Consider the following 72,089-nt stretch of genomic DNA (forward strand, 5'->3'; position numbering starts at 1 on the left):
AAAGATATTTATTACAAAAATGCGTAATAGTTGAAAAATATTGACTTTATATAAAAATATATAAATTATTATAGTGGCATACAATTTACATTAGACTTTAGTCTTTTAAACTCATTCAAATCTTAAACCTATACGGGTCTTTAATTTTTTTTAATTATTCAAAAAAAAAAAATTATCGACCTTAATCGGTCGGGCCTAGACCTCACCTAATCACCCAATCGATTTTTAAACGACTTGGGCCTAGGCAAGTTGGTTGGGCATTGCCTAGCGCCTAGAGACCGCCTAGGCGGCTGCCTAGACCGATTTTTAGAACAATGGTAGTAAGTAATGGGCTGACTACAGATTAATGGGCTTGAAAATTTTAAAGCGTGAACCCAATTAAGAACAATGAGCTTTTTGACCCGTTTGCTATGAACAATGTTCTAAAAAACACTAGGCGGTGGAGAGCACCTAGCGCTTAGGCTTTCTAGGTAATACCTAGACGGGCTAGGCGTTAGGCGGTTTTATTTCTCTCCTAATATATATAGTAATAGACTCCTATATTACAAGAAATGAAGAAAATCATTTATAATAACTCAAAAAATAAACACAAACAAAAATACTAATTACAAAAATGCATAATAGTTGAAGAATATTGACTTCATATAAAAATATATTCTTTCTTATAATGACATATAATTTACATTAGACTTTAGTCTTTTAAACTTATTCAAATCTTAAGCCTACACGGGTTACGGGCCTTTAATTTTCGACATTTAATCATTTTAAAAAAAAAAAAAACAAACTTGACTAGACCGCCTAAAGGCCGATTAGTCCGCCTAGCCCACCTTATTGGTGACCGATTAGACGGCCTAAGCGCCCCTATACCGATTTTTAGTACACACTGCCCTATGAAAGAAAAGACCATATGAAACCTTTCTCCATACAAAATATAAGAGATTGGTACAAATTCTTCTAGCTACTTGGCAAGCTAAAGCGGAATAGAAAAGATAAAGAGAGATTAAATTGTAACTCATATGATGAGAGATGATATCAAAGCATCAGCAGCAATTAGAGTGCAGATCGGATTGTTGCTATATCCACTTCAAAAAAGAAGCTTCATAACCGCAAATACATCATTGTTACATGATAATCGCAAATACATCATCGTTACATATGATCACAATATGGATTGCGATTAGGTATTTACATACCCTGGCAATTTTTCTTAATACAACTACTGGAAAGTCCATTTTCTAATAAGAGGCATAATATGTTCTAGGACAAAAGAAGTAACGAAGTAAGAGAACCAATCTATTGAATTCACAACCATCATCATCTTCTATCATGTCTTTATTTTCTTCCGATACAGTTTCTGGAATTGTGTTCTCCATTATCTTTGGGACAGAAGAATTGAAATCCGACAGTTTCACTGTTGATCTATATTTCACATTTGCTTTGAGAAACTGTTCTATTTCGGACATGCCTTTCACTTTGAAAGTTTCAGTCCATTAGCTGCTTCTTTGGCCATGAGATGACATGAATTCTCTGGTAGATGTCTTCTGCCGGTGCTTATTCTAAAGTGTCTCCACTAGATTAAGCTCCAAACTGGTTGACAATGAAGAGAAAGGCTATCGCTCCACATCCTCTGCCCGTTTTTTTCCAGTCCCTGTAGAATGGTACAGTCTGAATTAATTCACCGTAACATAGCTCTTTTATACTTCAATTCTAAAATATCCAACTCAACATGGGAGTTTTAGTTCATCTCACTATCTCAGGCTAGTGAAATAGTAAATATTGAGGAGTTTACTTAGCCAGAATATAAACTTCTTGGACGATCTTTATAGAAAATTTTGACCTAAAGTTTTTTTTTTCACACCCGAAATATGTATGCATGCTGCCCTAACGTTAAGGCTAGAAAAATAGACCAAGGGTTGGAACGTGCAAAGAGTGTCCCTTGCCTTCTCATGGAATACGATTCTACAATGTACATGGGAAAATAATTTCAGTTAGAAATGGCAAACACATGTTAAGGTAATTTTGGCTATTCACCAGCCAAAAGGGAAATACCAATATGCGAAACCATCAATAACCTTGTAAAAAATAAGAAAGTCGGTCTTCAAACACTTGCCTCATCAGAGGGACTAGGACCATGGTTCGTTGGCCACTTCATATCAGAAGCGAGAGCCTCACTTTAGAAGAAATTATGGACGGACTTATGGTATAACAGGATAATCCCCTGTAACCAATTCATTAAAACACAGAGCAAAAGTTTTTGGCTTCTTCTTTCAATGTCTGAGCAAGGGAATAGCTTATCAAAATACAAAGTAATCACTTGCTAGATCATTGAAAATTAATATTATATTGCACACGATCACTATAGTATACTGGCGAGTAAGCTCATACAAATTCAAATTTTAATAGTTAGGAATAGGTAACGAGGATCCATGAAGTGTTGGGGATTACACCAATACCAATCGGTTCCCCCACTACACAGATAACTTGTATGAACACACTTCAACTCCAGATGAATCTCAAATATCACAAACTACCTATACTAACATGCCCAACTCGCTAAACAACTATTAACAACAGATAATAATGTAAAGCAAAGCGTGCAAACCACAACACAAAGATTTACCGTGGTTCGCCAATGATGCCTACTTCCACAAGAGCTAGTTCTTTATAAAGTGGGAAGGAAGATTACAATCTCTCCTTTTCAGGTCTCTCACCTTACTAGATCACTCTTATCTCTACGGGTTGTATCTCAGTAAAGGTTATCTCTCTTTTGTTTTAGTCCGGATTCCAATCCTTCCTCGACTTGTTAGGTTAGGTTTTCCAAAACCTTGATTTTGGTTTTATCTCCAAAACCAAATTTCGCGAATCTTGTAAGAAAGCCCACAAAAAAAGACACGAGCGCGAAGCACGCCAATGTAATTGGAGATCGAAGGCGGTCGCCTCTATGAGCCCCTCGCCTAGTTCATCGAACCCCGAATGAAGTCGGAACCATCATCCGCGCCTGGCTCCCTCGATATTTCCAACGCCGAATTAAGCCGTTTCTCTCCAAATCTGTTTTCTCTCCTCATGTGAGGGATAACTCAACAATCTCCCCTCCCGAGCGGTGAGGGGGATACCTCCATGCAATTGCCAAATCAACAGAGGAGTGTCTTTGCCATTCCGCAATAGCACAACAAACATCAAACTTACCTTTCGGTAAGACTTTGGTCATCATATCCGACCGGTTCTTGTCGGTATGGATCTTCTCGATACACAAATGCTTGTCTTCGAAAGTACTTCTCTAATCCAATGATAACGCGTGTATGTGCTTGGATCTAGAATGAAAACTTCGGATTCTTGCTCAAGTGGATGGCCTGATCGCTATCACATAGAACTACAAACCTGTTTTACTTTTTTAGCCCTAGTTAATCGAAGAACCTCTTCATCCATAGCAACTCTTTGCAACACTGGCTGCAATATACTGGCGACTTCGTAGTGGAGAGGGCAACACACTTTTGCAACTTAGATTGCCAAGAAACCGCTCCCCCGCAAAAGTAACCCGGATAACCGGAGGTGGACTTCATCGAAGTCAACATCACCGCCATGTTCCGCATCGATCGTAGCCTTCAAGTAAGGGCTTACTTCCACCAAAGCACAAACATGATTTGGAAGTGCCTTTGAGATATCTCAATATCCACTTAACACCTTCCCAATGCTCTTTACCCGGATTTGATGAAATCGCTTACAACCCCAACGGCGAAAAGCAATATCCGGTCTAGTACACACCATGGCATACATCAAACCGCCCATGCGGATGCATAAGGAATCTTTTCCATCCGACTCTGCTCATGCTCACCCTTTTGGACACATCTCTTTGGTCATGCGGGAACCGGCCACCAAGCGGATAACCGACCGGCTTTGATCCATGTTGAATCTCTTCAACACCTTTCAATGTAGCTTTCTTGAAAGCCACAACTTCCCACTCTTTACGTCACGAGGTGATCCGCATCCCAAGTATCTGCTTTGCTTGACCCAAATCCTTCATCTCAAAGGACTTACTCAAGTCTTTCTTCACTTGGATATCTTGTTGATGTTTGGGCCAACTATCAACATATCATCCACATACAAATAATAAATAGACAATGAAATCCCCATATGGAAATCTCTCGAACAAACACACAATGATCTGGAAGCGGACTTCTTGTATCCTTGTTTAGCCATAAAGGAGTCAAACTTTATGTACCAATGTCTCGGTGCTTGCTTCAACCCATACAAGCTCTTTATCAGCTTGCATACTAGGTGCTCCTTGCCTTTGACCTCAAACCCCTCTGGTTGGTCCATGTAGACATCTTCTTCAAGGTCTCCATGAAGAAAAGCTGTCTTAACATCTAGTTGCTCAACCTCTAGGTTCATACTTGCGGCCATACCCAATACCACCCGGATAGAAGTCATCTTTACTACAGGAGAGAAGATCTCATCAAAGTCAATCCCTTTCCTTTGACCGAATCCCTTCACAACAAGGCAAGCTTTGTGCCTTGGGTGAGGATTGTTCTCTTCATGCTTGACTTTGTATATCCATTTATTCTTGAGAACTTTTCTCCCTGTGGGTTTCTCAACTAACTCATAAGTGTGATTCTTATGCAAAGAATCCATCTCGTCATGCATGGCCTTCAACCACTTTTTTTTGTCTGTACCTTCAAGTGCCTCTTGATAGTACATAGGTTCTCCACCATCCGATAGTAGCACGTACGTATGTGGTGGATACCTTGTTGAAGCTAGTCTCCCTCTGTCAGACCTCCTTGCCCCATCTACTGGTGCCTCAGGAGGTTGCACTTCTACTTGCTCTGGTGGTGGTTCATGCATCTCATCTGCATCTTCTATACCAATAGGTTCTATCCCATCATGAGCAATAGGATTCTCATCATGAGCTTCAAACTCATGGTTCTCTGCATTCTCAATGTCTTCGACGCGTTCCACGGTAGGAACTTACGGTTACAATCAACAAGATCATTGGTGAAAGCCTCAGAACTTCTCACCTCCTCAAAGTCTCCGCTATGGTTTGGTCTTCTAAGAACACAACATCTCGACTTCGATTACCTTCTTGTTAATCGGATCATAGAGTTTGTAACCAAACTTTTCATCTCCATAACCCAGAAAAATGCACCGCTTGGCTTTGTCATCAAGCTTGGATCTCTCATCCTTCCGGAATATGCACAAATGCCCCCGCGACCCAAATACCTCAAGTATCCATAATCAACATCTCTCGCCTGACCATACTCTCTCGGATAATCACTATTCGTAGGCTTTGCGGCGACAGGTTGATCACATGCACGGCCAGACGCATTGCTTCTACCCAAGAGCTTCTAGGTAGCTTAGAGTGAGATAGCATGCATCTCATCCTCTACAATGGTAATAGTGCGGTTCATTCTCTCTATTCCATTCATTGCGGTGTCTTGGGAACGGTGCGCTCATGACCGAATCCATGACTCTCGGCAATACTCTTCAAATGGCCCAATGTACTCACCCCCATTATCCGGCGAATACATTTCAACAACTTCCCAGCTCTCTTTCCACCATCTTTGTGGAATTTCTCAAACACGCCAAGTACTTCATCCTTGGTCTTCGACTATAGGCCCATATCTTTCTTGACGCATCATCAATGAATGTCAAGAAGTACGAAACTCCCCGGTGGGACTTTACTCTCATAGACCACATAAGTCTCAGTGCACTAGTTCAAGGGGCGATTTGTCCTTTACGTGGAGACGGGAATCTTTGGAAAGACACCCGTGTTGCTTTCCTACCAAACAATGAGTACATGTATTTAAATGTGTACCTTTAATGTCCGCGGCGCGGCCTTTTTGCTTAGCAAGAACTTCCATCCCTTTTATGCCCATGTGACCGCGGTCTCTTGTGCCACAGTTTCGGATGAAGCTTTCTTCTTACGCGATTCGGCTTCGCTTTACACAAACTAGCCTGTGTTTTGTAAAGAGAGCAAGTTTTCTTTCCTCTGGCTGCTGAATGGAACCTCTTTCGGTTTCCATACCCGTTACCAAACGAGTTTACAAAGCCATCGTCATCTAATTTCCCAAATTTAAATTAGGCTTAACCGTATGTCGGGGACATGTCTTACATCCTTGAGTGTCAAGGTGTAGCTGACATTGGTTTCTATATGAACATCTCCAATGCCTATAATCTTGAGGCCATCGTTACCCATCCTCACTTCACCATATTCACCACACCGTAGGTAGTGAAGAATCCCCCCAGTAATGGTGTGGCGTGATAGGATGCTCCTCAGATCTATCACCCACTCGTATCGACATGAGGTACTAAGGCAAAGACACACCACAATCTAACCTGATTCCCAGGTCGCCGACTAGTGCGGTAGTATCTCTACGCTGTTTTCCGTTCCTCGCACCATGTCTTCATGTACACGTTATTCTTCTCATCCCTCTTCGTGTTACGCACTCATATCCGAAGTGGCCTTTTGGGCACAATAGTAACATTGCCTCTCTCCCTTAGGAGTTCTAGCTTCACCCCTAGATTTACTTCATCATCACCTCTAGAACGAGATGGTTTTCTGTTTTGACCTCTCCCCGTTTCTCTGTGAAAAGGATCTCCGAGTGAGAAGAGCCGCTTCTTGCACTCCTTCTAGTCTCCTCATTCAACAAAGGCGTGGTAGCCATCTCCATGGTAACAATTCCATCCTTGGTCGCTCCATGTAGAAAACCGCTAATGTCTCCCAACTTTCGGGTAGAGAGCCTAATAGAAACAAAGCCTCAACTTCGCCTCCCAAATTGATCTTCATCAAATGCATCGATTGATGATATTCTCGTACTTCATTAAGATGCTCGGACATTGAAGAACCTTCTTGGTGCTTCGTGTTCGCAAACTTCTTAACGACTAGCACTTTGTTTCCACCCGACTTCCTCTCATAAAGGTCTTGAGTTTCTTCCATAGGTAGAAAGTTTGTAGTCTCTTAGGCCACATGGTGAAAGACACCGTCGTCAATCCACCGGCCGAATGTATCCAATCGCTTTTTACAAGCTTTTTCCACTCGGCCTCATCGGTCTTTTTCTCGGTTTTACTCCCTCATTCTCAATGGGAAGTGCCAAGTCCTTTGATATAGCAAGTCTTCCATCTTGGGCTTTCGGATGGTGTAGTTCTTCCTATTCGGACTCATCATAATGAAGTGTTCACGGAATGGTCCATCTCTACAAGTTATTTAACCTCAAATCTTCTCTCAGGAATTTCGTCAAACACCTTCTGACCAAGATTCGGATAACACCCTAGGCTATTCTAACCAAGGCTCTGATACCACTTGTTGGGGATTACACCAATACCAATCGGTTCACCCACTACACAGATAACTTGTATGAACACACTTCAACTCCAGATGAATCTCAAATATCACAAACTACCTATACTAACATGCCCAACTCGCTAAACAACTATTAACAACAGATAATAATGTAAAGCAGTAAAAGCAAACCACAACACAAAGATTTACCGTGGTTCGGCCAATGATGCCTACTTCCACAAGAGCTAGTTCTTTATAAAGTGGGAAGGAAGATTACAATCTCTCCTTTCAGTCTCTCACCTTACTAGATCACTCTTATCTCTCTACAGGGTTGTATCTCTGTAAATGTTATCTCTCTCTTTGTTTTAGTCTGGATTCCAATCCTTCTGACTTGTTAGGTTAGGTTTTCTAAAACCTTGATTTTGGTTTTTATCTCCAAAAACCAAATTTTGCGGGTACTGTAGCAAAGCCCACGGAAAAAGACACGGCGCGGCCGGCGCTCAATATCTTGGAGATCGGCTGGTCGCCCCCTATGGCCTTGAATTAGCCCTAGTCTCTTGGAACCACTGGCTGAAGTCAGCTTCATCTGGCCTTGGCCAGGCCTCGACATTTCCAACGCCGAATTCGCCCGTTTCTCTCCAGCTCTGTTTTCTCTCCTCATGTGAGGGATAACTCCAACATGAAGTATATGACATGTCAAAATGGTTATACCTCATTTCCAATACCACCCAGTCCCATTTGAGATTCAAAGCGTTTGATAATACCTGAAAAAAAGAATGAGATTTCAGCTTCGTTATATAAAAAACCCGTTCATTTTATAATTTAATTATATCCAGCATTTTTCTAGAAGTAATTAGACTATTATTAGATCTAGGATTCTTAGGAATTACTTCTTGAAAGCCAGAGCTATCAAGGAGCGGAGGGCTAATTACATAATCCTAATATATACAAATATGTGAACAGAAAACATTAAAGTTATACCACACTCTCTGAAGTCGATATGTTCTGTTGCTCCTAGACAATAATAAGGACATCTCTTGCTCTTCCATGGAACTGTGAATGGTTGAGCTAATCTAAATGAGGCACTTAAATCTCCTATCGACCTTGTTTCTAAAAAGTGAATACTACAAAGAAAGAACGCAGATTCAAGCTAGCCTCCTCCTTTCTCAAACAATTTGCTTGAAACAAGCACAACATAGAAGGATATATAGGCGTGAATGTCAACAACTAGCGGAGAATTTGAGGAAAGGAAATCATATCATTTTCAAACTTTCCAGTAATGCTTATAATCGACATAAATGTATAACACCATAATGGGCAGGAATCTCCAATGACGCGTCTCAAGAAAATTCGAGACTATCTGCCAGCACATATTGACGTGGCCGGCCTAGCTAGGCACGGTTTGGACACGGCCTAGACACAAATGGAATATGGAGCATTGTCGCGGGATTTTTGGTTAAAAATGATGTGTCCAAGTGTCCAACTCCTTGCACAAAATCAAGTCATAAGCATCTTATGGTTAGAATTTGCTTAAACAAAAACAAGGTTCGACGGAAGTATGTTGCTGGACATAGGAACTGGCATTGGATGTATAGATCGTCATGTAAATGAGTAGAGTATTTGGTTATTCCAATAAAGAGCAGATTATTCAAGGATGTGAAAATTTGATGACGGCAATACAAGTATACATCTAAATGGAATAACTATCTATAGTAGAAATAAAATCTTCACAACTACTGAATAAGATAGGATCTGGCAAGAGGGTCATGCGTTAACTTTGTCAACAATATTAGCACACATATTCACATATATAGCGTGCAAACTTTGGAGTTAGGAGAAGAAACTCTGTTTCTAGGGAAATTTAATGCAAAACAAACATGATGCCTAAAGTAATGATTCCATCTTTGACATAATCACATAGATGGATTATCTTAGGTGCATTGCACTGGCCTTATAGTTCCATCTGTGCTGAAGTTGCTGTAGGATTTTTATGATTATTTTTATTTTTTTGCTCTAGGAATTATTTGAGCTCATGCCTTTGCAACCAATATAGAGCGAGCCAATGCGGATTCGTTTTGTGCTTGTGTGTGTTTGTCAGTGTGTGAATGGCATAAATGATTTCCCTCAACGATTATCTGAATTGCCAACATTTGGAAATTCAGTCTGCACCTTTTGCCACAAGTAACCTGACCAACTATCTCACAAGTAGTCTTCTTAAATTAAAGCAACTCATTTGATTATGAAGCCTAATTCCATTTGTTTGGGAGGTGCTGCCAGTCAACTACTGGTTGAATCTTGAATATAACTTGAAAAAAATGCTCTGAACCGTTGTCTTCATGTTGGGATGCAGAATCCAAACCCTCTTTAGATAGAATCATTTAGGCCATTCCTTGTTCTTCTACTTGCATGTTATGGTATATACCACAAAGTTGCATTTTTGCATGTTAAATGTAGCGAATGAAGATAAGCACCCCTCAATTATTGATCATGGAGTATGGGGATTGTTTGTGTAGTTTTACCAACTGGCTGGCCCACTTCTACTTATCTGCCCTTATATGTTCAATTTTTTCCAGGCACAGATCATACATATAAATAGATAGATTTAGATGTAGTTCAGAATCGGTGGTGTAGTAGTTGTCACTTGTCAATTGTCGGTTTAACTGACTCGGGTGTTCCCCTGAAATCTCACCATGCAATTCAAGTTTGAATTTGTGTCTAACTTTGATAAGGTTTCGAGTTAAGATGGGCAGGTTAAATTATATATGTTCCGGCATAGGCCAATTTAGAAATTATTTTCGTCCCCTCAGTTTTTACACACGAGATTTTAGCCCGATTGGTTGGGTACCCCTCTTAGAGAAGTTGCAAGTTCGAATCCCATCAAGTATTGGTTGTGGTTTCTTCCTTGTGTAATTATGTGATGGGCCTTTAGGCCGTTCAATAGGCCAATTTAGTGACAAGGATGCCACTTATGATAGGTGGACCAATGAGCCGAAAGTAAGTCTTCATGGACAAGGTGGAAGCGGTTCGGTCTATTCAAATTGGTGACAAGGATGCAAGAGCGGACTAGGTTCTCTTTGGGGTTGATGAGCCTTCGTGCAAATGTAAGTTCGGGCTCGTGTCCCTCCGGGGGTTGATAAGCTTTCGGGCAATGTAAGTTCGGGCTCGTGCCACCTATGATAAATGGACCAAGGAGTGAAAGCAAGTCTTCATGGAGAAGGTAGAAGCAGTTGGGTGGCTCAAACTGGCGCGTCGGCGAGAGCCTTCAGGTTAGGTTCCCTTTGGGGTTGATGAGCCTTTGGGCAATGTAAGTTCGGGCTTGTGTCCCTCCGGGATTGATAAGCTTTCGGGCTAGGGTCCTTCGATGTAACCGGTGTGGGTCAGTCTTAACCCTCTAAATATTTGGAAAAAAAAACACAAACAAACTAGGCCAAACTAATAGTACTGAATTGAAACCTTATGTATAGTAGTAGTTTTACGTCCCAGTGGAATATGGCGAGTTTATGTCTTGGCCACAGCTAAAGTCCTACATGAAAAACTCTGAAATGGCCCAACCAGTGATGAATCCTCAAGGCTGTGATGATGAGAATGACTTGGGTCGGGTTAGCCCAAGCTGGAGAAGGTAGAGGCAGTTGGGTGGCTCAAACTGGCGCGTCGGCGAGAGCCTTCAGGTTAGGTTCCCTTTTAGCTTTTGGGCAATGTAAGTTCGGGCTCGTGTCCCTCCGGGATTGATAAGCTTTCGGTCTAGGGTCCTTCGATGTAACCAGTGTCGGTCAGCCTTAATCCTCTAAATATTTGGAAAAAAAAAAACAAACAAACTAGGCCAAACTAATAGCACTGAATTGAAACCTTATGTATAGTAGTAGTTTTACGTCCCAGTGGAATATGGCGAGTTTATGTCTTGGCCACAGCTAAAGTCCTACATGAAAAACTCTGAAATGGCCCAACCAGTGATGAATCCTCAAGGCTGTGATGATGAGAATGACTTGGGTCGGGTTAGCTCAAGCTCGATGGGCTAACACCCAATTTTTGTTGGTCCTGGACTAACATTTTAGATTCGTGGTCCGGGCTTGGTTTTATAAAATCAAACCCGACTTAGTTTCGGTTGGGCTCGGGTTAGAATATCAAATAATCAAAAACCCAAGCTCGTCAAATGCATATATATGTATATATATTTCATTCATTATATTATGTTATATTGTTTCCTTGTAAGGACTAGCAATCATGCACATGCTCTGCACGTGGTGAAAAAAAAATCTTATGAAAGCTTACGTGACACAGAGTGTTCTGCACGACTGTCTTTACCTTGGAAAAGTTTATTACTAAGAGAGGTAAACTAAGGTTAGACAAATAAGCAAAACTGAATGAGAAATCCATTGTACTTGGCACATAGAGTGAAATGTGTCAACTGTAATGTACTTTGAAACTAAAACCAAAACATACCCATTAACCGGTATGAAGTAAAGAAACACCCACAGAGTTTTTTTTTTTTGAACAACCAACAAATAACTACTTCCTTTATATCTTGAAGTTGGATATCAAACATACACAAAAGGACACACACTGGGAAAGAAAACTCTGGTCATTACAATACCTATGATCCACTTCAATACCTACTACTTCCTTACAGTTATCTAGAGCGTTGGTGTTGCGCCTATCATACTAAAAAGAAAGTGTTACTGATTGCACAAGGACACAATCTTAACTCTGGTCATTACAAAAACAATAACATGTCATCGACTACACCGCACGCCGTTTAGTGGTAAACCGGATCAATTCAAAAGGTATTTAGTTGGTGGCGATGAGAGCAATTAGCGCCATGAAGAGGATGTGTATACTTATTGCGAATGGCTTGGAGCCTCCCTCGTTGGCCACCCGAGGGAAGTGAGCCAACATCTTGGCACAATCCGAAGCCGTGATTAAGAGAAACCAGTGTGATGCTTCAGAGTTTCATCCCAAAAAGGGGTTTTGTTCAAGGTACAACGTGCAACATAGACTGCAGAAGCATCTACCAGTGATGAACAGTACCATATCAACTCATATTGAGTCAAGGCCAGCTCTGCCAAGAAGAATATCATGTTCTCCATCTCCTGATCAGACACAACAGCCTTTATATATCGCACAAGGAAGACATATGGTGTTGGGATTATTAATTAAGCTCCATTCAAGCTTTCCCAGAATCAACTTCTCTATTGCATGTATCTGCGCTCTGCCGTAGGCATTGTCTGCAATGCAAACAAAGTCATTAACCTCAAGTGCCCAAATCTCCTCAAATTTGCTTGCTATGAGCATGGCACTCATGCCTATTAACTGCAAAATCTTCCTTGAAACTGATCTCATGGAAAGGTATCGATCGACTATATGAACTGTATGATATAGAGTTTCAGGCATGAGTTCAAACTTGCTATGAACTTCAATTAACCATTCCATGGGAATATCCCTCATCTTCTCATTAATTTCATGCTGAGTATACATGTAGGCGTGAACTTCGGCTCGAATTCTCAGCAAGCTTGTAATAATTGTATATATCCTCTACATAGTCCACAGCTGCCAAGTGATTATCAGCATCTACTGCATCAATATCGATAATGGCATCCTTTGGCTTATTGGTTATACCACAAGCAACCTTGCTTCGAGCAGTTAGAACTGATGTAAGGGTATGAACCCTCTTCTTCTTCGACGGAGCTTCTATAGACTGTCTACGAATTTCTGATTTTTCTTCTTCAGTATCAGGACTAATCTCAATAACCTTCTCAGGCTTTGGCCTCACAGTAACATTCTTCAGAGCAACCTTCCTTACTGCAGCAACTTCTTTTCCAACAATAGGACCATCAACAACTACAACAATTTGTTTCTTATTGTTATTCTCAGTGATGGTCTCTTATGGTTTGGAAAGTATCTGTGCGCAGAAATTCCTCGTTACTGGGCAAGTAATTGGCTTTGCATCAATGCCTCTTCCATCAACACCTCTATTTGTTACATTTATGAGTGCTCATCGATTATTTCCTTCAACTGCACCAGCCTTGTGCTTTCCTCTACCTACAATTACTGCCCCTCCTCTGGGTTGGTTTGGAACAATAGGTCTTGAACCCATTTCTTTGTTTTCTTGTTCTTGAAATTGCTTCAGACCAAAACACCTCCAAAAGTTGAAATCACTGATGATATTAGAATCTGTAGACGGGAACCACCGCCTTCTTCAGAACTTGAATTCGCCACCTTCTTTTCTATTCTCCACTTCTCTCTTTCTCTCTCTCTCTCTCTGCAAATAACGGTTCTTGTTCTTTGCAGTTGTTAAATTGAATGAAAGATGTATACTCACAGAGTTGCCGACTGGGCTACATCGTTTAACTGTCAATTTTCTGTAGAACGAATAATAACTCTTTTAAAATTTAATCAACATAACAACTCAATCAGATGTTGAATGTTTAGTTTACCTCTAACTGCATCCATGAATGATCTTCTGAACCCAAAAATTTCAAGTTTCCTAATTCATACCAAGAAATTCCAACTTTCAAAGAACATCAAAATGTTATAGTAATACCATAGGATTATGAGTAGTACACAATCGATTAAAATTTATTATATCACTACCATGCCATGAAACCGTAGATCAGGGGAGAGCCGTAGATGTAGGAACCGTTATTTTCAGAATCAATATTTCTACAAATCGCGAACACCACGCGCAGCGGAATTAATGGGTGTCCACGATTTGTGATTGGAGAACATACCTTTTCAGATCCGGTTTTGATAACTCTGAGAATCCAAGCTTTATGAATCTGAAATCAACCTCTTGATCTTCTGTTGTATTCCTTTAGAATAGATTGGACGTTGTGTGGACAATGATCTACCAACCCCCTTCTTTCTCCCAAGATCATAAACGAATTCAGATCTACTTTTCTTGCCTTTTTTTCTAATATAATGAATAGTGAATTTCGGCCAGAGAGAAAGAGTATTCTATTTATAGGCTACAACAAGGACCATGAGGAGAAATTAGGGTTGGGCCTCTTGATGGGCTTGGGCTTCCCATGTTCTCCTCGAACACACGACCCAAGTCCGTCAACAAATGGCTTATTCCACTAAAGGCCATTATTGTACTGCCGCCCTAATCCCAAATTACATGTCAGCGTTTATGGGCTCCATATTATATGCTCGTTGATCTCTCCGTGTTTAAGATATCGAATGTCCGTTGATTAAGTCAAGTTACTGACAACTACATTAATCAACTTCTTATGTCCTTGAGTAGTACCACTTAACCTCATTGTCATGTCAGAATAAATCCACCTGCAGGGTTTACATGACAATCTTTTTGAGCTCCTCAAGGGGACATCATCAACCCGACTTCTTGCGGGACACGGATTCCTTCTATAATCAACAGCACACCTTACATACAATGTCATTACCCAATCCATCGAGTTTGTTGATTCACAAATGAATCTCACTCATTAATGATTTAAAGTAATGTATAATGCATGTAAGTGTCCGTTATTATATCCGGATTAGAAGGACAAGCATCCATAATAACAGAGGCGTTTGTTCTCTTATATAGTCAGTATAAGGAGAAACAACCTCACTAGGTCCTGTTCAATACACACAAAGTGTACTAGTGTAATCTTATAGTCAAGATAGACTAATACCAGATTATACTACAACTGTACCAATGGTTTGTCCAAATCCATCTAGGTTGTGAACGATTACTTATACTTTATAAGGTACTGATGATATGATCTTCTGTGTGTTCACACCATATCATCTACAACATAAAGTATTAGACATATGCATATAACTAATAACATATATAATATGCATAACATTTGCCCATATGATTCTCATTCAAAATATAAATAATTAGAGTTAATACAAAAGTAATGCTTTTAGTATATAACCCTATCAGTAGAGGCAATCGCGGTAGCAGTTGTGAGAAACCCACTTTTCACGGTTTGCTGCAAAGTAATTATTGACACAGATGTCTAAGAAAAAATATATGAATTCTAAACTTATTCATTGCCACAGTTACTTCGAAAAGATAAAAGTAAACAGACATACCTTAACAACCTCTGAGATTCTAGCATGATAATGCAAACGCCCAGTCCCTTTTAGATGTGTGAAAGAACCTAAGAAGAAAAACAATCTGATTACAAATAACTTTCTAAGAATTTACTTAAAAAATAATCCCACAAAGAATTCAATTTCAACACATAATTTACTTTAGTTCTCAATCAATAAAAAAAAATAACATAAACAAAGGGAAAAAAGGAACGAAAAACAAAGGAGAACTTACCATGTAAGTAGTCAACGTCTCATATCTTAATTGACAACCAGTCCTGTGAATACTTGGGAGCAACTATGAGAAGTGTCACTAAATGTGCCGAGGCCGGTAACAGTATCCTCTGGCTTCACTATATTAGAAAGATCTTGGACAGCTAAACTGCAATGAGAAGACTTAAGTTAGCCACATCAAATCTTGATACAAACTGCCCTACATCAACACAGAGAGAAGACATGCAATAGATTCGGGATGCAATAAAAATTTCAAGAATAACTCAGAGTCCAGACTGGAGTTTTCATTGTAAATGAGGCTTCTGCCTAGGAAAGTGATCATACCTTCCACCTTGATTTATGTTAATTGTATTAAGTTGAATGCGGATAGTGTTATACTCAGCAACACGTATTTGGCACAAATCATGCCGGTTAGAAAAGGTTATGCCTCATACATGTATGAAAATATGCATGAAAAAATACAGAGAGATTAAAAACTAATTAAAGAGAGTAAAAACAATACATCCAAAATTGTTGTGGGAAAGGCCCCACTACATGGCTAAATTATCACAGCATACACACAAATACTCAAATTACAAAACCCATGAAATCCCCAAATACCAATAGCCATTTTCAGATACCTCTACTAACCTTCATCGTAGTTTGATCATCATATGCAGAATTTGTTCATTGCAATGAGCTTTGATATCTCTAATCCTCATGCTTCTCTAATTCTTTTGGAAAATCACGGATTTAACAAACTCAAAACTAAAGGAAGAAAACGTAAGCAATCAAATAAAATTTGTAAGAACATATGCCGAAGAAACAGATTTTCGTCGCCTCGTTTTTGTTTAAACAGCGAAAGGGTTTTGTAGATAGAACCCCGAGTATTTCAAGAGTAAGAAAAACAATCTGACTACAAATAACTTTCTAAGAATTGGATTTCAATTTCGCTAAACAACTAAAAAGGGATCTGAAAGAGATGAAGACAAATCTATGAATAAAAATATAACAGTGTCTCACCTCCTCCATGGCGAAAAAAACATACACACACACGCACACACACAAATAAGATTAAGATTATGTACCTGCACTAGTTCATTACGATACCAGTATCAGATAAAAAGATGTGCATGGACTGGAAACCAATAAGTATATACTTGTAATCCATAGGGATTACCTTTTCTTATCCTTTTTTGGAGTCATTGCGAAGCGACAAAGTCATGTTGTTAAGCTTCTAAGAAAAGTCAGAAAAGGAACAACCTTTTATCACCCATTTTCTTATTGCCATGGATAAATCTAGCAAATATACAACTACACAGGATCAATATTTAGATGAAAATTAAAATTTGATTAAGACAAACCTGCGGAGAAGCAGAGGACTTTTCTTCAATAGAAGGTTTAGATAAGCTGAAATTGTTCTGAAATGCCCTGAAAGCTCGCTTTACAATATCCTCATTTCCCATTTTCTCCACAATAAAAGATCTTCTTGTTGAGGCAGGAACAACGAAATCAGATTTTGTGGGTTCCAAACAAAACGACATATGCAGTGAGTTAGGCGAGGGTGCCTTCTTTTTAACAGCCGGTATAGTATTCTTCTTTATTACAGATGGACCAATTTCCTTCATGGTTTAAAGCTTGGATGCTGATATACTGGGGGACGCTGGTGCAGGCTTTGATGCTCTTGGGAGAGAAGTATGTGTTATTTTCTTTGTAGGATTCGCTGGTTTCTTCTTTGTGTTTTCCGTACTCTTGTCCTTAGAATGTAGAATTTTCTAATAAGTTCATTTTCAAAGAAAATTTTAGTTAATTTCTCACTATGTATGTACTGATAGATAAGCTGGAAAACATATTGTGAAGAAGAGTTTTGGCATTTCACCTTTTGGGCTTCCCTCTGTGGCTTTGATTTAGAATCCTCCGACTTATTCTCTTGGACATGGCCTGTCTAATTATCCAGCTGGTGCGACTGTTGTAATGGATCTAGTGATCCAATCACATGCTTCTGTGCTTTAGTATGGCTTGTCTCATTGTACAGATGTGGATGTTCTAATGAATGTTGTGATCCAATCAGTTGCTTCTCTTCCTGAGCATAGCTTGTCTCTATGTCCAACTGCTGTAATAGATCTAGTGATCCAATAACATGCTTCTGTTCAGTGTGGCTTGTCTCATTGCACAGCTGTGAATGCTCTAATGGATCTTGTGCTTTGATTAGGTGCTTTTCTTCTTGAGTGCAGCTTGTCTCTATGTCAAACTGCTGTGGATGTTGTAATGGATCTAAAGATCTAATTAGATGGTTCTCTTGTACTAAAACATTCATATGTTCTGATTGTACTGGAAAACCTACATAACTGAAGTCTTCATTTGTTGAATTGAACTCTACTTCCAGTTGAGCCTGTGGTTCAACATACTTGATTTTCATCTAAAACCAAGATGCTCCCTCAAATTCACTTGACTTTGGACTATCTAGTAAGTCATCCCCTTCTTCAACCCCTCCATAGATGAGCCTTGACGATTGACACCGCCCTATCCCGGTTTGGCTCCTCAGTTAAAGTGCTATAGGTCGTTGCCAACGAGTTTTTATCTGGCTCCATTGAGCAAGTAATTCCATTGATTCCCAATGTACTGAATTCAACTTTCGTGCCATAATCATTAATTGTTAATGGAATTTTTCTTACCGAGAGTATCCAATCTGAATAAATCTTCTCTCATCCTCCTCGCTTTCTTCCATGATCTCCACCTTCGAAAGCAAAGAATCTTCTTGTAATGGGCTTCAAAGTAAGCTTAATTTTTTCATAGCTACTAATCTAGGGGTTGAACACTTCTCAACTTCTTCCAAGTACTTGTTCTGCGAAAACGACGACCATCTTTCCCAAGATAATAAATCATTCTCAAATCTTCCGAATGAAATTGACTGCTTGAATCTAGGATCAGAGGCAATTGGTTTTTCTATCTGTTTATATCATTTTCAGTGCAAAACCCATGAACAATTTTCAAAAACAATGAGCATCATCTAAAAATTCAATTGAGAATCACAATATAAGAATTCAACAATCATGAACCAAAACTCATGCAGGTAGTATGAAAAATGAAGAAAGTTCAGACAATAATACTGAGATCAAATTAAACAAAGGGTATTGCAGATATCATAAAAAGGAGATATAGGTTTACCTCAAATTCATTCCTGAGAGTCTCTGCCATCATTTCGCCCATAATTCGTCCAAATCAAGTTTCAAGAGTTATTACTCTAATGCAGAAAAGAGAGTGAAGACTTTGTGCTCAACATGGGCTACCAGTCCACTTGCTAGTCCAAGTGAAGAAGATTAGAATGCAGACAAAACAAAGAGATATAACCAATTAAGAAGTAGATGAATAAGGAAGGAGAGCATGTGCTTTGGTCTGAATTAATATAAATTCCATAAAACAGCAGAAATTTTTATAAAACAAAACAATTGATGAAGTTGGCAGTAAATGTCACCTAAATCTGCGTTTATGTCTCTAGCAATTTCGCAATGAGGATGTTAGTAATTGGCGCTAAAGAAATGTAAAAAAAAATGCATAAAAAATATTTTCAACTGAAAGGAAAAATCTATTTATTAAAATGTTCGAATTTAGCAGTTTTAGCCAACAACGTAGAAAAACTAAAAGCATCAATCTTAATGTGTCAAAACAGAAACAACAAAACCAAAAAATAGACAAAGAGTGCAGTAAATGTCACCTAAATATGCATTTATGTCTCTAGCAATTCGCAATGAGGATGTTAGTTGTTGGCGTTAAAGAAAATGCATAAATAGATATCTGCAGGCTGGTTCATATCTAACCAATCACTTATATCTAGGTCATCTGCTGGTAATTTTCCTCCAACATTCCATGTCCCTACACAAATTCTTGAATAAAAAATACACCGACGATCAGAAAAATAGGGCCACCCAGGTCCTAACTCCATGATCTTCTTATATAATTTCGATAATATTGATTCAGGGAAAAACACACTAACAACAAATATTCCAACATAGTGTAAAAAGGCACAGTTTTACAACAGAGGATGAAAAAGCATGCTTGAGTTCTTTGCTATTGATATATTGATCTCGAAGGGTCTCTGAATTTCACCGTCTTAACTTGGGAATAGTCTCAGAGAATATCCCTGCAGAGTAATGCCCGGAAGTTAATCAATAGAATAACATGTCTAATTGGAACTTTTAGCAGTAATAATAAATAATATGAAAGCTGAATAAAAAAAGATATTGATCACTTCAAACTACACAACTAAATTGGTGTTTTCAATTAAAAACTACCAAATGAAGCAAAAAAGAAACATAATAAAGGAGCAACACCAAGATAGCTACTCAAACTGGTAATAGTTAACAACGGTGAAATAATGATAACTAATCATTTTACGTAAGCCATATGTGACTAACTGAATATTTCAAAATTCTCCATATAAGGCTTTGATAACTTCATTCATAACTCATAAGTAGTTCCATTTTACTAAAACTATACCACAAGACTCTTGAATATAATAACTTCTTCGATAAAAAAACTACAAGGAATAAAAAACATGTCCTTGCACATATACAATGACACTTCAAAAGGAAAAGGCGAAAAATCCATGTGACTTCCAAAGCTGATATTCTTTTATCATTCTCAAATCTCAATCACTTTAATGAGGTGGAAGCTTTAATGGAAAAGGGAATCCATCAAAGTGTCTACACTTTTTAAGAGTATAGATGTAAAGGTGAACCTCTAGGAACATAAGGCCTCGTTTTTTTTATGAATAAATTTATTTTTCAAGATAGAATAACATTTCCAATAAATGAGACTAAAAATGAATCGACTTTGAGTTATAAAACAAATTACCATTAGATTCAAAGCCAACTTCACCTTCCTTGTTGTAATTCAAGCCCCGACTTCCCAAGAATGAACTTCTCACTACACCCACCAATTTCGCCAAAAAAAAACACATATAACTGGGCTGAAATTTCAACTAAAGTTAAGAAACTATTCCTGATAACACTACGGGTATTGTTGAATGTGTTAAAGTAGTCCATTCTCACCTTCAAAATGCATGAACCCTCTTCACATATGTTAAAACCATAAATACCTTTTTCCAACCTCCTTACTAACTCCTAATATGTTTCTCCTAATGAAGAAGTTTGTCGATCTTGAGTCATTTGAGCTTCAGGGTACTAGGCCATAACCTAAATGCAGAAAATTTGGAAACAAATCAACAATAAAAAAAAAAAAAACACACACACACACACACACACACACACACACACACACACACACACAACAACACACACAGGGCATCAACAACAACATACAACATATGGTATATCATTATTCACTGTGTCCCCTCACTTAGTAGCTTACCATACTTGCTTCAAAATGAAAGGATAACAACCTCTTTAGTGTGTCCCAATCATTCCTGAGCACAAAGAAAACCATCAGCAAAGCAATCGGCTTGCTAGAGACATCGATTCCATATTTAATGTCATTGATTTTTATAAAGAGAGAGATGAACACATAATTATAGGATGAGAAGGAGATAAAGAGAGGGGTCTTCCTCCGTGACACTTTCTTCTCCGAGCTCTTCTCTAATGGTTTTTTGGTTACACTCATATTACACTCAATTTTTTGGTTATTTTTTATTTTCTTTTGTATTACAGGGAAAAACCCAAAATTAAAAGAATGAGAGTAGTAGTTTAATTGTGAGAAAAAAAAATTATGAGAAACAAAAGAGATGGGAGAGAAGGGAAAAGAATCGGTTCGTATTCTCTGATTAGACTTTTTCTTTTCTTAACCTCATATTAAATAACTCAATTATTGCTAATTAAATGGCATTTATAATAAGGCGTACATTGAGAATGGCGTGGATTTGGTTTTCTAATATACTGCTACATCAAAAGACTGATTGCTCCTATTTAAAGGTGTTAAGTAATATTTTTATTTAAGGACAATATCGGTATTGAAAATTTATAAATGCATAAAAAGACAAAGTAGTCTTCATTAATAAATATTTAGGTATCTGATTTTATTATTCATATTATGCGTCATAAAAAGACCCGGATGAATTTAAGAGACCACGATCATTATAGGCTATACTACTAGTAGAGATTTATTCTTGTCAAAAATAAAGTTGAGAATATCAATTTAAGAGAGAATAATTGAATCAATCATGTTAGTTTTCATTTCAAATAATCAAATCCCTTTGATTTCAAATTCCTTTGATTTGGTTAGAATATTGAATTTCGGTGTTATTTATCTATTAATTTATTTATTTAACAGTGAAAAGACGTTGAGTTATTCACTGTTTAACATTGAAACCCGAGAAACTTGACCAACCCGATCCAACCTGAGTTAGGCTTGGACTGAAAATTTAAGGACTGACTAGAACTTGGTCCTGGACTCGGGTTGAAACATTTGAAACTCGGATTGGGCTTGGGTTAAGCCTCAACCTGACCCAACCCGCCCTAGTTCCACCACTAAGAATGAGGGAGTGCATAGCAGTGAGTGTTGGGTGTACGTGAAGGTTAACATGGGCGGATTCATTCTTGGTCGTAAGGTTTGCATTCTTGATCATGCTTGTTACTCAAGCCTTGCAATCCAACTCAAAGACATGTTTGATAGGTTTTACTAATTATGACAGGTAAGTTAGTTTAGATTTTTACTTTTTTGGGACTTGTCACCTTTGTCTATATGATTTGAAGGTTGTTAGTGGTTTTCAGGTTAACACAGTTTGTCGTGGTTGCGATTGTTTCAGATTGAGTCCGACTTTTCCTTGTTTTATAAAAACTTATAAAACAAGAATATCAGTGGAGGATTGTTGGTGACATAGTACAAAATATCCCGATATATCGCGATATTTGGGGATATCTATCCAGATTTCAGAGAAAGATATATAAATATCACGATATGTTCAGAGATATATACGATTGCAAATATCGGCGATATTTACAATATTTTGGGATATTTGGAGATATTTGGCGATATTTTGTGTATATAACAGTTTTATTTAATATTTACTATTATATTTTAAATAAATATAAATAATGTATCATGATATATCAAGAAATATCCACAATATCCACGATATTTGTCAATATTTTGGATATATCTACGATATTTGCATGTAAAACAATGTCAAATATCCCCAAAGAAAGGGATATATCCACGATACATATCCAAAAATTGAATATCGATAAATACCCATATCCTGATATTTTGTACTATGGTTGGTGATGTACCATGGATGTAAGTGCTTCATTCTCATTCACTAATGCTAAAAGCCCCACTGTTCCAGGCTTACGCAGTTTAAATTCCTAAGCCCGCTCCAGATCTAATGGGCCTAAAATGCTGGATCCAGTCTAGCCTGTCCTGATTAAGTTTAAGGCCTGCACAGAATGGTCATAAGCAATGGGCTGACTACAGATTAATGGGCTTGAAATTTTAAAATCGTGAACCCGGCCAATTTAGAATAATGGGCTTTTGACCCGTTTGCTATGAAAGAAAAGACCATACGAAGCCTTTCTCCGTACAAGATATGAGAGATTTGTACAAATTCTTCTAGCGTACTTGGAAAACTAAAACAGAATAGAAAATATAGAGAGTGTCTCTACCCAAACACACCAATGGTTTCATTAGAGAGGTTGTTGTGACGAATTGTTGAGAATGTACTGCAAAGGCTGCTTATGTATCTAAATCATTATCCGGAATCAAGTCTCTCAAATGAACGTAATTCTTTTTGGAAATGAAATGAGATATTTATAGGTGAGTAATAAACGAGATTTCTTTTTGCTTAAGAAATGTAATTTCCATAATATCTAGATCTTAATTTCTTTTAAAATCTTATTAAAATCTTTATATAGAAAGATATCTTGCTTTGTTTGTATTTATACCAAAATCTGTCATATCAAGATGAGTGGGCCGATTATGCTAGCCATACAAGAGGGCAATAAAAGTCGGCCAACTTAGTTGGCAAAAAAAATAGGCAGCCAGTTTAGTTGGCAATAAAAGTAAGCCAGTTTAGTTAGCCAACTCGGTTGGCAATAAAAATAGGCCAGCTTAATGGGCAATGCGAATCGGTCGTCGCATTCGTAGGCGGTGTCAGTGTGCCATATTTGGTACCCAACCAGGGTGCTAAAAAATTGTGTTGAATATGGAGACTAGCACAAAATTTGTGTATTCTACATCAAACTGTTTTCCGTTGTCTGATATTAGCTCAACAAGGATACCAAAACGACATACTATATCCTTCCATAGAAACTGCTTGACGTCGGAAGCTTGTATGTGCACTAAGGGTTGTAATTCCGCCATTTGATAAAGTAATTCGTAGCAACTAGCAAAAATCGAACATTCCCCGGAGCCCTAGGAAGGGGTCCTATGATGTCTAACCCCCATTTCGCAAATGGCCAAGGGGAGAAAATTTGATACAGCTAAGTTGCTGGAAAAGTACCCATGTGGTAATGTTTTTTGGCAAGGGATACATGTCTCGGAAATGTGTTTCACATCTAACTACATGCAAGGCCACCAGTATCCCTGTGTCATTGCTTTATGTGCCAAGCTTCGACCACCCGAGTGATTACCGCATATCCCTGCATGGACTTCTTATAGCACTGCTAGTCCTTCCTGTGTCGTGAGTTACCTTAGCATGGGAGACAACAAATTGCCTTTTCTATATAGTTGTAGAGTTCTATCAGATGAGGATTTCAGTATAAACTTCCATGCATCTCATTTGATGATCTCCGCGATCTTGGGATCTGATGGAATTATGTCATTGCTTAGAAATGCAATAAACGGTGTTCTCCAATCATCTAGATTTGTTGCACCAACTGGTAAGGTGAAGGTCCTTAGATTTTCTGGTAACTCATCGTAGTCGATCATCTTGATCTTTATTAGCAAGTATAGGGAGGAAGTTTGTGTCATTATCTTGAGGAATCATATTTCTATCTTCCTGACATGTTTCGGAGTTAAGTTGGTCTTGTAACGGAGTGTTGTACCTCTTTTCCCTTATGTTGACAACATTAACACTTGCTTGTAATGGTTTCTGTAGGGGTAATTTTCCGTCAGTGTCCTAAAGACATGTGGTGGAGTGAGATTACACCGAATGATCATTATTAGAAAGAGAATGGAGCATAAGATAATGGCTCTGGAACTGATTTGGTCAGTTTTGGTCAATTCCTATGAGTTCAGGACAGTTCCTTTAGTTAGACTAGTCAGTTTCGCGAAGTAGTTCGGGAACTGGGCAGGTCAGTTCCGGAATTGGTCCAAAACTGGATGACGACCTTGTACAGCTATATTTCAGCATTAGAAGGACTCTTGGACGTGTTTAGAATAGGTGTTCCATTTATAGCAGACTTCTAGGTCTAAAGGTTTATTATGGAAACCTAGTCCAACTATGTCTCCTTCTATGTGATAACTTTTATTCTGATGTTGATCCTATCTTGACAAGAAAATAGGAAACCCTAGCTAGAGGATGGTTTCTTGGTAGCCAAGGAAACCTTATTCTAGGGCCTTCCATAAGTCACTATATATAAGAGGCAGCAGTATGGGAATAGAGGAGGGATCCCTAATGGCCAAGATATAGAGGCGGCTCTCTGGAGGCCGACTTTTGGTCATCTCTTCTTCCCCACTCAGTATGCTATTCATCCCCATAAAGAACTACAACAGACTTGATTCCTGAAAGAGGATACATAGGCAGCCACTTCGTGGTTCAGTCCATATTATCAAACACTCCTATTAGTTTCGGGAGATACACTTTGAACTAGAACACGGTGTGAAGACATCAGCAGCAGATTGTGGGATACTCGGAAAATCCCATACATCTTATGGCGCCGTCTATGGGGACAAGAAGATATTTGTGATTTTCTTTTTTAAAGCGTTGAATCAAGCATTTCTCATAGAAAAAATAAGATGAGTTGTTTTCTCACTACTCATGCTTTTCTTACTGTGATTTTCCTACATATGTGACGGCGGGTTTCAAGATAGCCAAGGTCACACTTTTATTGGTTTTGCTGGACGATGCATTTTCAAAGCAGCCAACAAGAAGCCACTTTTTCTTGCTCTTATTACTGTTTCGGGTTCTGCGTTAAGGCTACATCGACTCGTTGTGGTATTCTTGGAGGAGCTTTCATTGTTATGGTTTTCTATATGTGACGGCGGGTTCTGAGACATCCAAGGTCACACTTTTGTTTGCGCAAATGCTTTCGTTTGCTATGTATCTATCGGTGTTGCAAAGGAGCAAGGCGTTTATTTCTTTTAGTAATTAACAAAGAAAACACGTACTGGAGGTAAGCTTATTCGCTTTCTTTAGGAGGTAGTTTGGTGGTGGACGCTGATAATCCAGCCACATCTTCTTGCTATTAGTTGGTATAACTGAGCATAAGATTTAAATTCTTGATGTGAGTAGCCAGGAATTTGTATGCTTGATTTAAATATGCTTTGTCAGATCCCAACGTAAAAAATGATTGTGATCGGAAATTCCAAATCTTGCTGGATGAAGTTTCACCTTTTTGTTATCTTTGGTGCTGCTTTAGATCTGCTTAGGTTTATTAACCTTGATCTACATAAATTTCTATGTTACATCGTGTATTCGTATTAAAGACGATCACAAATCTTTGAAATTACATGGCGATCATGGTCATAAGTAAGAAGTTTGTCTTATCAATATGGAAGTCGGGGCCATCTAAGTGTTACGCTGGCAGTGGTCGTTCACCCACTTCCAATCTTAGAGACGTCTTCATGTTAATGTTCGGTGGGGGACTTGTGCAGTCCAGCCATACCTATATGATACATCAATCTGGTAAAAGTGACTCGTCAGCCATCGAGGGGTTTAACACTTGATTGGTTTAAAGTCGAAAGAGAGAGAGAGACCTTTCGGTTGGTTCAATTCTTGAGTAAAAGTATCGAGTTGATTTACTTGAGGAAGCCCGGTTCGTGTCTTCTTCTTTTGTGAACAAACCCTGCTTGTGGTAATGCTCGAGAATGGAGTGGAAATGGAAGTGAGCCTTTCCTAACCTCATGGTTTGTACAACCTGGTGATGAAGGTGGCATGTGCTGAAGAAGCCTGCCAAGATTTTCATGTATAAGAGATGATTGAGTGGTACTACCACACAGGGGGGTGGTTGCTAGATCACTGCCTATCCTGCGGTAACTCAAGTTCTATCCAATGTTTGGTGGGGGACCGGTGCAGTCCAGACACGTGATATTTTCTTAATTGGAGTAAGTTGAGATAAGTTTTGGTATTTTGGCCATAACTTTGGCTACGGTTGTCAGAATCATGCGTGTAACCCCAATTTGGAAAGATCTTGGCGACGCGCACACTGTCATTTAAGCGAAGCTCTATGAACGTCGTTTTCGAGGTCAAAATCCACTATTTTCCCTTCCAAATTCATCATTTTTAGATCTTTACCATTTTGGAAGTAAATCTGAGTCCGATTTAGGCTAGATTTTTGGTAAATTACTTCTGTTATTATCTAGTTCATTAGCTCTCAACAACATGAAAAATCAAAATATGATAGCATTCATGAGATTGAGCTCGTGGTTGAAGTCGTCTTTTCTGATCGGAAAATGTTTCTACCAGTTTCAGAGATGTATTGACTTTCTAGCTCTATGCTACACCGGGGTGGTTGTTCGACCACTTCCAATTCTGGCAAGGGACAAATTCTTCTCGTTGCTAGGATGTTATGACCCATGAAAATCAATGCACAAAATAGATAGATGTCTGTTGGGCATGTGATGATGGAGATTATATAACAACTTAATAAGTTTGTATTCAGTTTGGAAAATGAATGGTGACATCCAAGACAAACTAAAGTTTGAGTTTGTACATCACATGGCGTTGCTGTGTTTACACAAAGCAAAACTTCTTGTGTGGAATTTGGTTTAGTAGTATTGCCACAGTGGGCATGGTAGTCCAAGCTCTGAACCTACTTGGTAGGCCAATCACTTCCAACATTAGCTACAACTTAGTTTCTGGACATCATTAATTGGTGGGGAGAGGGCACTCACTATCCATCAACGCATTAATAGTATGTTTATATTAGCTTCGATTGTGACGACAACTTGGAGTAGTATGCTATAGGGGTGGGAATTTGGCCCTAACGACCCTAACCCGGCCTTGACCGACCTGACCCTAAGCCCTATAAAGCCCTCACAACTAAAGCCCTCATAGAGTTTAGGGCAAGGCCGGCCCAGCCCTAATGCCTTCTAGGGCAGGGCTAGGGCTAAGGTTCTGAAACATAGGCCCGACCCTAATTCAGCCCTCAATAGCCCGACCATAACCAAGCCCTAGTTATAGTTTCACACTTTCACTATAAATACACATACCATAATTGTCCAACTCTTTGTTAAATATTTTCAATTAAAATAATATTGTCCTTTGTAATTTATCACTTACACCCAAGGGTACTTCCAATAACTTGTCGTATATAACAAAAACTTGTCAACCTAGCAACCATGAAAAACAATGAGCACTAGCCTAAACTGGTGTAGTAAAAAGAAGAAAATATATACGCGCGGCCTTAAAGCCTTTAAAGAGGGATTAGGGTAGGATCAGGGCTTGAGATTTAGACTTGTGACCCAGCCTGACCCGATCCTATACTGATTTTAGGGTCGGGCCAACCCGACCTTAATATCTGAATGGCTTTAAATGTTTAGGGCCGGGCTAGCCCGACCCGGCCCATTGCCCACCCCTAGTATGCTACAATAACTCTAGCTAGTTCGCTGGTCTTGCTACAATGGGGATAGTCGTTCGGCCACTTCCAATCTCAGAGACATCTTTACTTCAGTGTTTGGCGGGGGACTGGTGCAGTCCCGCCATGCCTACATGGTATTTGATTCAGTATGGTGATTCGTTAACGATCTATGGAATTCGAGATTTTAGTGATGGGATAGTTGAGTTTCACCTCATCGAAAATGAGACGTTGTAAGAAATCGCCAGAAAGGGGTTTCTAAAGATGATTATGCAAGGTTTGTCATCTTTGCCATGTTTTAGTATGACACCAAGAGCATTATATCACCAGGGGGTGGTGCAACCACTCTATTCAGTTAAAAGCTCATGGTGAACTTTGGAATTTCTTGATTGAAATGGTTCATTCATGCACTTAGTTTCGACAAGCGCTAGCAAAAGTGCGATATCTTTTTGTACAAAGCTCGGTTTTGCAAGCGGTTTTTTGGGATTGGAAGAAGTTTCTGCTAGCTCCCTCATGGTATATGGTGCAGCATCCACTTCTCTACCAGTTTACATATGATCTCAAATTCTTTTGGGCAGTGCAAACTAAAGTTTTAATCTTGACAGTTTCGGCACGAGATAGAGAAACGAGCATACCTTCCTCTCTGCAGGTCGGTTTTGCATGCCGTTTCTTGTGTTGGAAACTAGATTACAATGTCTTTTCAGTGATATGAGGCACTACACTTGGTTCTTATGCATTTCGTTTAGTAACTTATATCTTTGAACGGAAGTCACAAATTGGTAGTTTTGTGGAGGAACATGTTCGTAGCACTACAAAAAGTTATCCTTGTGATAGATCAGGTCGGGTATGCAAGTTGTTGAATGTTTTAGAAGATAGGCTCAGAACCTTTCCATTGGCATATGGGAAAATGTCTTGTTCTTTTGCAGTTGGTACAGAAATCCAGATGTTTAGTTGAGTGTGAAGGAAACCAGCTAGGAGTCTAGCCAGTTTTGACACATCTCACGGATATGGGCACCTCTTTCTCTATTGAGATCGGAGCTGCAAGCCATTTGTTTCTAGTATGGAGATGGTTATAATGCTCACAAAGGCGACTAGTTGCCTACCTATTGCACTGAGGCTACAAACCAACTCTAATCTATGTTCTTGAGAGTTGAGAATTATGATGGAACTGTTGGTCTTGGCTTCTTGACTTTCTTATGGAATAGGGGCAGTTTCTATACTATCCGCCTAGCCATAATTGACAACTTCACCTCCGCTCGGCCTAAGAAAAACTGGGGGTAAGTGTGTATCTTATCATTGTTGCTTACAACTTTGCTTTTGACAGGATTCTTAATGTCGTCTCTTACAACTTTGTATAAGTTTTTCTTCGACCGACCAGTGAAGATTCTAACTCTAAAAGCATGCAACGCGTGACATCAGGAATTAATTGAACATGATTGGTCACATGAAAAATTGACTCCAATGTCTATAATAAGTTATGGATAAGATACTTGATGGAGTGCGCCTCCAGGAAGGGTAATCACTAGCATTGGATCGGTAAACTGCATGCCTGTTCGACCTAGATCTGACAATGCTCACTAGCATTGGATTGGTGAACTGCATGCCAGTTCAACCTGGATCTAGATGCTTAAATTCTTGATGGATTGCACTTCTAGGAAGGGCAATCATCAGCGTTTGTTCGGTGAACTGTATGCCAGTTCGACCTAGAACTTAGAATCCTTGATGGGTTAAGCCTTTAGGGAAAATGACCACACTATCTATTCAGTACGTAAATTGTATGCCATTTTGACTTGGAACCAGAGATAATGTTCCTGGGGACCTGAGTTGTATGCCAGTTCCTTGTGTTCCCATGACATCACCACTGGGGTTGCTAGGAAGATTTGGGTTGATCCAAATCCTAGCACATGATCACTGGCCTGGACTTTTGTCGGCATAATTGTGCTGAGGAAGACTCCCCCACTGTTGTTCTAGCAATAACCTATTTATTTTTTAAATAAACAGGACCTATCGTTATTGATCATAGTGTCGTGCTCAAGGCACCGAGATACCATCGTATAGAGATCCCATCCGATGTTATTTCTCTCCTACGATCGTGATCTCCACTATGGTTAAACACCACTATGGTTAAACATGATGGCTTTTAGGATGTCCTAATCAGATTCTGGTTATGCCTCTGTTTTACCAATTCAGCCTTTTAGGGTTACCTATATTGTTCCAAATAAACTTTGGGGGTATCAGAGGTAGAATATGCATATTAGCCCATGTTATGTCGCATAACAACGGAATTGTTTAAATGCATGCATAAGTAAGCACAAAACTTAAGTAAGCTTAAGTGCTCAATCTAGTATATCCGATTGAAATGTGGAGTCGCAAGTGTATCCTAGAATAAGCTGTTTAACAGTTTAATCTGAGCATAGACACTAGGTTATGGGCAACTTCAGAGAACTTCTCGCTCAAAGCTAGAGTTTGAGCTCAATCCACGAGTGGATTGGAGTTCACCTCATATGAGCATTAGAGGTGTTAGTAACACTTATTCACTCAGAATTCAGACTAGTTATTATTGGAGATCAAGATAACATGGATCTAAGCTAATCAAAGTAAAGTTCTGTGGTGAAACACAGAATTCACAGGAGATCTCCTACCAAGAGTCACACCTCAGTGGTGTCAGCTGACTCTTGACAGGAGAGGGGTATCTGTAGTTTCTGTTAGTGTCCTAAAGACGCGTGGTGGAGTGAGATTACACCAAATGATTATTATTAGAAAGAGAATGGAGCATAAGTGTCACACCCCGAATTTCGACAAAATTTGGAAAAACAATATTTGTTCCCGACTCTTTGATTTTCGAGGTGTGATGCACTCTCCACTTCCAAAAACTTATCATCTATTTAATTACGCGGATAATTAAAAACCAATAAAAATTTTAAAATAAACAAAAGTCATTTTCATTACCAAAAACTCACAAATATGATTATATTACAAATCTCCTTTCAACCCTCTTTAATTATAATTACAACTGAAAATACAAAACAACATTTGTCTCAACTAAAATCTATTACACCTTATGGGAAAACAAAACATATCCTGAATGTGACGCCAACGCAAACCACAAGCAACAACCAACCTTCTTCAACACTAATCCTGTCAAGACTTATCAACTATGTTCATTTAATGAACACACCCGATAAGCAAACATGCAAATTGGGCAACATTATAAACAATGCTGGTGTGAGTAGCCCTAAAATACAACATATACTTATACATATATTTACACAATAAATAAGGCAATTAGTTCCTCCACCGAGGTGCCTTAACCTCCAACGAATAATACAACATCCTTAAGTACCATAATTAAGGCAGGTAGTTCCTCCACTGAGGCGCCTTAGCTTCCAATAATAAAAAATAATCATATTGATATGTACATACAACATGTAAGGCAGTTAGTTCCTCCACTGAGGCACCTTAACTTCCCACTAACCACACAACAAACCATACGCATAATAAAAAGGCATTTAGTTCCTCTACTGAGGTGCCTTAGGTTCTAACTAAACTAATAACCAGCCAAGCATATTCTATACTTACCGTATTTCCTGCTTAATTACAGAGTGGGTCGTCTCTGCACAAGTAATTAGTTTGACCCACCCTTCTGCCAAACCATGTACAATCATAAATTTAAAGATATATCATTAACCAACATATTACCATAATTATATTATTTAAATCTTTCTTTGTGTGTCCCTAAAATCATGTTGTATCTATGTCTTACCTAGTTTCTCTGACTACCACAATCGCTACCCAACACCGAACATGTACATCCACATGCCTCCCCTCATATAATGAACCACTCCGTGCGTAGCTACCCTAAGCAGGATATCGCATACCAGGTAACCCTCACACGAAAGTCATTATGTGAGTATTGTCACTATTCGGCATAAAATATCGCGCGTCTCGTTCTAATTTTGCAAACGGAATAATCAAGCCACTATTCGGCTACGATTGCCCAACACATGGGTCAATCAACATCTTATATATACACCCTATACAAGGGCCAATCATATCACATATACCCATCACAAGGGCCAAATCACCTGAGTTGTGGTAGCTAGGTTCTAGGATTTTCGTTACGTAATTTATTCAGGTGTCATATCTTAGTATCTCATAACCATTTCACTCTATCACGTGCCAAATAAATTATTGCACTAAGCCACCATATTTAGAAAATCTCAATAATAATTCTTGTTCTATCTCATGCTAGTATACTTAATTGTACTGAAGCTCAACGTTTCCGTTATAATACAATCCACATTATCACGTGCCAATACTATTCATTGCACGATATCCAAGCATCTCTATATCAAATCTCAAAATTTATTATTTCACGTGCCAATCATATATTGCACTACACCATATGGAATATCTCAAGCCTTCATAAATACTACAATTCATTTAAGTAGCAACTCATAATAGTAATCAATCATGTAACGTATTCATTCAATATATTTATGTGAACTCAATTCCCCATCAAAGGCACGCATTATTTCCATTTGTGTACAATATAAATAGTAAATAAATAATCAAATTATATGTCCATTCTACTAATGTCAAAATGAAACGACTTTAAAAAGAACGAACAACTCAAGTCCAAATATCATGCATAATTATTCGAGTTCAAATCACAAGTCAAATCAAACTGATCAACCGTCAAAAGCCCAATACTAAAGTCCATGAATCTAAGTCTGTATGTATTTTAATTCTCATAAAAACGTATATATCTAAGTCTTATAATAATTCTCCTCTTGTTACGTGCCAGTATTTATATGATTTACACACTACTGACGTCAAATCTTAATTAGATAATGACAAACCAATTTATACAGGCTTTCGCAATATTCTATCGTTGGACTTGTCCATACAATTTACAACATAAAATCGTAGCACAATTCAACATTCAAAAGTCCACAATCAAAGCCCAAAACCAAAACCCAAAAGTCTAAACACTTAAAGGCTCACCTTGACCTATTCTAATCTATATGGACTGGCCTAGAATCTTAAACTAAAATTGGTCCAAAACTTAAACTAAATTGGTCCAAAAACTTAAATTAAAACCGGCCCAACCAAAACAAAATAAAATCGGACCCAAAGAAAACCAACTAAGGTCCAAGCCCCACTAATAGGTTTCGGCCCAAGGCCCAACCACAGTAACAGATCTAAACTGTTAAACACCGATCGGGAGCACTGGATCTCTCTCTGTTATCTCCTTAGTTTCCCAGCCACCACAAACCTCCACACACCACCCTACACAAACCCACCGAAATTTGTTAGGGTGAAAAACCCCACAACATTAATTAACAAAGAAACTCCCAATTTCCAGTTTCAAAATCACTCTCCAAATTATGGATCCGACCGCCATTAATGAGTCTTGGGAGCTTCCAACAACACTTCTGCCAACCCCCAACCACCACCAAAAGGTTGGGTTTCGATCCCCATCAAAAACCAAACCTTTGGAGTATAAACAAAACCCAAACAAAACCTCACTGCTCACAAATGTCGACGCCTTTACAGCCCTTTTTTAAAGCTTCAACAGCCCAACCACCGTATTCCATCCAACAACAACACAACAACCAAATCGACATCCACCTTCCACTCACAATCAATAGCCACCACCGATTCTAACCCGACAACCAACAAAACAATCCAACCCAAAACTAATAAAACCGATAACGTACACAAACAACAGTTTATTATATATGGATAACTAATTAAAATTAATTAATAGTCAAACCCATTTTATTAGTATAACTTGGTTTCAACAACCGACAGAATATTTCGGCATTGAACAGAATGAACTGGAAGAATGAACAAAACTTATATATTTTTGGACAGTAAATTTGTAAATTCTAAACAGACAAAAATCATAGTTTTTGTAAATTTGTAAATTCTAAACAGACGAAAATCATAGTTTCAGTAGTCAGTGAGAGATAAAATCTACTAACTTGTATTATAAGCTCCACGAATCCATCATAGTCCGAATCGTTGCGCTCCACTCTCTAGCAATCGAGTTTCCTTATCTCCGCCTCTATTTTATTTTATTTTTATCTAAAAACTCTATTCTCTTGAAAAATATGAATATATACCTGGGTTTGAAACCTAAGCCCAACACAGACTCGGGTCCATAAATCAGGCCCACTTATCCCAAATCCAATCAAACAACTTTTCAATAAAAATAAATTAATTAATAAATAAATAAATGTAGATTACAAATACGGGCGTTACAATAAGATAATGGCTCTAGAACTAATTTGGTAAGTTCTGGTCAATTCCTACGAGTTTAGGACAGTTCCTTTAGTTAGACTAGTTAGTTTTGCGAAGTAGTTCGGGAACTGGGCAGGTCAGTTCCGAAATTGGTCTAGAACTGGATGACGACCTTGTACAGCTGTATTTCAGTATTAGAAGGACTCTTGGACGTGTTTAGAATAGGTGTTCCATTTATAGCAGACTTCTAAGTCTAAAAGCTTATTATGGAAACCTAGTCCAACTATGTCTCATTCTATGTGATAACTTCTATTCTGATGTTGATCCTATCTTGACAAGAAAATAGGAAACCCTAGTGATAAGAGCCCAAAACTGTAGTTTTAACCCCTTAACCATCATACTTTTAGACCAATTATGTGAGTAATAATTAAGAGTTAATCTTGATTCGTTTTTATGCATTTCAGGCTTCAAAGTCCATTATGTGCAGAAATGTGCCACTTTAGCGAGATAAAGGAGCAAAGGTCGGTTGCTAAGGAGTTCTGTGAATAAAGGCCAAGATTCAAGGAGACAAAGCCTTTGTAAAGCCCGGTCAAAAGCTGAAAAGTCAACACGGGCGTAAATTGCAAGACAAGTCGTCGATAGAACTTCCGGGCGTCGTATCTTTGGACTTAGACCTCGGAATTGGGAGTATCTTATGTCAAAATGACCGGCTCAGAAAGAGCTTTCCAATGGTCCAAGCCTTGATCCAATCAGAAGAGCAAAAGTGGACGAAATATCTGTCGAAGCCAACTGCAGCTGAAGAGCCCATTTTGGACTAAAGAAATTGGGTTTTGGGCCGATTTTCCGGCCCAAAACATGGCTCCAAGCCCATGCACGATTTTGGATCTGAAAGTATAAAAACAAAAGTTTGACTCTTTGTTAGAGGGTAGATAGTTAGGTTAGAAAACTAATGTTAATGGAGTTTAGGGTTAGAAAAAGATAGATCTAGATTAGTTAATTACTTAGTTTTCATTCCATTAATTAGTTTCATTCTTTGTTTTAGATTAGTTATTTAAATCATTGAATATCATTCATTAGATAAATAAAATAGTTGTTATTCATTCAATCATATCTTGTTCTTATTGTTCTATTAGATTTATAAAGTTAATTACTTATTCCATAATGACATGTTCTTATTATTGTTCTTGTGTTGGGAATGGTAGTATAGAAATTTCACATCAAATCATTACTCTCACCATTGTTCCTTTTGGGTTTGATTAGTTGAATTTGTTTAAGTCTTGAGAGTTAAGAGTGGAACGAAGTCTTACTCATTATATTGCATGATTATGTTTTGAGAGTAAGAAGAATTGATTTAAACATAAGAACGGTAGGATTATGTATTAGTGTTGTTAACATTAATATTTAGGATTTCTACTATTTTTACGGTTATCACCTAGCAAGAGGATGGTTTCTTGGTAGCTAAGGAAACTTTATTCTAGGGCCTTCCATAAGTCACTATATATAGGAGGCAGCAGTATGGGGATAGAGGAAGGATCCTTAATGGCCAAGATATAGAGGCGGCTCTCTGGAGGTCGACTTCTGGTCATCTCTTCTTCCCTACTCAGTATGCTATTCAACCCCATAAAGAACTACAACAGACTTGATTCCTAAAAGAGGATACGTAGGCAGCCACTTTGTGGTTCAGTCCATATTATCAAACACTCCTATTAGTTTCGAGAGATACACTTTGAACTAGAACACGGTATGAAGACATCAGCAGAAGATTGTGGAATACTCGGAAAATCCCCTACAGTTTCATAGAAGTACTGAAGAAACAACATTCATTGATCGATGTAGATGTTTGTGAGTTGTTATACAGACAAGTCAATGGTCGGGTCTTGTTGGAAATCAACATTAACTTGTCTTGGACCGTCGATAACAACTGCTTTAGATAGATATGCCAAGTTGGCATCTGCATGTCGAACATTATTTAGAGGCCTTTGGACGATCGAGATAGCTTCGAACTGGTGAGCAAGTCTATGAATGAGATCTAGGTACGCTGCCATTCTATCATCTCGGGCTTCAAAGGAACCGGTGAATTGAATTGCTACCAACCGTGAGTCAATGAAAATTTGTAATTTTCAAACTCCCAAATCCAAAGATGTGTGCATGGCATAAAGGACATCCATGTATTCGACTACATTGTTGGAGGCCTTAAATCGGAAATGAACTGATCGCTTGATGGTCAATTTGTTTGGTTTGATAAAAACACGTCCTAAGCCAGAGCCGGATTTGTTATGTGAGTCGTCCGTATAAACAGTCCATGAATCAGATGATGGAGCAATAATCTTTAGTGAGGCTTTTTCACCCCTAACTGTGGGCGGTACACTAGAGAGGTCTTCATTTTGGTTGACTTCTGGGACAAAATCGTCAATAGAGAAATTTGTCATTAAAGATGCAAGTGCACGACCCTTTTCTGAAATGCAAGGTTCAAAGATAATGTTATATCCACTCAAGTAGCTATCCCATTCAGCAAGTCTGCTTGATTCCTGAACATTGCGTAAGACTTTGCGAAGAGGGTATTCTGTGTATACCTTAACCAATCTTCCTTCAAAGTACGGCTTGAGGTGTCTGGCAGCATGAACCAATGCTAGAGCAATTTTCTCAATTCTCGAATACCTAGTTTCTGCCCCCGTAAGGGTCTTACTAATGAAAAAAATTGGACGACCGTCTTCTCCATCGACAAATAGTATTGCACTTACCGCAGTGTTTGTACCGACTAAGTAAACTCCAACAGGTTGCCCTATAGCTGGACTGGCCAAAATTGGTGGTGAGACCAGGTAATTCTTGATTTCTTGGAAAACCTTTTCGCAATCCTCATTCTAACCTGTTAAGTCCTTTAAAGTCTCAAAGAAAGGATGACATCTGTTTGAGTATTTGGAGATGAAACAGTTTAGTGCTGCTAAACGCCCTGTGAGCTACTGAATTTCCTTCTTTGTTTTTGGAGATGGCATGGCTTGAATGGATCGGATCTATTCTGGGTTAGCTTCGATGCCTCGACGAGTCATCAAATACCCTAGAAATTTTCTTGAGTTTAGGCCGAAAGTGCATTTCGAAGGGTTGAGTCGCATGTTAAATCCTTCAATTCTGTCAAAAACCGATTGTAAGTTTTAGATGTGATCTCCACTGTTCTTGGATTTCATGACCATGTCATCAATATAGGCCTCCATTATCTTGCCTAACATATTTCCGAACATGGTGTTGAACATCCTATGATAAGTGGCACCTGCGTTTTTTAAACCAAAAGGCATGACTTGATAACAGAAAATCCCCTGATCGGTTATGAATGCAATCGCTTCTTGGTCTTTAATAGATTGCGGAATCTGGTGGTATCCTGAAGAAGCATCCATAAATGATAGTTGCGGGTAACCAAATGTGGCATCTACTAGTTCTGCAATTCGTGGAAGAGGCTAGGGATGAATCGGACAAGTTTTGTTAAGATTTGTGAAACCGATGCACATTCTCATTTTACCATCTTTCTTAGGTACTGCAACTACGTTAGACAACCATTTAGGATATGAAACTGGCCAAATAAACTTGATTGAGAGTAAACGATCGATCTCTTCTTTGACCTTGAATTTTCTATCAGGTGACATACACCTAGGTTTCTGCCACACTGGCTTGATTGTAGGATCAATGTCAAGTGTGTGGCATGCAATATCTGGGCTAATTCTAGGCATCTGTTCCACTGACCAAGCAAATATCTTATTGTTTTTTCTGAGGAGTGTAATCATCTCTTTTTGTTCATTTTTCGACAGTTATGCCGATATAAAAGTTGTTTCTCCGCTTGAATTCCCAATCTGCACTTCTAACAGGCGGTCTATAGTCGGTGACCCTTCATTTCATGAACTAGCAGTACAAATATTGTGTGGGACTGATTTTAACTTAGATACCTCTTGTGAATCCTGAGAACTGTATTTCCCCATATATCAGACTGACGATACTCCTCCAAGAATTTTTCGTGGAAGCTATGGGAAGCCATCTGGTCACCCTGGACTTTACAAATTTTGTCGAGGGATGGGAACTTTACTGCCTAATGAAAAGTAGAGACGACTGCACCCATACTGTGGAGCCAATCCCTTCCTAAGATTGCATTGTAAGGGGATTAGCAATTCATCAGAAGGAATTCAATGTCTACCATCTTGTCTATGAGCGTGACTGGTAAATAGACTTTTCGCATTGGGGCTGTTGCTATTCCATCGAAACCGATTATTGGATTATTTTTTGCAACAATCAAATTCTCTGAAAGCTGCATGTTCTTGTAGCAACCTGCAAAAATGACACTGACAGAACTCCCAGTGCCTATCATTATGCACTGAACTCGCCATAATCCAATTAAAGCTGAGATGACGACCGCATCATAATGATAATAATGGATGCCAATTAGGTCTTTATCACTAAAACATAAGGGACCGGGTTCAGTAATTTATGAATGAATTCCTTCAACAAAATCAATGTTATTAACGTGATAAAATTCACGCAAAAAACCAAACTTGGCTTGCTGCTCATACTTCTTCCTTGTTCGTGAAATGTCATTGATTTTGGCGTGACCAGCTAGTATGACATTGTATCCCGTCATTGCTAAACTTTGCTTTGCAGTCTTTGAAAGTAAAAACTCGTCTAACTGCTCCTTTTCAACTAACTTCTGTATCTTTCCCCATAGGGATCTGCAATCTTCGGTTTCATGACCAAAATCATTGTGGAAGTGAGACCAAAGATTTTTGTCACGTCTAGACTTAGTGTTTTCAGGTAAGGGTATCGGAGGAAAAAGTAAGTTGCATCCTTTAACCTTCTCATATATCGCTGCATATTTGGCATTTAATAGAGTGAGCTTCATTTATTCATGAACCGTGTTCGCCTTTTTGTAGTCTGATTTCTGTTGCTGTCCTTCCGCAGCGTTTCACTTATGTTTGCATTTACAATCTCTTGAATCTTTACTCTGAAAATCTTTGTCTTTTGAGGCTTTTGCTCTAACGTCTTCTTCGACGTTAATGAATTGTTGTGTTCATGTAAACAAATTGAACTTTGATTGCGGGGGTCCCGTACAAGAGAATTGTAAATTTCGTTTTTATCGAAATGGGCTCCTTCCTTGAATGCATGAATGATCATTACGTTAGGGACATCAACAACCTCTGTTTGCACTTGGCGGAAACGAATTACGAACTTTGCTAGGGTTTCGTCCTTTTGATGCTTGGTATTTAGCAAGATGTTGACATCCTTAGGACGTGTCCAATTATGCTTAAACCGATCATGTGAACTGATTTGCTAATTCTTGGAATGACGTGATAGAAAGAACTGGTAGGCCAGAGAGCCAACGGAGAGCTTCTCCTTTTAATGTAGACAAAAAATGTTTTCATAAGAGGGGGTCATCTCCACGCCTAAGAATAAGTCTGTTTTTAAATTCCATGACATGATAATCGGGTCACCTCCTGCTTCATCAAACTTGGGAATATTTGGTTGTTTGAACCCTTCATGATGTTTTGTATTTTGTATTATTAGAGAAAATCGTCTAACGACATCTTCGTTTACTACAAGGTCTTTCCATCGAATTTCAGCAATACGTACATTGCTCATTGTTTTCTTGATAATGTCTTTGATTTGTTGTTCCGTAAATGCTGCTCCTACGGCTTTTTGACTTTCGACTTGAGGAGTAACTTCGTTATACTGCATCTCACGGTGTGGTCACCCCCAGTTGTTGCTTACTTCTAGATTTTGTTGGTTCTATGGATTGCAGGATCTGTGTCGATAATACAGGCTACCTAGGTTGTCGAACTGGGGAGTAGTTTCTTTGGCATGACTACATTTTGGGCTGATCTTCGTTAAATCTTCTGTATTGGTTTGCTGCATTTAAACCACGTCTTAGGTCGTGTTGCAATTCGTGTCTAATGGCTTTGTCATCCAGCCTCGCCTCTTATGGTGGATGAGGTCCCCCTTTCTGATCGTCGTGATGTGCTGTGATCAATGTTTGATGATCTTGGCGTATCATGAGAGGTACTGATGCCTACCTGACATTGTGTATTATTGTTCTTCATGCCTTGTGTTACGATCATTGTTATGCCTACTGTCCTTGTTATTTCAAGATCTTGATTGCCTCCTCGCATGGGATAGATGAGTGTCTACTTGACCTTGAGTGATTTGGATGATTTTCAGGGATAGGTTCCAGCGGATGGAATCTATCGTTATTATCCTGTATTCTGTTGAATGCGCTCCGATTTTCCCGAGATTCAGAGGCTCTTGCTGGTGTGGAAGAAGTAGCATCGGCATCATCCGTCTGTACTCGCATTTCTAACGTAACATTATCATATTCTGTCTCCCCATTTGTTGCATCTACTTTGTTTGCATTTGTAACAACTAGATCTTGAGGATGAGCTATTCGGGCATGCTGTCGTGTATGTCTAGATCTGGGATGTCATGGCACTTGGAGATGTGAGGGTTGAGCTTGCAGATTTGATGCGGTTGGTAGATCCATCACGGCTTGATTAATCAAGACTTTGGGATTTGGTAAGTTGTTTTTTTCTTCTTGTTTTGTCCTTGCTTTCTTGCTCATTTGAGATATTGTAGTTTTCGCCATTACCAGATCTTGGAAGAAAGAACGTGGAAAACGGCTCATTGGTAAGGACCACGGACGGTGCCAATTATGTTTGGATAGAACATACCAATGCATGGTTTCATTAGGGAGGTTGTTGTGATGAATTGTTGAGATTGTACCACAAAGGCTGCCTACGTATCCAAATCGTTATCCAGAATCAAGTCTCTCAAATGAACGTAGTTTTTTTGAAAATAAAATGAGATGTTTATAGGTGAGCAATAGTTTCTTCTTGCTTAAGAAATGTAATTTCCATAATAGCTAGAATCTTTATTTCCTTTAAAATCTTATTAAGATCTTTAATAGAAAGATATCTCGCCTTGTTTATATTTATACCAAAATCTGCCATATCAAGATGAGTGGGCCGATTATGCTAGCCATACAAGATGGCAATAAAAGTCGGTCAGCTTAGTTGGCAATAAAAATAAGCCACTTTAGTTGGCCAGCTTGGTTGGCAATAAAAGTAGGCCGGTTTAGTTGGCCAGCTCGGTTGGCAATAAAAGTAGACCAGTTTAGTTGGCCAGCTCGGTTGGCAATAAAAATAGGGTAGCATAGTGGGCAATGCGAATTGGTGCATTCGTAGGCGGTGCTAGTGTGCCACTTTGGTACCCAACGATGGCCGATTGTACGGGTAAGAATGTAGTCGTACATATAGAGAGATTAAATTGTAACTCATATATAATGAGAGATGATATCAAAGCATCAACAACAATTATAGTGCAGATCGGATTGTTGCTATATCCACTTCAAAGAAGTTTATGAGATCGCCAAATACAAATTTTGGAACGCAAAAAGAAGCTTCATAACCGCAAATACATCATTGTTACATGATAATCGCAAATACATCATCGTTACATGATCACAGTATGGATTGCGATTAGGTATTTACAAACCCCTGCAACTTCTCTTAATACAACTACTGGAAAGTCCATTTTCTGATAAGAGGCATAATATGTTCTAGGACAAACGAAGTAAGAGAACCAATCTATTGAATTCACAACCATCGTCATCCATATGTCATGTCTTTATTTTCTTACTAGTAGAAGAAGTTGCAGAAGCTTCTCCCGATACGGTTTCTGGAATTGTGTTCTCCATTATCTTTGGGACAGAAGAAATGAAATCCGACAGTTTCACTGTTGATCTATATTTCATATTTGCTTTAAGAAACTGTTCTATTTCGGATATGCCTCTCACTTTGAAAGCTTCGGTCCATTAGCTGCTTCTTTGGCCATGAGACGACATGAATTCTCTGGTAGATGTCTTCTGCCGGTGCTTATTCTAAAGTGTCTCCACTAGATTAAGCTCCAAACTGGTTGACAATGAAGAGAAAGGCTATCGCTCCACATCCTCTGCCCGTTTTTTTCTAGTCCCTGTAGAATGGTACAGTCTGAATTAATTCACCGTAACATAGCTCTTTTATACTTTAATTCTAAAATATCCAACTCAACATGGGAGTTTTAGTTCTTCTCACTATCTCAGGCTAGTGAAATAGTAAATATTGAGGAGTTTACTTAGCCAGAATATAAACTTCTTGGACGATCTAGAAAATTTTGACCTAAAGTTTTTTTTTTTCATCACACCGAAATATGTATGCATGCTGCCCTAACGTTAAGGCTAGAAAAATAGATCAAGGGTTGGAACGTGCAAAGAGTGTCCCTTGCCTTCTCATGGAATACGATTCTACAATGTACATGGGAAAATAATTTCAGTTAGAAATGGCAAACACATGTTAAGGTAATTTTGGCTATTCACCAGCCAAAAGGGAAATACCAATATGCGAAACCATCAATAACCTTGTAAAAAATAAGAAAGTCGGTCTTCAAACACTTGCCTCATCAGAGGGACTAGGACCATGGTTCGTTGGCCACTTCATATCAGAAGCGAGAGCCTCACTTTAGAAGAAATTATGGACGGACTTATGGTATAACAGGATAATCCCCTGTAACCAATTCATTAAAACACAGAGCAAAAGTTTTGGCTTCTTCTTTCAATGTCTGAGCAAGGGAATAGCTTATCAAAATACAAAGTAATCACTTGCTAGATCATTGAAAATTAATATTATATTGCACACGATCACTATAGTATACTGGCGAGTAAGCTCATACAAATTCAAATTTTAATAGTTAGGAATAGGTAACGAGGATCCATGAAGTATATGACATGTCAAAATGGTTATACCTCATTTCCGATACCACCCAGTCCCATTTGAGATTCAAAGCGTTTGATAATACCTGAAAAAAGAATGAGATTTCAGCTTCGTTATATAAAAAACCCGTTCATTTTATAATTTAATTATATCCAGCATTTTTCTAGAAGTAATTAGACTATTATTAGATCTAGGATTCTTAGGAATTACTTCTTGAAAGCCAGAGCTATCAAGGAGCGGAGGGCTAATTACATAATCCTAATATATACAAATATGTGAACAGAAAACATTAAAGTTATACCACACTCTCTGAAGTCGATATGTTCTGTTGCTCCTAGACAATAATAAGGACATCTCTTGCTCCTCCATGGAACTGTGAATGGTTGAGCTAATCTAAATGAGGCACTTAAATCTCCTATCGACCTTGTTTCTCTAAAGTGAATACTACAAAGAAAGAATGCAGATTCAAGCTAGCCTCCTCCTTTCTCAAACAATTTGCTTGAAACAAGCACAACATAGAAGGATATATAGGCGTGAATGTCAACAACTAGCGGAGAATTTGAGGAAAGGAAATCATATCATTTTCAAACTTTCCAGTAATGCTTATAATCGACATAAATGTATAACACCATAATGGGCAGGAATCTCCAATGACGCGTCTCAAGAAAATTCAGACTATCTGCCAGCACATATTGACGTGGCCGGCCTAGCTAGGCACGGTTTGGACACGGCCTAGACACAAATGGAATATGGAGCATTGTCGCGGGATTTTGGTTAAAAATGATGTGTCCAAGTGTCCAACTCCTTGCACAAAATCAAGTCATAAGCATCTTATGGTTAGAATTTGCTTAAACAAAACAAGGTTAGACGGAAGTATGTTGCTGGACATAGGAACTGGCATTGGATGTATAGATCGTCATGTAAATGAGTAGAGTATTTGGTTATTCCAATAAAGAGCAGATTATTCAAGGATGTGAAAATTTGATGACGGCAATACAAGTATACATCTAAATGGAATAACTATCTATAGTAGAAATAAAATCTTCACAACTACTGAATAAGATAGGATCTGGCAAGAGGGTCATGCGTTAACTTTGTCAACAATATTAGCACACATGCATATTCACATATATAGCGTGCAAACTTTGGAGTTAGGAGAAGAAACTCTGTTTCTAGGGAAATTTAATGCAAAACAAACATGATGCCTAAAGTAATGATTCCATCCTTGACATAATCACACAGATGGATTATCTTAGGTGCATTGCACTGGCCTTATAGTTCCATCTGTGCTGAAGTTGCTGTAGGATTTTTATGATTATTTTTATTTTTTTGCTCTAGGAATTATTTGAGCTCATGCCTTTGCAACCAATATAGAGCGAGCCAATGCGGATTCGTTTTGTGCTTGTGTGTGTTTGTCAGTGTGTGAATGGCATAAATGATTTCCCTCAACGATTATCTGAATTGCCAACATTTGGAAATTCAGTCTGCACCTTTTGCCACAAGTAACCTGACCAACTATCTCACAAGTAGTCTTCTTAAATTAAAGCAACTCATTTGATTATGAAGCCTAATTCCATTTGTTTGGGAGGTGCTGCCAGTCAACTACTGGTTGAATCTTGAATATAACTTGAAAAAAATGCTCTGAACCGTTGTCTTCATGTTGGGATGCAGAATCCAAACCCTCTTTAGATAGAATCATTTAGGCCATTCCTTGTTCTTCTACTTGCATGTTATGGTATATACCACAAAGTTGCATTTTTGCATGTTAAATGTAGCGAATGAAGATAAGCACCCCTCAATTATTGATCATGGAGTATGGGGATTGTTTGTTTAGTTTTACCAACTGGCTGGCCCACTTCTACTTATCTGCCCTTGTATGTTCAATTTTTTCCAGGCACAGATCATACATATAAATAGATAGATTTAGATGTAGTTCAGAGTCGGTGGTGTGAAATTGGTACAGCAAAACATTGGTCCTGCGATATTTTAATGGATTCCAGTGCCGAGGGTTCAGATTTTTTCTCAACATCTTCCTCTCACCACAGCTTTTACAACGGAGTGAAGGACGATATTATAGTCGATTTGGGTCTAAGTCTTGGAACTTCTTTCCATCCAGAAACTTACCATTCACCCGGAAATTGTATGCTGCTATATTCCTTTGTTAGGACTTTTTTTTCCAACTGCATCTCATAATGATCAGTGTGTTTCCAATTCTCAAGTTTGATCATGTTTCTGTTCTTCAATAAGCTCACCGATGACTAGGAACTTGAAAAAGTCAAGGCTGATCCATACCAGTGTGTCTGTCTACACTAGACTAAATCACTTCCAAGTATCAAGTAGAGCAGGACTCAACCGAACTGAGTCCTAAAGAAAAGTACATTTGAGAAATAGTTGTAGTAGTTGTCACTTGTCACTTGTCAGTTTAACTGACTCGGGTGTTCCCCTGAAATCTCACCATGCAAATCTAGTTTGAATTTGTGTCTAACTTTGATAAGTTTTCGAGTTAAGATAGCTGCAGCAGTTAAATTATATATGTTCCTGCAGGTTTGCTAAGAAGCTTGGCAGAACTAACAGTACTGAATTGAAACCTTATATACAGTAGTAGCTTTACGTCTAACAATGCTTTCATATGAATCAGTTGTAAGCCCAGTGGAATATGGCGAGTTTATGTCCTGGCCACAGCTAAAGTCCTACATGAAAAACTCTGAAATGGCCCAACCAGTGATGAATCCTGAAGGCTGTGATGATGAGAATGAGGGAGTGCAGAGCAGTGAGCGTTGGGTGTACGTGAAGGTTAACATGGACGGAGTCATTGTTGGTCGTAAGGTTTGCATTCTTGATCATGCTTGTTACTCAAGCCTTGCAATCCAACTCGAAGACATGTTTGGTAGGTTTTACTAATTATATATGACAGGTAAGTTAGTTTGGATTTTTACTTTTTTGGGACTTGTCGGTATGATTTGAAGGTTGTTGGTGGTTTTCAGGTAAACACAGTTTGTCGGGGTTGCGATTGTTTCAGATTGAGTCCGACTTTTCCTTGTTTTATAAGGACAAGAATGATCATTGGAGGATTGCTGGTGATGTACCATGGATGTAAGTGCTTCATTCTCAGTCACTAATGTTTTTATTTTCCTTTTAGACACGATTTACACGTAAAATGGCCTTACTTTTGACAATTGGCAGAGATTTTTTGGAATGTGTAAAGCGTTTGAGGATTGCACGAAAAGATGAAGCTCTTCATTCTTCTTGATCTTCTCTGTTTATATATTTTTTCTCCATATGATATGTTCATTAAACTTTAAACTAATGTCAGTCTCTCGTTTTACATAGTTTTCTTTAATTACATATTTCTTTCTCTTGCTGCCATAATGATCTTCCCATTGCAGTATTTAACTGCGCCAGTGACACTTAAGCGTGTTTGCTTTTGTTGTGAATATATGACTGCGGAAACAACGTTACCCACAACAAACGGATCAATCCAACACAAGGATCGATCCTTCTCAATAGACAAGACTTCAACACCCTCCAAGCAATATCCCAACACTTCTCAATATCAAATAACAAGCATATAAAGTAAAACAATTAATGTAAAAGAAGAACAAACCACAAGACGAGATATATCGTGGTTCGGCAATTTGCCTACGTCCACACTGCGAGTTCTAAGCTTTTTTTTTTTTTTGCTGGGTAAGCTCGTTCGATTGTATTAAAAGGAAAAAAGAACAAAAGAATGGTGTGAGTGGATTGTGACAAGTTCACATCTCACTCAGAATCAGCACTAGGTCTTTACAAAGATTCAAAAAAGTGCAAAGCACTATCTAAATCTATAGTAGGTACTCACAGGATGCTCCCATCTTGTAATCCATGAAGGTCTACCAAGATATATTCTGCCCATGTTGTCTATAAGTGTGACTCCCTTTACGGCGAAGATCGGCAGAGAAGTTTGCTTCTCTCCAAATTGAAGTGATGACAAACTTTTGTAGCATATTTTGGACATGTTTCCATCCGCATCAAGGCCCATGGTAGGCGTGGCGATCCAAAAGCCCGGATCATTTGTTTCAGAAGTCTGTTTCAACCCAAATGTCGGACCATCCCTTAGTGGTTCGCCGGTTCAAGGGCTTCAATGATTGCCAAACACTCACCCGAAACTTCGTAGTCACTCCCAACGCCTCTTGATAAGTTAAGAGAAAATCTCCGCTCGATCTCCGAAAGTAGATCCAATCCAAAGAAGTCTGGATTACCCCTAGATGCCCCATCGGTATTGACTTTGATGGTTGGAGCATTTGGTGCAACCCATTTAACACTCTCTATTCGGGGAGCGGTTCTTAGTTTCCCTTGAATGCCCCAATCACGAGAATTTGAGTGTCTTCGAGTACATGACGACCTTGGATAAAGTGAGAAGAATAATGAATTTGTCTTCCTCGACTTGTCTAAGGCATTTACTAGATATCCCGAGTAACTATTTACAAGTCTCTCAATTCACTCACAAAGAATTGCTCTCTTATAATCTCTCTCTTTTCTTGGTTTTGGAAAAAGTTAGGTTTCTACTGAGAAAAACTTATTTTTATACTATTTTTGAAAAGCTTCCAAAACAAATGAATTTCAGTGAAATTGGTTGGAAGCTGGTTCGCGCGCCATCGTAAATGGCGTGGAGTGCCCAAAAACACTGGAGAATTAGCGCGTTTAATCGAGAGTCTTAGTCGCTAGACGTGAAAGAGAAAAAAACGCCTTTTTCTACATTCTCCACCTCGGTGAGGTTTTAACACATAAAACCAAGCCGAACACATCCAAAGAATAACACATCCGGTAGGAACACATCCAATGGGAAGACTTCGTAGTCAACGCCCCCAAGGCCATGCCCACAAAGGGCTCTTTCAAACATGTAGGATTTGGAGCAAGTCCAAACAAGGTGTTGGAACTTAACTCCGGTGACAACTTTCGTCAAGATATATCCGCCGAGGATTGTCATGGGTGTCCACTTTCTCAAATACTACATCACCATCCTCAAACCATATCCCGTGATAAAGTGATAACGGACATCAATATGCTTGGTCCGAGCATGATGAACTTGGTTCTTCGCCAAATGAATAACACTTTCGACTATCACAATACAAAGCAACACAACATTTCGCTTCAATACCCATATCATCTAGAAGACCTCGCCAAAGCCATAGTGCCTCTTTCATCCTCTTGCCCTTCGCTATATACTCGCCGGTGGTAGATAGAGCAAATCGTAGCTTGTAGCATAGACCTCCAACTAACCGGTGCACCATGCATCATAAACACATAACCGAGAGTCGATCGTCGTCTATCTAGATCACTGCATAATCGGAATCCACAAACCCATTGACATAACAAGTGCCTCCACCATAAGCTAATCCCACATCCAAGGTACCGCTTTCAAGTACCTTAGTATCCATTTCATCGCCTCCCAATGCTTTCCTTCCCGTGATTTTGTCATATACCGCTTACAACACTAATCGCACGTGGAAATATCCGGGCGTGTGCACACCATAGCATACATCAAACTGCGCCCTTTTACGACACTTGCATAAGGAACATTAGCCATATGCTTTTGTTCCTCCAATCAACTAGGAGAGAACTTAGGCGAAAGCCTAAAATGCCCAACTAAAGGTGTAGAAACCGACTTTGCATTCTCCATACCAAATCGAAAATTACTTTCAAGGTATTTCTTCCGAGATACAACTATCCGTTAAACTTCTTCCTATCTCTGTCAATCTCCATGCCCAATCTTCTTGGCTCCACCTAAGTCTTTCATCTCAAACTCATAGCTAAGTTGAGATTTCAACTTGTCTATCTCCACCATGCTTTTGGAAGCAATAAGCATGTCATCCACATAAAGCGGGGAGATAGATGAAGTCATTACCATGAAGCCTTCTAAAGTAGACACGGCGATCATACTTACTTGATTGTACTCATGTTGCATCATGAATGTGTCAAAGCGCTTGTACCATTGCAGGCGATTGCTTTAACCCCATACAAAGGACCGATTCAATTTGCATACATAATCTTCTTTTCAAAGAACGACAAACCCTTCACGTTGTCTCATATAGATCTCTTCTTCCAAGTCCCCATGCAAGAAAGCGGTTTTCACATCAAGTTGCTCTAACTCCAAGTTGAAGTGAACAACTAAACTCAATAACACACAAATGGACGTATGTTTGACCACCGGGGAAAATACCTCATTGTAGTCGACTCCTTCCTTCTGTGAAAAACTCTTTGCTACCACTCTTGCCTTGTACCCAAGATCGCCCGGACTCGGGGAAGGACCTCTTTCTTCTGAACACCCATTTCTTGCCGATAGTCCTTTTGCCCTTTGGAATAAAACTAGGTCTCATGTGTGATTTTTATCAAGAGATTCCATCTGCTTGCATAAATTACCAACCAATCTCTGTAATGAGCATCTCTAACAGCTTCCTTGAAGCTATCTGGCTCATCATCTTCGATATTCAGTGCATATGCCACTAAATCCACCTGACCATAGTGTTTCACCGGCTTCTCGTGCCCATACTTGTGCACTTTTTTAACTTGTCTCTCGTGGCTGGGGTCGACCACTACAAGTTCGCGGATGCTTTTGCTCTTCTTCCCTTCTTTGTGGTTCCATGATTTGGTACCTCATCATGATCTAACAAGTCATCTGCTGCATCAGACAACTCAAGCTCAGTAGCTTGAACTTCTATAGACTCACCATTCTGCCCAGCTACTTCCGGCTTACTAAAAGATAACACGGAAGTCTCATCAAAGGTAACATCTCTGCTTACCAGGAACTTGTGGTCTTCTAGACACCACAATCTATATCCCTTTACCCTATTTGCGAAGCCTAAGAATATGGCCTTCTTAGCTCTAGGATCTAGCTTGTTGTCCCTCACATGGTAGTAAGCTGTCGATCCAAACACTTGCAAAATACTATAATCAGCTGGGTTACCTGACCACACCTCATAAGGTGTCCCGCAATCTATAGCGGTAATGCGGTGACCTATTGTACGGTAACACGCCATGGACACTTTGCATCGCCCAATACTCTTTTGCCTAGGACCGGCATTAGACAATAAACATCTTGCTCTTTCAAACAAAGTTATATTCATCCTCTCTCGCCATTCCATTCTGGCTGTGGCATGCCCGACGTCGATTAATGCGGCATTTCCACATTCGACATAACTCTTGGAAAGGTCCATAGGTATACTCAGTACCATTGTCAGACCGTAATGTCTTTACCTTCCTATCTATGCGATTATCAACCCTTGCCTTCCACTTCTTAAATGTCTCAAACACTTCATCTTTCGATTTCATCATATACACCCACACATAGCGAGTATGATCATCAATGAATGAGACATAATAGCGGTTACCTCCCTTGGAAGCCACCCTGGAGGGTCCCCAAACATCCGTATGCACATAGTCAAGGATGCCTGTTGTCGTGTGCTTGCTTGACTTGAACTTGACTCTGATTTGCTTCCATAGGCCTTGATGCTCACGCGGAACCATACTTGGCTTCTTCAAGTTCTTCAAGAACCACCGGCTTGCCAACTCGGAAAAACCGCTTTTCACTCATATGCCCTAAACACATATGTCATATCTTAGATGCGCTCCGGACTTCATTACTACATGCACCCATTTCTTTATCGCTTATCACCGTACTACCTATCCGAGAGTATACAAGGTTCCATATTTTTGACCCTTCATAACAACTAAAGAGCCATTAACAATATTTAGGACTCCACCTTCGCCCACAAACTTGTGGCCTTTGGAGTCCAAGGTACCAAGAGAAATAAGACTTTTCTTTAGCTTCGGGAACATGTCTCACATCGGTTAAAGTCCTCACTACACCATCATACATCTTGACCAGATAGTTCCAATTCCTACCGCCTTACAAACAACGCCATTACCCATTAAAACGGAACCACCATCAATGCTCTCATAAAAAGTAAACCACTTTCTATTCGGCACATATGATAGGAACATCCGAATCAAGAATCCACCTTTCGGTCATATAGTCTTGTGTGGACACCGCAGAGGCCGAACTCATCCTTTTTCGAGCCCGAAGCATAATTTCCCTCAATTTTGCCTTACCTTTCTTGACCATCTCTCTTGTTCTCTTTTTCTTGGTGAGGACAATTACTTTGAATGTCCTTTTTATTGCAATTGTTCGTACATGTTTTAAAAAGCTAACGACTTGGACCTAGAATTCTCATTACTTGAATAATTCTCATTACGTTCATCACCAATTTCCTCTTGCCACTAGCCCCCGACCTACATCAATGCTCTACGTGTCTTCTTCATCAACTCATAAGAAAGAAGTGTACTCTGACTTCGTCAAGATCGGCGACTTCTCGTTCATGAATGTAGTCATTAGATGCTCATAGCTTTAAAGAAGAATATTAAACATGCCGCTTTGATCTTCATCATCCATCTTCATACCAACATTCAAATAATTAAGCTAGGCGTCGTGGAACTCACTAAGCGTGCTCTTGCATCGTTGAACCATCGACCATCATGTACCGATAAAGACGCTTCTTAAGGTACATCTTGTTCAATCATGCTCTTGGTCATATACATAGACTCTAGTTTGAGCCAAATACGGCGGCGGTATTTTCTCCCATCACACTATACATGACCTCATTAGCAAGACATAACCCGGATTGATGAACAAGCCCAAGATCGAACTCTTCCCAATCATCATTACTTTCATCATTCGCCGCGCTTAGATTTAATCCCCTTTAAAGCCTTGTGCAAACCTTGTTGGATGAGGATGTCCTTTACTTGGACTTGCCAAATCCCAAAGTTATTCTTCCCATTAAACTTCTACTTCAAACCTTGCGTTTGACATCTTGAGAGCCATCTTTCAAGTTACACACAATAACCCAAAAATTTCACCTCGAATTTAATCGAACACCTTGTCTACACAAATTTCGAAAGCACTAAACTCAAAATCCAGTCGTTATACCTACGCCTCGATACCAATTGTTTGTGAATATACGATCGGAAACAACGTTACCGTTACTTGACAAACGGATCAATCCAACACAAGGATCGATCCTTCCGATAGACAAGACTTCACACCACCCTCCAAGCAATATCCCAACACTTCCGATATCAAATAACAAGCATATAAAGTAAAACAATTAATGTAAAGAAGAACAAACCACAAGACGAGATATATCGTGGTTTGGCAATTTGCCTTACGTCCACACTCGCGAGTTCCAAGCTTTACTAGATGTCCCGAGTAACAGACACAAGTCTCTCAATTCACTCACAAAGAATGAATACTCGACTCACAAAATTGCTCTCTTATAATCTCTCTCTTTCTTGGTTTTGGAAAAAGTTAGGTTTCTACAGAAAAAACCTATTTTTATACTATTTCAGTAAAGCTTCCGAAACAGTGAATTTCGGGCTGAAATTGGTTGGTTGGGCGTCAATTACGTAATCGTGCGGGTGTGCCCAAAACACTGGAGGGTCGAGCGCAGGTGCGCTCTAGACATGAAAGAGAAAAAACGCCTTTTTCTCTACAGCTTTGCTACTAATAGTAAAAAGAAGTATCTTTCTCTTCCAATCTTCATTTGGGAAGTATTATGTTTTTCAACAATGTGTACCTCAGTGCAAGTTGAACTTTAATTTTCGTGTTAGTTACTTAGTTTACTAAGCAGACCATAAAACAGTCTCTAGAAACTATGTTTTACGCTCAACCACTTCTCAGCTCGCGTCAATAGCAATATCCAACCTCCACTATTAATGAGTGTTGGACTGTAGAATATTACAGACAAAATCGGAATCAAAGTAGGAATCAGGTGGTTTGTGGCTTTAATTGTGCTGTTGGTAGCGTAAGTGGTCCAAACTCCAAATACCAGCTTCACTATCAAAGTTAATACAGATCCAATCAGAGCTTTGTTGCTACTCCAAACAACAAAAATTTGCCTTGTCCAAATGCAGCTTGATATGCAGTGCTGCTTGTCTGATTTTAACTCTGGCCAATCAAATATCACATTCATAAATCTGGTGAACTTAAGCCAGTTCTAACAACACAAATTTATTAGACAAGCTGGCACCATTCAACCATGGCATCTTTACGTTTTGTTTTCACCATAAAAGCATAAACATTGGAGCCAAATTTAATGAAGGAAAATGCAATCTTTCCCACTGTAGCACTAACAGAGCAATGGTTTGTGTCCTGCATATGGGCCTATTAAAAGAGCTAAAACCAAGAGAAGATGGAGAGCATGACATGACCCAAAACAACTAGAAAAGCCAAAGCCAAGGTCACTTGGTAATTCGAGATCCTACAGAATATGGAAAGGGGTCAGGAGTTCAGGACCACATGTTGTTCACGGGGTAACTAAACGTAGTTTCAGCATAGGGCCACTTTATGATCATTTGCTTGTGTATGCTCAGTGATCTATGTTGTGTATCCACCTTAAATTGTTTGGGCGACGGTACCATCTGGAAGTGTGAATTTATGATGCTAAACTTCTCCAACTTAAAGTAAACCTTGGGAGCTCCTTGCTCACGCTTCTGCCAACAGATCTTGCGAGACTTTTGACTCCATTGGAAAAGTATACTAAAACACTGTCATTCTATACGCATTCCTGCTCAAGAGTATTAGCAACTTTCTCTATTAATACCTTGCCAGCCAGAAATACTATGATGACTCGAATCTATAATCTATATGCATTGGGGCTGTGCCTAGAAGACGAATACAGCAAACAGAGGCAAGGTCCACGGTCCACCTGCCTACTCAGAGCAAATACACTTTAACCTTGTTTTGCACAAGTACTTCATTTCCCTTACAGTGTAAAGTGCTGTTAATAAGTTCAAACACAAAACCTTGAAAAATAATAATGAATACATGTACCCTACAAACTCCTAAATTCACGAGGTTTCCGGGGAGGTTCCTATCTCAGTTGAACAAAGTGTTCAATACATGGGCTGGGATGTCCTATAAAATTGTTCTCGAAAAAGCTTCACTGCTTAAGAATGCAGGTTGTATGAAATGCACTTCTTATATATCTTATTAAGTTACTAATATATCATGGTGTTGAGGCATGGAGATAAACGACGACTTCTTTTAATCAACTCACTCCAATATAGTCCTCTCATCTGCCAAGCTGTTGATAATTAATGTGATCAAACAGGAGAAAAAACCCTTTAAATAGAGAAGTCTATGCTTCAGTCAATTCAACCCCAATGAACAACAAGGGCCAAAAAAGAAAAGTCTACTACAAAACTAACAAGAAGAAGACAACCTTTCACATAATTTACTAGCAGTCACTCACAACTAGTACGTTTTCACAATGAGTTTGAGGTCGTCAGTGGGTGTGCATTCTTTGGTGAAGTCAAGCAACTAATCTGTCTAAATGATCAGAAATGCTCCTCATTGAAGGTCTCCTCTCTGGGTTGGTTTGTGCACAGGCTAATGCAATTTTCAGCACTGCAATTATTTCCTCTTCCTTGTCTGATTCTCGAGCTAAGAAGGGGTCTAAGATATCAACAAGTGGCTTCTTATCTTCTATACAAAGTTGAACCCATCTAACCAGATCCATTTCTGTTGTACCCACTTGAACTAGTGAAGATCTTCCAGATATCATCTCCAGTAATATAACTCCAAAGGAATACACATCCCACTTCTGTGATGGCTTTAAAACTTTCACTGATTCAGGAGCTTGATACGGAGACCATGAAGGTGTGGTTGCATTAACCATTAGAACTTCAGATGGTGCATTATTTTGCTGTTGCTGTTGTAGCTGCGATTGTTTTTCTGAAACAACTATATTAGACTGCAGGGTCGGGGATGCACCTGCTATATTGGCAAGGCGTCCAAGACCAAAATCAGATATGTGGGGTTCCATGTTCTCCCCAAGAAGTATATTGTTCGGCTTCAAATCTCCATGAATGTACTTCTTGGGACTAAATTCGTGCAAATATGCCAAACCTCTAGCTATTCCTTTCATGATGCTCACTCGGTCAGACCAAATTAGAGGCGTATAAGATGTAACTCCTGCCTTCCCTGAGATAGACAAATATTCACAGACAAAAATATCCATTAGACAGTGAATTCTTATGCATCTAACAAAAATATGGACAGGTATTATAACGTAAAGTAAGAGTACCATGAATTGCAGCCATAAAAGGTTTCCATTTGATCTGAACTTCGTAGATAAGCAGCTTCTCATCAACAGACCAGTAGTAAGCTTTCAAAGTTACAATGTTGGGATGCCTAATCTTTCCAATTGCTTCTACTTCTGTCTGAAACTCCTTAAACCTTTGGGATCCTCCTTCACCCAATCTTCTCACAGCTAATGTCAGTCCATCTTCAAGTACTACTTTGTAAACTATTCCAATTCCACTTTTACCAAGAACAAAAGCTGATGCTTTTAAAAGCTCATCAAGATCAAAACCCAACTGCATATCCAATGGCACAAGGTCATAGTGCTCAACATTTTCCGAAAGACTCTCGGACTCATCTTTCCTGAAACAAAAACACTCCTTCCTTCCCCTCGTCCCCTTACCATCGCCCCCATTACCTTTCTTACAAGGACACAGCCTCCGATAACAATAAGAGAATAAAATCCCAATAAGGCAAATACCAATCACATCACCAACAACAATAGCAATCAAGGAATTCCTACTAAGGCCTCTACTTTTCCCGCTTTCATTCTCATTATTATCTGAGACCACAGGCGGGTTATTTTCGGGCATATATGGAAATGAGGATGGAGAGTTTGCACCAGGTGTATCTGAAGAACAAGGGTTCTTCAATGGAGGTCCACATAAGTCTGGATTCTCAATGAATGCAGTTGGCCCTCTATTCTCTAGAGCACCATTTTGAGGTATTGGTCCACTAAGATTATTATAACTAAGATCGATATAAACCTTCTCAGGAAGGTGACCAAGGCTTGCTGGTATGGAGCCAGAGAACATATTGTGTGAAAGGTCGACAGTTCCTTGGAGGTTTGATAAATTACTCATATCACTAGGAATCACACCACTAAACTTATTGAATGAAAGATCAAGTCTCTCTAAAGAAACCAAACTAGCACCAAACCCAACTGGTAGAGAACCAGTGAAATTATTTCGGCTCAACGACAAGGTCTTTAACCTTTTACACTGAATTAACGACGTCGGAATCGAACCATTGATCGAATTCTGCGATAAATCTAATGTCTGAAGGTATTTGAGATTCCCAATCTCACTGGGTAGAGAACCAGTAAACAAATTTCCATAAAGGACTAAACTTTGTAGTCCTTGTGCATTGAAAGCTTGAACAGGTAAGCTTCCATACAACTTGTTACTTCTTAGATTAACATGTCTAAGTGCAGGAAGTGAACCAAGAACAGATGGAAAAACCCCAACAAGTTTTTTCTTTGGAATGCTAAGTGAAGCAACTTTTTCATCTTTACAAGTGATTCCATTCCATGAACATGGTGTTTCATCTGAAGAGTTCCAGTTACTTAAAGACCCTTCTGGGTCTTCTTTCATATACTGTTTAAATGACAAAAGAACTACACCTTCATCATTTAAAGACACTACTTGATCACATGAAAGAAGAAAAAATAACCAAAACAAAGCTAAAACCATTACTAAAACTCCAAAGCAGAACAATGGTGTTTCAAGGGCTTACCTTGTTCTGGTAGAAATGTGTAGTGTTTCTGTGTGTGAGCTCAGAGTGAATTAGAGGAAGAGAAGAAGAGTGAGTGAAGAGCTTTGAGATTGCAGAACAATGAAAGGTGTGAAAGATGCTTTAAAAAAGTGAGAATCCACTGATAACAGTCATATTCTCTCAAATCATTCTTATGTGTGTATCTTTTTATCGTGAGATTTTCGATTCTCTAACAAGATTTTCATTATATCCTTCTAAATCTAGTTTAGCTTTTAATATGATTGAACTTTCTTTGTCAACAATTTTTAATCCTTTTTAACAAGAGAAACTTTGGAAAATAAGGTTTGATCTCCTTGTACAAGCAGGGGCAGAGCCAACACACCCAATTTTTCCGTAGAAAAAAATAATTACTAGTTATAATAAAAATAAATCTAGTGTGCATCAGAAGAGAAAGTGAAAAATTGCATTTGGGCCACTTATATAGACAAAAACACTAGTATATTACTACAAAAAAATACATTTTAAATGCCTTTTTATAATAATATATAATTTATTTCAAAAAAAAATATTTATAGTGTATGTTAATTGTAACAGCCCCACTTTAAATGACAATTCTGGATCCGCCATATGTAAGAGCCATTAGGCCTGTGATCAAATACACAAATGAAAATAGTTGACGTTATTTGCATGCATAATGTTTCACGTTTCTTAATCTATTGGTAAAGCTGTGCAAGCAGGCCACCCGCGTGGCAGCACAGTAGGGGTTCATTAATTCAGGGAATGCACAATTTGCGTGAAAATAGTACGAGTGTACAAACTCACCTACTAATTATCTCACGATATGAAAGCAAGCGGCTAGCCGAGAAATAGTTCGGTAAATTGACATGTGACTATCGAAATAGCCGTTTGTCAGAGTGGCCAATGTATAGGCCCACAGAGACAGCAAAAAGCTTCATTTCGAAGTCCTTCCTAATAATTTTTATTTTTACTCCTCTTTTAGAGACCCTTCTCGAAAAATTAAATCCAGATAAACTTCTTTCAACACGCTGGCTGGACTCTTGTGGTCTGGAAGACTGGGAACTACACAAGCTAGAGTGTGGGCGTGTGGCCACTTGGTTTTTTAGTTTTTTATTCTTCTAGTGGATGAACGGATGAACCCACCCTAAGCTAAGAGTATTGCCAATGCTGAACCCTAAGTCAATATGAGAGGGAATTGAAATTTTTTCCCTCAAAATGCTAAAAAATTCTTGTTCAATGCAAGAGTGATTTACTAAGTGAAAACGAGAGTGAAACTTGCGACCGAGATAGTACTTGAGTTGGGAACTTTAGAAGAAATGTTTTATTCTGTCTCGTGTTTTTTTTTAAAAAATTGGTTTTTTTTCCGAACAGAATGTTTCATTCCGTCTCGCGTGTTTTTTCGATTTTTTTCAGTTTTTTTTTTATACTTCAAACGGAATGTTTCATTCTGTCCGACACGTTTTTTCGATTTTTACATTCAGACGAAATTAAACATCCCGTCCGAAAATAATAATCACCTTTGTATTGGACATCCTCACATTGTTTTTCACCAAAATAGTGGAAAAGAGATAAAATTGAATATGAGTGACTTGCATGGAAAATGCTCTAAAAATGAACCGAAGTACACATAGATGTATTCTTTGTAAAGCTGATACTAAAAATAAAATATTGTTAATGTTACTCCCTTTTAGCAAAACCAACAATATTCAGCTATTCACCATCTATGTTTTTTTTGTCAAACCATCCATGACAACCAGGGGCGGCTCAAGACAATTAGGGGCCCTAGGCAAAGTTCAAATGTCAATGGATGCGACGAATTTTTTTGGTCAGAGAACGCCAAATGCCAATGGATGTGAGGAATTTTTTTGTGAGAACGAGAAAACGTTGGAGAAGGTGAGGGAAACAAATGGTTATCTACCGTTATTTCATAGATTCCAATGTGCGTTATCTAACCCTTAAATAAGGGAAAAAGCGATTATAGGCTGAAAAGAAAGCATTAGGCTTGAATCATATTGGGGCCCCTTAGAACGCGGGGCCCCAAGCAAACTATTTTTTTTAGGGGTTGAGCGATACCCTGATGACAACTTAACCTTGACTCACAGTTCGATTTAGAAGTTAAGAGTTTTCTCCAACCAATTAAAATTTTGAAAAGCTTGAAATTCCACCGTATCGTGTTTTAGCGTCCAAAGAGGCACAGAGTGTGGAAAAAGTATTGAAAAGTTGAAAACATTCAGATTTTGTTAAGAAGTTTGTTTCGACTTGTACCTATTTTTACAACCTACTATTGGCGACTCAATACTTTTTTGGTAACGTTGAATTGTATTGAAAACAGGCGGTTGGGTGTCGCTATGTGAATCAATGATGATCATTAGTAGGTCTATTTATGTGGGGCAAGGACCAAAATATCGCCAATATATTCGATATATCGCTAATATATATCAGTATTTTGGTACACCGATATCAATATTTTCGACATATATTTACTGAATATAGAACTTTTTTTTTTCCGATATATATCGGAATTTCTGATATAAAATTTTATATCGTCGATATAATCGATATATCCGATATTTACGATATATATCAGCTGACCTTTTGACTATTTTTTAATATAAATCCGATATTTTCAATATATTTCCGATATATCCAATATTTTAAATAGTTTGGACTGGTCACCAAAAAAATAGATATATATGATATATCTAATATATATCGGTTTTTGAGTACACCGATATATTCATCGATATCGATATTTTGGGCCTTGGTATATGGCGAGAACCGATATATTCATCGATTAGTAAGCCTGCTTATAGTCATTATTATTTCCAGTTTGTGCAAATTTTGAGATATTAGCAAATCATGTTCGTATAGACGGTGTAGTATAGGCAATAATTCTGATATTCATGAAGTTCAGAGGAAAAAAAATCCGCATACACGTACACACATTTCTTCAAGATCTAACCGGGCTTATGTAGATTTTCACCATATGGTTGCCCATGGCCATGGTTGCCATAATGCCATCCTTTAGCTCGGCCCTGGTGATATTGTGGTTCACTTCTTGTTAGAGTTAAGTATATAACACACAGCCAACAAACACATTTGCCATAAAAGTCGGCTATAGGTCCACAACAGCTTGGGCAAGGTTTGTCAGCATACCGGTTCACACTGATTTAGTGATTACTTTATAGTTTCGCAAGAAAAAACATATGCGGATATACCAAGCACTTGGTCGTTGGTTCACTCAGTGAGGCATCAATCCGGCCTTCTGTGCTCTAAATCCCAAAAGAAATCCAACACATAACTTGATAGGGCCGGCCTTGTGTTCATTTACTTCTCAGGTAGTCTCGTCCAGTTGTTTATATTTTCACTTCTAAATTCTCTCTCTCTATATATATTTGGTAATGTCACTTCAAAATTCTAATTGGAAGGCATTTCTATTGCTTCTACCAGACATTTCGAATACACTAGCGTGCATGTGTAACAGTATGAAACTATGATTTAGGTTTCAACTTTCAAGTTCTTTTGAAAATTGGAAGTCCTCAATTTAGCATGATCAGGGGCGCCGGTTATTGCGAGAGGATGTGTTTGCTGGTGGAAATAATGAAGTTCATGGCAGTGACACTTTGACTTTGGCATCACTGTGGTACAACCAATATTCTATGCAATAATATGAACTCAAGTCTAAAGTCTGTAGCACATTAATTAGAAGCCCGTTTCATAAGCTCTTGTCCTTAACTCCTTTGGTCGTTACTCGTTACCAAAACAAAACTCCTTTAGTCGATTTCTGTACAATGTCTACTCCAGCAGTCATATAGTCATATGTCTGTACCTTGGATAATAATTGAGGAATTGCTAATGGTTATGTGACTGCTGTCAACGAGAAGAAGTTCCTATCAAAATTCAAAAGAAGTCTATGTCGTAAAAGGAGACAAATTTTGGGTGGAGCTTGGGCCGGCACAGAACATTGATGCCTCTAAACTCTAGATAAAGCCCAGATGATTTTACTATCTCACGTATTCCCTCATGCCAAACCACACTCTTGGTGGAGGAGACTCAAATCCAAAATTCAACATTCAATTATAGATGGGCGTATGTCTTAGGCTACAACAGGATTATGATTGAAACTGACTACAAAATAGTAGCTGACTTTTGGAATCACCAAGCTACTAACATCGGGAGAATAGCCGCTAATATAATTATAGATGCACAATACTTCATCTCCTCTTTTGATTTCCTAAGTGTAACCCATGTAGATAGAACGTGTAATAATGTCGCACATCTGTTAGCGACCAGTGCTCATCATCCCAGAGACTATTTTTGGGAGATGGAAGTACCCTGTGAGGAAGTGATATTCTCATTCAGGAATATCAAACACGTGCTCAGCATGGTGAAAGTACCACACCAACCTCTGACCTGGTTCTCCGACCTACATCATTAGCTCGCGTGCGCGAGCTACGAGATCGCTCCAGAACAAATCGTATCACTACGCAGATCGTTCTATATTATGACTCAGCCTATCTTCTAAAAGCAATCATTACCAAAACTGCACTTACACAACCCCCTGCCGCAAGCTACTAACCACTACTATTAATCCCCATCATTACAACATTCCTACCAACACCATTCTCACACTCCTCAATTTCCACCCTACATTTGTGTTGGTCTTTACACGTGTTGAGTAATATTCACTTTCACCATCTATAAATACCTCCCATATGAACTACGCCAGACTTGATTCTTCTCTCCCCCCAGAATCGAGAGAGAGATACGTAGGCAGTTCGCTCATAGAACGAACTCGGTCTGTCCAATAATCAATCCCTTTTCCCCACCTGATCTTGTATGTGAAGGAATACTAAAACGCTCATTTACATTGGCGCCGTCTATGGTCTCGATTTCTTGAGAAACCACTTAACAACTCCCAAAACCAAAAAGACAATTCTCATGCCCACGAAGCATGGCAAGCCTCGAAGCTCAAATCCAGAGTCTAGCAGGTCAGTTAGGTACGATGAACGAACATATCACACTGCTTAGGCAGGAGAACGTCACACTACGCTCGCAAGTAGACACGCAGAATACACCAGGTGCCTTAGTAGAGGACGGCATCAACGAAGGTAATTAAGAGATTAACGAACTGTCACAAAGGATCGACCAAAGTGCAGTGAAGAAAGACGCCAGTCAGATCGTTCAAAAGATGCTAAAAACATATCGTGCATCACCGTTCGCTGCTGAAATACTTAACAAAGCTTCTCCTCCAGATTTCATCCAGCCACGTTTTCCAATGTATGGTGGTAGTACATGTCCTGGTTAGCACATTGCTCACTACATTCAAAGCCTTGCACTCTATAGTGCACCAGAGTTCGATCATCTCCATTGTCGTTTGTTTCTTGCCAGTCTCAAAGATGGCACGCTAGATTGGTTCTTTTCACTCGAGCCAGACTCGATAAAGATCTTCGAGCAGCTTACCGACTTGTTTGCTAGTCAGTACGTCTATAACAGGCATAAAAAAGCTGATTTTGATTGCTATTCCAACTCTCACTGGGCAACGATGAAACCATTCGTGAATTTCTAGGTCGGTTCAAAGCCAAACTACTATGCATGGAAACTAAACTCAAAGAGTCATTTGCCACATTGGCATTTTCCAATGCCTGCCGCGTGCGCAACACGACACTCGCCAGATCGTTGATGAAGGAACGCCCCGAGACGTTATCTGAGTTATACGCTCGAGTAGATAAATACATTAAGTTACAGGAAGGCCTGAAGCATCAAGGCCTACGAGAAGAAGAAGTCGCGATAATATCGGGCGACCCCAAACTTTCAAAAAGCGACCACGGCGGCAAGAACGGAAGTCGGGAAGCGAACGAACAATGATCGCGAGTTAAGCTATTCTCCACCACGATCTCCCAGTTACATATTGGAAAAGATCAAGAAAGCCGCATATTACCGACCTACTGTACGACAGCCAGAAGATAGATTGGGCAAGCCTTATTATGCCTTTCACCGAGCCAAATGTCACGAGATCGATGCGTGCTGGGGGCTAAAGCATTACCTTCAGGATCTCATCGAAGCAGGACATATCAAGCAGTACACCAACATCGCGGATGGCGATTTGCGCCATAAACTTATGGCTCGTAGGGTGCGTAGTAGAACTCCACCCCGCCATGATCGCCACAATGTTCAAGCTCGCTCCTGCAGCAGAGGACATCCCAGAGACCGTTCCCGCCATGAGCGACGTCAGCACTTATCATATCGCAACAATGACATAACCATTCATTTGATCCGCGTTTCCGGATGATTGATAACATCGCCTGTAGAAAAGAAGGCGGCGTAGAAATCTTCAAAAGTTTACCATTTCTCTTCCCAGGGCGCTTTGCTCCACGCATTCCGTCACATTCGGTGATATCACTTTTACTGGAGGTGACCTCAACAAGGTTTGCCTCTGCCGCACAATGACACACTAGTAGTCCATGTCAAAATCAGTGACTGGATAGTCAAACGTGTTCTGATAGATCCTGGTAGTTCGTGTGACATTTTGTTCTACCATACCATCCAAGAAATGAACTTACCTAAGTCAGTCTTCATAGATCCAATCGCTCCCCTCTACGGGTTTAATGGCTCCAAAGCCGACCCAATTGGTGATATCATACTCCCAGTCTCTGTGGGATCTAGAGGGGGCAAAGTCAGTTTCAACACGCGTTTCAGCGTCCTGGACATCAAGTCGTCTTACAATACCATCCTAGGACAGCATTGGATTCATCAAATGCAAGTTATACCGTCAACACTGCATCAAGTTCTCCACTTTCCAGGCCCTAGGGGCATGATGGAGCTTCGAAGCAATCAGCTCGAGGCTTATCATTGTAACCAAATCCTCTCAACGAATAAGACCGGTACTCCTATCGGCGGCCTGAACGAGCCCACCACCTACCGATGGCCAAAGACTTGGTCGCTGAGGTCAGAGCCAAAGCACCAAAACGCGAACCGGGGCTCCAAAGCAAGAAGGTCTATTCGATGCAGACAAACCCCTGGAGGTTGCTTCAAGCGATTGTTGCTTCACCAGTCAGGACCTCAGAGGTCGCTCCAGCATGTGTTGCTCCACGAGTCAGGACCCGAGAAGTCGCTCCAGCAGTTGTTGCCCCACCTGTCAAGACCCCAGAGGTCGCCCCACCATGTGTTATACAACCAATACAACTTCAGGAGATCACTCCAGCCCCTGTTGTCATGACTACAGAGGTCACATCAGCCCCTGTTGTCGTAACCACAAAGTTGCTCTAGTTCCTGCGGCCACTCCCACTATTCATCAGATCGACAAAGCATCTCCAGAACGCAGTCCCCCTAAGGGCCCTCAACCACCACAAGCCACGGTGCAAGCTGAAGAAAGGCAGTGAGTGAACTTAGGAACTGAAGACGATCCTAAATTCGTCTATGTATGGGCTAACTTTGATCCTACACTCAAGGCCCAGCTTGTAAACTTTTTATCCATGAATAAAGATGTTTTTGCTTGGTTGTATATTGATGTACCGGGTATAGATCCTAATGTTGCATGTCATAGACTAAATGTCAACTCTAATGCTCGACCAGTTCGACAGCGACCTAGGAGACTATCACTGTGGTTTCAAAAAGCAATCAACGATGAGGTCGACAAACTCAAACAAGTTGGTTTCATCCAAAAGGTCGATTACCCCGAATGAATCACTAACATAATAGCAATTCCAAAGAAGAATGACACAGTTCGCCTTTGTGTTGACTTCACCAATGTCAATCAAGAAACACCTAAGGACAACTTTCCTTTACTTAGAATCGATCAACTTGTGGACCAGACCTGTGGCCACGAGCTCCTATCCTTCATGGGTGCATATAGTGGGTACAACCAGATACCACTCGCTGAAGAAAACCAAGAGAAGACGTCATTCATTACAGAACAGGAAATTTATTGCTACAACGTCCTCCCATTCGGTCTCAAGAACGCTGGAGTGACTTATCAACAGCTGGTCACTAACATGTTCTAGGACATGTTAGGGAATACCATAGAAGTCTAAATCGATGACATGGTTGTCAAGAGCAAGAAAGCAGGTGAGCACCTCACTCACCTCGAGCAAGCGTTCTCCAGATTACGCCGAACTCGAATGAAGATGAATCCAGAAAAATATCTTTTTGGAGCGTCTTCCGAGAAGTTTATGGGGTACCAAGTATCATAGAGGGGGATCAAGGCTAACCCAGACCAAATCCGAGCGTTCTTAGACATGCTTGATCCACAAACAAAGAAGCAAATACAGAAGCTATCAGGAATGGTTGCAGCACTTAACCGATTCATATCCAGGGCATCCGACAAATGCCAACCGTTCCTACAACTCCTTAAAAAAGGTGAACAGTTATCGTGGAACGACCAGTGCCACCAAGCGTTCTCCACCCTCAAAGAATACCTGACAACACCTCCCGTCCTAGCAAAACCAACAGATGGGGAAACGCTCGGGCTTTATCTAGCAATATCAGACTTTGCTATCAGTTCGGTTCTCTTCAAAGAGGACAACAACTCAGAGAAACCGATCTACTTTACAAGTAAGACGCTAACTCCGGCTGAAAAGAACTACTCCTACATTGAAAGAGCAGTACTCGCATTGTTATATTCTGCAAGGAAGTTCAGACCTTACTTTCAAGCGCATCCAATCAAAGTACTCACTGACCTCCCACTGAATAAAATCCTTCACAAGGAGAACAAGACAACTCGCATGGCAGTATAGGCTGAAGAACTCGGGGAACACCACATCGAGTTCGTCCCACGCACTTCTCAGAAAGGGCAGGTCATTGTAGATTTCCTAGCCGACTTCCCTGTTGAAGACCTAAATTGGGAACCAGAAATAGATATCTCATCCACAAAGAAAAATGACAAAACCATCTGGTCTCTCTATGTGGATGGATCTAGCAACCCCAGAGGAAGTGGAATCGGAGTTGTCTTAGTGTCACCAGATGAAGCAATGATGGAGAAATCAGGTCGCATCGACTTTGTGATCTCCAACAACGAGACAGAGTACAAGGCATTAATCATGGGGCTTCGAATGGCGCTACAACTTGATGTACAAGAGCTCTAGGTCTTTAGTGACTCGCAACTGGTTGTTCGCCAGGTTGCTAAAGAGTACACTACCCATGAAGGTAACCTTTTTAAATACCTTCAAGTTGTTTATCGGTTACTTCCTTCTTTCAAGAAAGCCACAATACATCATTTTTTGCGTGACAAAAATCGTCACGTAGACAGTTTAGCTTACCTGGCTACCCAAACACGGAACTGCGCCCCTAGGCAGTTACTCATTGAATTAATTGACTGACTTGCTTACCAAGCTGAACACGTCCTAGAAGTCAGCGACCTGTGCCTACTCTCTGAAGATCAGATGAGTCAAACATGGATGCAACCCATCATATAGTACATCCAGCATGGTACACTCCCAGAAGAGCGTGCCAAAGCCAGACAAATTCCATATCAGGCATGCCGTTATTGCTTGGTCAATAACAAGTTATTCCGAAAATCTGCTGGCGGACCTCACTTAAGGTGCATAAGCCCAGAACAAGGTCAATTAACTAGACATCTTTCTCTTGTCACTCACACCTCTAATGATAAACAACAAGACGCACGACCTAACAACTCAACAACGAAAAGCAAAGATGAAGCAGAGAGTCGAAGATCAACAATGGCAGAAAACTAACCTAAAGGTTCTTGATGTAGTGATTTTTTTTGGAAAGATAGGCAAGAAATGGCGATTTAGATAGCCAGCGTTGTTTTTGTATAACTGCCCCTCTAGTTCCCAAAGCATTATGATTACACCCTAGCCCTAGCCACACACGACTTCCAAAAAGCTGTCTTGTCTTTTCGAATCTCGAAAAAATGGGGTGGCACATTTTCTCTTCAACTACTCAGATTTGCTCACGTGCCATCCACGTGCTAGCTATAGCCGCACACCGGTTCGTCAAACAGCACGGATCAATCTCTGTTGGTCATCGGGTGTTTCCATTTACATCAGTTCATCTCTTCTTGCATGCTCAACACGCGCTACTATGTTCTCTCAGCAGATCGCGTCAATGAACTGCACGACCTACTGAGAGGGGGTTGTGTGAGGAAGTGATATTCTCATTCAGGAATATCAAGCACGTGCTCAGCATGGTGGAAGTACCACACTGACCTCTGACCTGGTTCTCCAACCTACATCATTAGCTCGCGTGCACGAGCTACGAGATCGCTCCAGAACAGATCGTTATCACTACGCAGATCGTTCTATATCATGACTAAGCCTATCTTCTAGAAGTAATCATTACCAAAGCTGCACTTACACAAACCACTGCCGCAAGCTACTAACCACTACTACTAATCCCCATCATTACAACATTCCTGCCAACACCATTCTCACACTCCTTCTCAATCTCCACCCTACATTTGTGTTGGTCTTTACACGTGTTGGGTTAAAATTCACTTTCACCATCTATAAATACCTCCCATATGAACTAGGGCTGTCAATGGGCCGGGACAAGCCCGAAGCCCGATTGAATCCGAACCGATAAGATAAGGACTTAGACTTTAAATTTAGCCCGATAAGATTATTGGGCAGTCCGACATACCTATGTCTGATCCGATAATGGCCCGGCCCGAAATCTATAATAGTTTATGTGTTTTATATTTAATATTATTAATATATCTATTATATTTACTGAAAGTTGACATAGAAAATTAGAAGCCATATTGGCTAGTATTGTGTTTGCTACACAAGAGTTGTGGGTTCGATTTTTACCACTTACAAGTTTAATTAAATTTTAGACAAAAATAACAGTTCTCATGTATTGCTAACGGACCTAGGCCTGGCCCGAATCCAAACTTGCCCAATAGGACCTAGGTCGGGCTTGGACTCAAAATATCAAATATGATTTGGGTCGGGCCTGGACCTAGGTGTGTCCTATTCAGGTCCGGCCCGTTGACAGCCCTAATATGAACTACACCAGACCTGATTCTTCTCTCCCCCAAAAATCGAGAGAGAAATACGTAGGCAGTTCGCTCAAAGAACGAACTCGGTCTGTCCAATAATCAATCCATTTTCCCCACTTCATCTTGTATGTGAAAGAATACTAAAACACTCCTTTACACACCCACTTGGCCACTTGGTTACTAGGACATTTGGTGGAGGATTGGAGGATCATACAGTGGTTTTACCAAAAAAAAAAAAAAACATTCAACACCCACGTGTCAAACGCCACAGGGACAAGATCTAAACAACGAACCACAATTTCCAATACTCCATCAAAATCACTGAATACAGTGCCTCCATACCAACTTCTCTTTTCCCACATAAGAAAGCAACAGAGAGAGTAATTTAATATGCACTCATATATATAAAATAAACAAATAAACCTACAACATAATAATCAAATGGACGTGGCGAGATCATCACTTTATAACTGCGTAGTGAATTTTCTTCTATAAAAGAACTACTTGTTATCCGCATTTGATCTGTTTCATGAACTTCTAGCTGGATGATGGAAGAGATGCACACATACACTATTAGACTTAAATAATTATTATCATATCCACATCAGTTCCCGCCTATCAGATCTCTCGTCTCAACACTCTTCATGGTGCAAACCTGTTTTCACCATTTTAATTTAATTTGAAATTGTTTACTCCGGCCATATCACATTGTTTTGAATAATGAGCACTGCATTCTAATTGGTCAATATAAAACTAATGTTACTTCACATTTTTCTTCTGTGTTTCTTCCTTTAAACTTTAACCCGAGTTCATATGTCAAGCTTTACATGTGTTTATCATAATGTTGATTGAAATTATTGCATACATCATTGCATTCCTAAGCTAGGTAGTAACATCATATTATAATTTTATTTACGCCTAGTAACATCATGTTATAATTTTATTTACGGCGATTTGACATTGTAATGTTTAATTTTGTTTTGAAAAATTTATAGAAACTTGTTAGGGATTAACTCTTCTTGGTTAGGGAATTGTTATTCATAATAAATAAGATCGAGTTATTGACCAATTTAGATTTTCTGTTTCTTTGTTAATACTCAAGAGGTCAAGGAGTATAAGGTGGAAAACCTCGAGAGGTCAAGGAGTGTAAGGTGGAAAAGATGAATAGACCTCGGAGAAAGGCTCGGGAATCGGAAGAAATCTATAAAGCGGTTTAATCTGAGATTTTACTCATATAGGATTCCTTTAGATTATCTTACTTGTATATTAATATTAAAAACTAGTAACATCATGTTATAATTTTTTTTACGATATGATATTAGAATGTTTAATTTTGTTTTGAATTTTTTTAGAGAAACTTGTTATTAGGGATTGACTCTTCTAATTGTTATTGGTATATGTGGCGATGTTGATCTTGTACCTGATTGATAAGACCGACTTATTTATCAATCCCTTCTTCTTCTTCTATTATTATTACTAGCAAAATGCACGTGCTAGCACGTGGTTAATATTGAAAAGTAAAGAAGAAGCACAACAAATATAATAGTTTTAGGTAGATAGCAGATACGTACTTGGAAACTCACATTATAGATTTGCTTATTTTGTTGCAGCTCCTATAAATGAGAACACGTTGATGTAATATATCTTAACCAAAACAATAAATAAATAACACATGCATTGATGTGTGTAAGCACGTTATCTAAGATTAAAAATGTGTATACTTGTATATCTGTGCAACATTTTCCAAGATCCAATTCATTTCAATGCAACAACCAGAAAGTATAAAAAAAGTGTTAACAAAACACCATCATTGACATCTTACAATTAGTATGACATCTTGAATATAGTTTGAACACACTATTACATCCTAAATTAGTATATTACATCTTCCAATATCTATGTGCGGTTACTGTACAAAGCCAGTGTACTTTGGATCCCACACAATTTCTGAAGGATCATCAGTCCTGCATTAGATAGTCCTACTTGGCACACACGAAAGGGAGAAGTGTAGGCTTATTTTAGTCCCATGCCCTTGTTGGTGGAAAGGTTTCATGAGGTATGACCGTTACAATTTAAAAACAATTAAGTTTACTATCTACTCAAAATTTGAGTGTAAAATCATATTATATGAGATGGTAAGAGTAGCTAAACAGAAACCAAGGTCTGCTTACAGTAGGACTCGGGGTATTCTTTCGGTCACCCAAATACCCAATCAATTTTTTCATGTTACATTTTAACATCTATAATTACAACAGAGGAGTTGGGATGTTCTTCAGTTATGACGTTGACACATATCCTAATATGCTTATGGCTAACTACCCTGCATCTCTGCTACTTATTAACATTAACAGGACTTCATCAGTAAACCTAGGCTGACCTTAGTTGTATTATCTAAAAAATCAAATGAAATATCATTCGAATCAAAGTACGTAACAATCGAAAAATAGAAAAACAAAAAATGGGTGGAAACCTCAACTAAATAGTATAACAGAGTAATAGACCTTCAGGTACATAAACTTAAGTATATATGATATTGTGCATGAAGACACGGATTAGAACAAGTCGAAACCCTTAAAAAAAAAACCCTCAATAACCATTGACATTGACATTTCTGTAAAAAAAATTAAAGTTTGAATTTTCATGCGTTAGAAAATTTTTATTGTGCTTTATTTGACGGGAAGATTAATAATAATTTCAAATTGACAAAACTGGTTTAGTTATTACGTGGATACTTTTTGATAAGCATTTCGAGCTTTTTAACATTTATCTGTATATAATATATTATGTATAGCACGCCCTTTGGGTGCAAATAGAATGAGTCTTTAAGAAACTTGATTGTTTGTAAGCCAATTGGGAGCAATTGAGAAAGATCGAAAAGCATAAACACTACGCATATGCGCTTTTGCCAATTTTATAACCAAACATGGTAAAATAGAACAAAAACAATCACCATTTTAAAGCAAAATATTTGTTCGTCCATGCTTTCTCCAATCATTTTACAACAACGAATACAAAATAAAGAACATGCTCAAAAAGTAAACAGATGAAGTCCTTCCTTTGTCAATTGTCATGTGATGAAGTTGCAGGAACATTTGGTGGTCTAATAAAGTAGCACTTGTGCTAAGTCCAATAGATGAACCTGCAGTCCCAAATGGAACAGTAGTGTACACACCCAGAGATGTATTGCTCGATTTCCACCTTCTTCTTTCCTAATTGGGGAGCTTCACACTATAAAAACATACATATGTGTCGCGCCCATCCAACGCGTCACTCCATAACCTATTGGTGCATTCTCTTCTCTTTGTTGGTCCCTTTGTTTGGTTGTTCTTATTCACCACCTGCAAGTATATGTGCCAGTTAGACTACCATGTAAATAATGTGAACAACTAAATGTGCAAATGACATGTAGGTTTGCTTCAGAAGGCCATTGCGTCCGTCTGTCCCTCCGACGTGATTCTAGACTAATAAAACTTGTTATAAGTTTTTTTTTTCTTTTTTCTTTTGCTTGAGGGTTTAAAAACGTAATGTTGAGTGTAGTGCTATGACCTCAAACCCAAAACTAGATCAACTAGGCTCTGTCATAAGGCTGGTTGTCATGCGAATATTTAATTCAATAGAAGCACATTATTACAATATGAACTTTGGATCGTAGGCACCTGTTGTCATAAGTAGATATTTAGAATTCAAATAATACCTAAATCAAATATGAAGAAGTTCAATGACATGCATGTTTTCATGTTAGTAGCGGCATGTGAGATTGTTGAGTACATAGACAATGAAGTAAAGAAATAAATAACAAATTGAGGATTTTAAAAAAGGTAATACAAACAGAGGGATACATTCATAGATTTCTAAATCGTAGGAACGACATTGATCTCATATGTGATTGAAAGACAATAAAACATAGCTACAAAGCTCCAAATGAGCATCCGCATGGGACTGAAAGGCTTAGGGAGAAAATAGGTTCCATAGAGATGGCCTTATAGGATTTAAAAATCAGAGGTTGTTGTATGACATATCACTGCATATAGTACAACATAATCAGTTCCGTTGTTCCACAGCCAAGAAAAGGAACACTGGCTTGAATAGATGGAGATTAAAACTTCTCTTAAGTCATAGATATACATGTTCTCCACAATATAAAATATGTTAAACAGGGTGAAGAACTGAAAAACACGAAAAGGGTCTAAAATCCATATAGTAGTTCATGAATCATATATAAACACAAAAATCCTCTAGAGAAACTTGACACATCTAAGACTGTATA

At 39.1% G+C, this 72,089-nt stretch overlaps 2 protein-coding genes, 3 long non-coding RNA genes and 3 pseudogenes across 7 annotated transcripts; 1 reads left to right on the plus strand and 7 right to left on the minus strand.

The window, feature by feature from the left end:
- Nucleotides 1–1,027: 1,027 nt before the first annotated feature.
- On the minus strand, nucleotides 1,028–8,551 carry LOC147479351 (uncharacterized). Its single transcript, XR_015206563.1, has 3 exons — nucleotides 8,255–8,551; nucleotides 7,985–8,037; nucleotides 1,028–1,648 (listed from the first exon to the last, which is right to left on the minus strand). It is a non-coding gene; the product is annotated as an uncharacterized LOC147479351 (long non-coding RNA).
- Nucleotides 8,552–12,189: 3,638 nt separating this feature from the next.
- LOC147479352 (G2/mitotic-specific cyclin-1 pseudogene) lies at nucleotides 12,190–13,898 on the minus strand (annotated as a pseudogene). Its single transcript, XR_015204607.1, has 3 exons — nucleotides 13,862–13,898; nucleotides 13,705–13,754; nucleotides 12,190–13,629 (listed from the first exon to the last, which is right to left on the minus strand). The product of XR_015204607.1 is annotated as a G2/mitotic-specific cyclin-1 pseudogene (transcript).
- A 1,044-nt stretch (nucleotides 13,899–14,942) lies between these two features.
- On the minus strand, nucleotides 14,943–16,177 carry LOC147479353 (uncharacterized). Its single transcript, XR_015204608.1, has 3 exons — nucleotides 15,549–16,177; nucleotides 15,314–15,381; nucleotides 14,943–15,210 (listed from the first exon to the last, which is right to left on the minus strand). It is a non-coding gene; the product is annotated as an uncharacterized LOC147479353 (long non-coding RNA).
- A 598-nt stretch (nucleotides 16,178–16,775) lies between these two features.
- Nucleotides 16,776–18,925, minus strand: LOC147479354 (uncharacterized; annotated as a pseudogene). The gene is made up of 4 exons (XR_015205398.1): nucleotides 18,695–18,925; nucleotides 18,202–18,476; nucleotides 17,935–17,945; nucleotides 16,776–17,148 (listed from the first exon to the last, which is right to left on the minus strand). The product of XR_015205398.1 is annotated as an uncharacterized LOC147479354 (transcript).
- Nucleotides 18,926–41,867: 22,942 nt separating this feature from the next.
- On the minus strand, nucleotides 41,868–43,730 carry LOC147479355 (uncharacterized). The gene is made up of 3 exons (XR_015206830.1): nucleotides 43,537–43,730; nucleotides 43,268–43,320; nucleotides 41,868–42,459 (listed from the first exon to the last, which is right to left on the minus strand). It is a non-coding gene; the product is annotated as an uncharacterized LOC147479355 (long non-coding RNA).
- A 1,375-nt stretch (nucleotides 43,731–45,105) lies between these two features.
- Nucleotides 45,106–46,756, plus strand: LOC147479356 (auxin-responsive protein IAA32-like). The gene is made up of 4 exons (XM_086578328.1): nucleotides 45,106–45,375; nucleotides 45,874–46,122; nucleotides 46,220–46,328; nucleotides 46,419–46,756. The coding sequence occupies exons 1-4, from the start codon at nucleotides 45,225–45,227 to the stop codon at nucleotides 46,483–46,485; spliced, it is 576 nt and encodes a 191-aa protein (XP_086434454.1). The 5' UTR covers nucleotides 45,106–45,224; the 3' UTR covers nucleotides 46,486–46,756.
- A 7,606-nt stretch (nucleotides 46,757–54,362) lies between these two features.
- Nucleotides 54,363–57,141, minus strand: LOC147479357 (receptor protein kinase-like protein ZAR1). Its single transcript, XM_086580868.1, has 2 exons — nucleotides 55,355–57,141; nucleotides 54,363–55,251 (listed from the first exon to the last, which is right to left on the minus strand). Exons 1-2 carry the CDS (start codon nucleotides 56,820–56,822, stop codon nucleotides 54,581–54,583), a joined length of 2,139 nt encoding a protein of 712 aa, XP_086436994.1. The 5' UTR covers nucleotides 56,823–57,141; the 3' UTR covers nucleotides 54,363–54,580.
- Nucleotides 57,142–70,922: 13,781 nt separating this feature from the next.
- LOC147479358 (uncharacterized) overlaps nucleotides 70,923–72,089 on the minus strand; it is a 4,255-nt pseudogene continuing 3,088 nt past the window's right edge.

This window comes from Coptis chinensis, chromosome 8, assembly GCF_015680905.1.
Source record: "Coptis chinensis isolate HL-2020 chromosome 8, ASM1568090v1, whole genome shotgun sequence".
Classification (NCBI taxonomy): Eukaryota; Viridiplantae; Streptophyta; class Magnoliopsida; order Ranunculales; family Ranunculaceae; genus Coptis; species Coptis chinensis.

Excerpts from the sequence above, each read along its gene's own strand:
- LOC147479356 (XM_086578328.1), top strand. The coding sequence starts at position 45,225 with ATGGATTCCAGTGCCGAGGGTTCAGATTTTTTCTCAACATCTTCCTCT. Across the intron at positions 46,123-46,219 it reads CCAACTCGAAGACATGTTTG|GTAAACACAGTTTGTCGGGG; the intron begins GTAGGTTTTACT and ends GGTGGTTTTCAG. Across the intron at positions 46,329-46,418 it reads GCTGGTGATGTACCATGGAT|AGATTTTTTGGAATGTGTAA; the intron begins GTAAGTGCTTCA and ends GACAATTGGCAG.
- LOC147479357 (XM_086580868.1), bottom strand. The coding sequence starts at position 56,822 with ATGGTTTTAGCTTTGTTTTGGTTATTTTTTCTTCTTTCATGTGATCAA. Across the intron at positions 55,252-55,354 it reads TTTTATGGCTGCAATTCATG|GGAAGGCAGGAGTTACATCT; the intron begins GTACTCTTACTT and ends TGTCTATCTCAG.